Raw genomic sequence first — 72,089 nt, forward strand, 5'->3', positions numbered from 1 at the left:
TTTGGGAGCGGGATCTTGAACTGAATATGGGAATTTTTCTTACTTCATACGTAAATAATGCAGCAAAAATAAAAAAAAAATCTCATAAACATTTATATATCTGTTTAGTGATAACAAAAGGTAATCTACTGCAGTATTAAACGATCAAAAGTCATTACATCACTTGAGAACTGTCATGGCTGCTGAAGAAGACAAGTTGTTTTCACGCTGGTGTATTTTTTTCTTGTGGCGATTTAATAAAACGTTAGTTTGTTTGCTACGATTAAGTATAATTCATTTCATCAATGAATAATTTTTTTTAATCTTAATTTTGTCCCACCTCATAGTTTTGAGATTTACTATGCATGGTTTATATTTTACAAACGATTGATATTTTAGCAGCATTTATAGAATGAACTGTACGGACCGCAAGGGCTGACTTCAGACTTCAAGCGTAGTTACCATGACAATCATTACATATTTAGAAGAACAGGCCGTCCCTTCTATATAACGTTCTGACGATCAATAACAATAATTTACATAGTTCACCCACTTTTTTGAAAGTTAAAGAAATTTTTGGAGGTGAATTTAAATATAAACAATAAAATGCTTTCTTTGATGGTTCACATGGGAAATGCACGGCGCAAGCATTGCAAGGGGTGTTCACCGTATTGTTGACAGACCAGGGTCAGAGGTCATTACATGTATTTACATAACAAAGCTATAAACCTACAATAATGCTATTGATTTCACTACACTCCTAAGAAATATAACGTGAATTTTTTGCATGGAATCAAATATTTCTTTGCTCTTAGTTTATGTTTCATATTTACCGCGTTATAAATTTCAGCAGTGAAGGTAATAGTAAACATGGCGAACAAATTCAAGTTGCAATCATTTAGACACATTTCAAATTGAAAATATCGGTTATATTGACGTTTTTTAAATTACTTCGATTTATTTCAAAGTTAAGAAATGAAAATAATGTTATTGTAATTTTTGGCGGAAAAAGAATGCCTACTTCACTAAGATGTTATTCTAGCTGGAGTTGTAACACCCCCCCCCCCTTTCCCTCAAAAAAGCAAAAAAGAAAGGAGGGATAAAATAAAATCGGGTAGTTACATTAATATTGCTCCTACGATCATGAGCTTTTTGCCCCCGTTGAGATGGCCAGAGACATAAATAACATATAATAAATGTGTCTCCGAGATGGCGAATGATTACCCACGTTGCCACAATATCACATTTGTAATGGATAAACTCAGAAAGATAATACAAATATGTGTAAATTTTCATTGGAAATTTGCTACATATTCTGTTCATATATATTTATGATTTCTTATTTCTTATTAAAGAAATATAAAATAACAAATATAACTTAGTACTTCTTTTGTCTTGAACACCGTGATTTAGCGTGAGTGTAATGCACATGCGCAAGATTGTAAAATCCAAAAAATCCAGATGATTTCCGGAATTTTCTAAGGAATTTTCGGTGATTATTAATTAGCGAGGGTTAATTCAGAAAAAATAAAAATGAATTGGTAATCTTCAAGTACCAATTATGTTTAAAATATATAAAACAAAAGACAGTACTCTTCCGATTTATCGGTATTAAAGGCCAAAAATTCGAGTCTATTATTTTAATATAGTAGTATAGATTATGCCCAAATTGGAAACGATCATTGCTTCTGGAATTTTGAAACTAACCTGGCATAATTAAATAGTATGAGTGTCCTAAATATTAAATAGACTATAAATTTTAAATGATAAATCACGTTTTGGTTTGTTTTAATTATTTTATTTATATCTATTTTGTCTCTCTTTTTTGTTTGTGCTTGTTCTTTGATTGTTGTTTGTTTGTTTGTTTGTTTTTTTTTTTTTGGGGGGGGGGGATACATTTGTTTTTGCAATTGTTTTTGTTTTGTTTTTTGGTTTGTTTGTTTGTTTGTTTTTTGTTCGTTTTTTTTTTGTACAAACCATGATGAATGAACATTAGAAAGATGATTTTTTTAAAGAAAACATTGTTAACTATCAATTTTCCATTGCTATGAATAAGGAGAACATTACGCGTACATTCTAAAATTGCAAAACCTACTTTTGTTGTAGATTATAGTGTAAATTCCGTCATGTAGCTATATATAGAATATAATTATCTATAATCATTTTCCTTTGTAATTTGGGTCTTTATGTAATATAAAAAGTCTGCGTTATTCACTTTACGCTGATGTTATTTCAATTTTACTTAATACCAATTAGCATCGATTTGTTCTTCTATTAGAACTATATACATGGACTTGTTAATATTAAACTATAAAAGTCTTGTGATTGATCTTAATAGTTGAACAAAAGTTTATTCTTGATTTAATTTAGGAAAAAAAATGAAACATCTAAGTTAAATCGTTTATTTCCTTGAATTCATGTATGCATGTTTAACGAGGCTCAATCTAGTTGGAAATTTCGAAAACAGACCGGTAAATATTTATGAATTTTAGATATATATTTGTGTGTGCATTGTACCATGCTTAGAAAAATTAAGTTAAAATTTTGTTACCCTGCATAGTTTTACAAAGTTTAATAATATGTAAGAAACTAAAAATTTTTGCTTGGTTGCATTTTAATGACTCGTAGAATTATTTTTTTAACAAAGTCAATCTACTGCATGAATATTTAAGTTATCAACAAAATTGCTAAGTTTAAGATTTTCAAGGAGAAAGACTACATGTGTTTACATTTGATTCCAGTAGTTTATCAAAATCGAAAATTAAAATAAAATAAGATAAAAGTGATAAATACCGGCTTAGAAATTGACATTATCTCAAAATAAGTTATGTTACAAAGTCGTTTATTAAGTAAAACATTTTCTTATTATAAAAAAATAGTGAGCTTTCAACATGCACAGTAAACAAGAAAAGCGAAACATTTTAGCGCACTGAAACACGCTGCGTAAAAACATATCCGCAGACTAGGTAGATTGGGCCTCGTTAAAAGAATGCAGATTTCACCTGAAAGAACTAAAAAAAAAATGAATTCAATCATAAATTAAAATTCAAAGCAATTTAATCTCTAATTTTTCTGAGATTGGTAATATTTGTGGTATTCCATAAATATATTATATAACTTTAAACTAAAAAAAAATTAAATTTTTCGGCCTAAATTTTGGGAATCGCATTTTGCCTTCAATATACATGTATATAAAGAATTTTATTTAAAAAAAAAAACAACTAAGGTTTAGATTCAACTGATGCGGAGGTTTTGTTTTCAGAAAAGAAATGAAAGTTCTAACTGTTTGCATGATTTGTAGACAATATATTTATTGTTTATATCGACAACGAATAGATGGAAAATAAAGTACATGTATATTATTATATATATTGTAATCTGAATATGATATTGTAATCTGAATTTGATTAAAATGAACTAAAATGATTTATTTGTTAACATATTATTTAATTCTTATCGAAAGGGGTATCGGATGCTCTCTGTCTTTACTGTTTTGATAGAGAGTTTTTTGGGATCCGTCTGTCTATACATCTGTCTGTTCCAACGTGTACGGGCTATAACGTTGTAACGCAGAGTCATTGAAAGCATACACTTAAGCTTTGTATAAAGATTATTTATGATTCGAAGATGTATTCAGACCTTAACTTATGATCGTTCTGGGAAGTTCAAGGCCATTGGCCAAAGAGGTTCGAATATAACTTCCTAATGGAAAAACATTGGAAATCGATACCTCCTATAAAGATTGTTTATGACCTGAAGGTGTGACGTGACCTTGATTCAAGTAATTTGATCAAATTCAAGGTCATTCTAGAAATGTGTTGAATTCCTTTCCTGACCATACCTTGTAATAGAGAACAAAAAAAGCTCATACTTATTACAAAGCGACCTGAAGATATCCTTAAAGCTTTGTCCTTCACCAAAGTTTAAGATCCTTGGAATATAATTGTCATCTCCCTCGGGAGATGACACATTAAGTTTGTTTTCCGGAAGTGAAGTCTTAGTGTAAGCTGCCATCGATAAGCAACTGGCAACTGACCTGATGATGACACGATTTCTAAATATAGAGATGTAAACAAAATTGAGCGTTCTGTCTTATTATTACAAAATGGTCCATCTTAAAGTAAAACTACACAGAGTTCATTAGGATGATAAAGGTTGGATTACTTGGGTGGTGGTCTTCAAAATACACATAAACATTGTATCTAGGCTATTGCGTAAAAAGTTTTCCTATTTCCATCGGACCATCAAAGAGTGGAATGATCTACCATCAAGGATCGTCTCGGCGAATACAACTGACACCTTCAGGTCTCAGGTGATCGCTTTCTAACCATAATTCAGAAATATTATTTTAACCTTTTAAAGTTTTAATATTTGGTCATATCATGCGCACCAAATTTACTATAATAATCAGCCTATTGATTGTGGGCAATACTTGGCAGAAACAGAAACGATGGGATCAAAATACACAAAACATGGCATATTGAATGTATCAGCCAAGGCGTGGATCCAAGATTTATTGACGAAAGAAAACAGTGAAAACATTCACGTTAAATGCATATATACAATGGCAAAAACTTAACTTTCATATGTACTTACTGACGTATATATGTAAAATAAAACAGAACAGAAATTTTACCTTAAAGCACAATTTAAGAAGAAATCTAAATGTCTCTGATTTAAGTAGCTCAGTGCTGCAGGCATTGGAATAAAAATTTAAAAAAAAAATCATTATGAGTATTTTCTAGGATGTCTTCACTATTCTCTTTTTCTTTAAAATTACTCCTGCAGAAAAGTTTTAGGAAAAACACAATTTTCTTTACCTGTCTCAGATTTTTTAAGGATTAATAAATAAAGCAACTTATCATTTTCTTTATGCAATTCTAATTTGCGTTTTTTTGTTTATGGAAAAAAGTAAAAAAAAATCACTCCTCGCATTCTTGAAATAAAAAAAAAATTATAACCTTTCTATACATGCTATTTTCCCAGGAGCGTATACATGTACACATAATATAGCGTTATAGAACATGAATCTGCATGGGCAGCAGAAGGGTATGATGCAGGAGTGTCTATTTTTTCCTTGATATTCCCAGTGGCTCGATGGCCAAGTCACTTCAGAGAATAACTTTAAAATAAGGAAAATCTTTGGAAATTAATTGAAGTTTGAATTAATTTAAGTTAGTGCTTTAAAACTGCTTTGCTGCTGTAGTAGGCGACTACGAACTAAAGTCAAAAGAAACGCTATGGTTTTATCCATCATACGGAATAATTGTTTTATATCTAATTTTTACGAATATTTCTCAGTGGTTAGATTTTTTTTTTTTTACAGACATTGTACAAAAAATATTTAAAACGAATAAAGCGTATTTACAACAGGTAAAATAATACAGACATGTAGCAACAGGAGGGTAGCCCCCTTCTACTTTTTTCCCAAACATTGAAAATTTTCATTCAAAGGCGCGCCCTTGCCCCATCTTCTATCTTTTGTTGCAGTATGGTACGTCAAATCATCCCGTGGGAATGTATTATAATATAAAATAAGTTTGTTGGAAAAGTTGTAATCCCCCCTTCCAAGAAATGAGAATGTGGAGTTAGGATAGCCCATTTTTCCCCTTGTCAAAGATTGTTCAGATAAGTCGTCGACCCCCCCCCCCTTTTTTTTTTAAAAAGTGATACTACTACCTTAATAGCTGAAAAAATAATACAACATTCCAATGTTTATTCTGTGACATTCATGAAGCCAAAGAGATGACATTTCAGGCTCTCTGGAAAGCCAAACTTGTGTACTACTTGTGTCCGGATTGTAACTCTCAAATTGAGGCAAATTAGAATTTGGTACTCAAGGCATTCAATGTATAACGATCATATTTTGTACCTAATAAATGAATGGTGAGATATTTTTAATCATGGTAGCATTTTAAAGGTCATATCAAAAAAATTTTTCTATCAATGGAATTTACAAAATTTGGATAGTTGTTTAATTAATTGCACCTTGAATTTTCTATGAGCAGCGCAGATGTTATTAAGATATTGTAAAAAGTAATTTGAACTTCATTCAAATCTCTTGGTGAAAATATGCATAAACTCTATCTTTATTAAAATCTGAAATAAAATAAAACATCTATTACAGATATTTTGACAAAATTAAATATTTCTTCTTTTCATCAAGGGCAGATAACTCTTCAAAAACATTTAAGGTGCAAAATGGCCGGCTTCTTATATGTTAACAGTCATGTGAATTTTGTTCATTTCACTTTCATCGTTATTTAGCAATACATATTTAACTAGTTTTAAATGATTCAAAATTGTTCGATATCCTTTCATTATACATTGAATACCTAACACAAAAAATGCTTATGATTTAAGGCTGTATCTGATCCCAGGTCATTTTGGTAAATTCAAGGGATAAGCTAAAAAAGTGTTCAATATGGATTCGGTCTCTAACTTTCTAATGGAAAAACATTGAAAGTTCATAGTTAAAGAAATATAACATATACCGAACATGTGTCATGATCCTAACACAAGGTTATTCCTCCAAGTTCATGGTCACTGACGAAAATTACAAAATTTTTGTCCAGTTCATTCCAGTTCATTCTAATGGATAGGTATTGCATGTTGAAATTTCAAACAAAGATCATTTGGGAAACTGAAGGTATTAAATAAACTTGACCCCAGTCATTGTGGCAAGTTCGAGTTTACTGGCAGAAAAGTGTAAAATTCATATCAAGTCTATATTTCTCTGATAGAGAAACATTGGAAGTCCATATTTTACTAAAGATTACTTATGGCATGAGGATGTATAATCTTTTATAAACAAGGTCAGTTTAGCAAGTTTAAGGTTACATTCACAAAATACATGAGTTCTTTAAACAAAATCGCATATGGGGGTATAATTTTGTGAGCTTGCTCACAGAACCTCTAATTAAATATTGTTTCCAGCTTTGAAAGAAAGAGTACCGTAAGAAACAAACACATTTAGATATTTTTAGCCATTTAAACTGCATTGTGCGAAGGATTAACCGAGTTTATCAAATGCAAACTAAGCCTTGTCATATTCTGTGGATTTTACGTTTCATTTAGTAAGGCCATTCCAATTTCTCTCCTATTTTCAGCACCCACCCATCATAAGAATTTCGAAATATATGTTTCTTTCTGTGTATATAATTTTCTGCGAAATGCTAATCAGTTACACTGTACAAAGTAATATTTCGCTAACAATGCAGCGAATGGCGTATCTGAGCTTGAAAAATAATGATAAGAGATTGAGTGTAAATATACATGATATATTGTTATTTACATTCAAATTGGAATTTTCATCGATTTTGAGCTTGAATAACCTCAAGTTTTTATAGTTAAATTGACTTTAAATCTGTCTGTTATTTAAATGTGGAGTCGGTAAATAAATCGGTTATTGTTTTAAATTTTTATTATCTGTCTTCTATTAATTTTAAATCTTAAGTTGAAAATGATTACACGACAAATTATAATTCGTCATGTAATCATTTTCAACTATAGATTATATGTTATATTTAGAGTACGAATTTCCTACTGTATCGGAGATACAGGGCGGGGCTTAAGGCGAGAGCGATAGCTCGAGCCGGGCCCGCCCTGTATCTCCGATACAGTAGGAAACGAGTATTCTAAATGACTTGTGACATGACCTTTCTTATGACCTCGCTAATTTACATGTGTTTTGGGTATACATCTCTCAACCAATCAGATGATTTTGCAGAAAGTTGATTTAGTACCCAATTTTTAGCAATCGCAACTGAAATGCCGAGTGAGGTGGACGTGCAGGTATCTATCAATTTAAATAATTATAATTATGAGATGCATTATATAATATTTTTTCCCAAAATTTAATTTATATTTGATTCCTTTCTATCTAGCTCTTGCTGACTTTTTTTTAAATGTAAGCTACGAATTTAGTGCAAAACATTTTGATACATAAGAATCATATATGGGAATGTATTTGAAGCAAAAATGTTTCGGGGAGCACTGTCGGGGAGGTTGTATTCTGAGAGAAATGTCCGACAATGTCATCGACCGGTCCATACATGCTCCAAATTGAAATAAACAAATGTAAGAAAGGGGGCATATTACCTTCATGTTTGAAAAAAGAATGTAGAGGAACCAAACTGAAAGGTAGATCCAGCACTCACTCACGCGCGTCGGTATCCCCCCCCCCCTTTCGAGTTTTTTCTTTTTCTTTTTTGTGGCTTTCGTAAATTATGTTTGCTAAACTTGCATGCACTTTTAATTTATCAACACGAAACGATCACGCACATATAGTGTCAGGCCTGATTATGAATCTAACCCCCCCCCCCCCCCCCACGAAACCCCCGATTTTCCAGTTAGGACATTTTTTTCCCCGAAGAAAACCATTTGTGTACTGCCCCCCACTCCCTCCTTTCTAAAATCTTTGAATCCGCCACTGGTAACTTTACGTTGTAAAATTCTATTCTTAATTCATCTCAAATTTTGAATAAATACTAACAGCGCTATCTTACGATTTGATTGATTCTTATGTCTATATCATTTAAGATACGGATTCAGTTTTCCGTCATCGCTAAAAATAAATCATACTGTATCGTTGATATTTTGCAGATACAGTACAGTTTCTGCTCATTTGCATAAGAAACGCCTACTAAAAGTGTTCTGTATCGCAGTTATTGTACGGCTGACTTCAAAGGAAAACTCGCCGGGTCATGTCACAATGAAAATTAATAAAAGACATATCTTTGAAACGCGATTGATTTGAATTGTGTAATTTACAGGAAAGTCCTATCTTTCTATGAAGTAATAAAACAAATAGAAAGATCTTTTTAATTTTGGTTACCTGAACTTATAAAAAAAAAAAAATACGCCATGATATATGACTTTGAAAATGCAACTAGCAAGTCCAGCGAGGATCTAGGAGATAATTGATTATGTAAGGTAAAGCAAGGCAAAGTGCCCTAATGAGGAGATAATTAAGCTCTGTCTTAAAAATTGAAAGTCGGCAGATTTGTTTGATTAAAGTCTCAGTTAGAGAGAATTTATCTTCTGATTTTCTTTTATCTTCTGATTTTCTGATTATCACAGATCTTACTGTGTCGCAGGCATACATGTACAATTTGAATAGTTACTATGTCGGTGAAAATTTTACTGTGTCGGGCCCGACACAGTAAAACAGCTCATGGAGAACCCTGTATATATACCCTGTATATATATATGGAGAACCCTATATATATATATATATATATATATATATATATATAGATAGATAGATAGATAGATAGATAGATAGATAGATAGATAGATATAGATATATACAGATAGATAGATAGATAGATAGATTGACCGCTCTCTGACAAAACCGGGCTTAATGACATAAGCTTTGACTTTGAGAAAAACGCGTTTATTGTGACGTCAAATTTTGGCATCTAAAACGCATATGTTCCTTTTTTTCCGTTGATCAGTTTTATTTTCATAGTGAATGTATAAATAAATACGTATGTTGATCGTCATATCGTGTGTAGAATACGTTTCTTTGCCATTTTTAAATATTTTCTTAAGATATCACCGATGGATATTTTAATATTATTACATTGTATTTACTGTTACATGTTTGAATCCTACATGTGCATTTCACGGATAATTTTAAGTTTAATGTACACGATATACAAATGAATTTATTAAACTTTTGTTCAGTTATTTCGCTAGTTTTAATATCCTAGTATAATGAATAATTAATCATGCGCTGAAACAGAGTCAGTGTCAAATTTTCTATTTATACGTAAACCCGCCTCTATTACTAATGTAAAGTGTTATGATCCACCAAACTTCACATGCTGAAAAGCCATCTTTATTTACATTACGTCACTCGAGCCAGACCTCAAAGCGATAGAAGGGATAAGCACAGAAAGAAGAATGGACGATGAATTTTCAGTAAGTAATCTAAGTATAAAATGTTTATACTTTGAAAGTTTGCATACATGAAAATGACAATATTGAATGAGTTTGATTATTTTATAATCTTCATGCGTTCTCGTAACATACAGCACCTGTTCTATGCAGCATTTGTAGGTTGGTGGATGAAACTGCAGTTCGTGTTAAGATTTTTTTTTCTCATTGTATTGCTTGCAGTTCTTCATGTAGATATTTTAAATATTCACAAATAAGCATATACTTTAAAAGCACTGAAGTTCCACGTTTGCACTGCTGTTTTTTTTTTTTCTGTGTGTGTTTTAAAACCAGCGTTGCTTCTGGATTTTATGTTATATATAAAATTCCTGAATATTTCTCTAAAAGAATAATTAAATCAAATCAATATCTAAACACTTAAAATATTTTAATGTTATTCCAATTATTCCAATTCCAATTAACGAAAAATGACCTTGGACCCTCTTCCTCTCCTAAAAAACAAGGACACCTATTAAGATAGTAGGAGGAGTAATTCTTTTGAAGCTTATGAAGTGAAGGATTTTAGCGGTTCTGCCTCCACACCCCAATCCCTGAAGAACTCTTACGAAATAAGGTTTTCACGTTTGAAAGTAGTATACGTTTTTGTTTGTTTAGGTTTTTTTCTTTTTACTCGTCATCAAATTTATGGTCTAGATTAATTTCTCCTTGGGTGGAACCCCCCCCCCCCCCAGGAAAAAAAATCCTAGATCCTCGCTTGATTCCGATACATAATGGAGGGATATAGAGAGAGAGTGGAATACTTATATACCACCTGAACTTGGCTGAGTGTCGCTAGTCAAGAGTTTGTGATTCACAAATCATTGGCTAGCAAAGATGGACCAACCCCCTCCCCCTAATAACCAAAATATAACGATCCTATATTTTAAAAAAAAAATTCTCCGTCAAATCTGTCATTCTTAATATTCTGTACCTTTATTAAGAATTCACCCACATATAAACTTACTGTACTCGTTTTAGTAGCAGTGTATATTTGTTAGTATCGAATAATTTTTGCATTAAGTATTCTACAAATATGAAGTGACGACTATTAAAAAATCCTTACTAGGTAAATACAGTATATTGTATAGTATTTTTGTTCTTATGGTTGATTATTTTCCACAGCATTTACAATTTGTAAAATAACTGTATATAACTATCATCGGTAAGTAGAAACTACACACGAGTCTGTACAAACATAGAAAACAAAAGTGTGTAAACAAAAAAAAAAGTGTACTAATATTTGGGATAGATATAGCATCAAATTAAACTTTAGTTTAAAATTAAATTAAATTTTGACATCTAAACAGCCATGTGTTTTTCCTAGTTTCGGTTTATGAATTTCTGAAAAGCCATGTGTTTTTCCTAGTTTCAGTTTATGAATTAAGTGCATGTCGTTTTAAGATATACAGAATCAGGAAAAGCTGGCAAAAGGGGAGATACTACCAAGACAAATTAAAAGCAAAGATGTTAACCAAAAATGTGTCTCCGAGATGGTTGATTTGATTTTAATAGAGCATGTCATGAAAAGTAACTCAACTTAAACTCCGTCCGAATGGGGGGGGGGGGGGGGGACGATAAGTTCATGTCCTTTATCCACTATTCAGGTGCCACGACAAACTAAGTACATTACTTAGTTTGTGGTTTGTATTGAAAATAAGTAATTCTTATATACCTGCATATATTAAATATATTTTATTGAATTTTACACAAACTTCCAGTGCTCATGGAGAGATATGACCTAACATTGCATGATAAGAAAAAGATTCATCCTTCATGCTGTACAATATATAAGATCCATAAGAACCGGGGAAGGGGAGGGGGCAATATTTTTACCATTGCATACTTAACAGTAGAAAATAAAGCTTAAAAGTTTTACCCCTAAAAAAATACTTTACAAAAGAATATACATTTAAAGCTTACAGTTGTTCCCTTTTCAAAAGTAAATTGACTTTTTTGGTTTTGTTTGTCAACATTTTCTTTTAGCTGAACTCCCCATCTTTAACTAAAATTAGCTCCTACAGCCTGTGCGTATTAAGTTAAGTCTACTTTAATCTTATTTCGTTACACTTAATAACATTTTCAAAAATATATGTAGCAAGATAAATTTATGCGTGTTAGTTATTTATTAACTCGGCAAACGTACATCATTTAAATAGAGTTGTGGTTTATTTACAGGGACTTGGCAGTTGTAGCGGTCAACACTTCTCCCGTACACCATGTAATATTCCAGTTACATCACAAAAACTGATTTTCCGATACCAATGAGTTAAACCTCATAATGTTCTCCAAATGGTGCCGCCCTATTTCTTGACTCTTTGCAAAATCCAGATCTTTGTGTTTCGAGTAGACGATATCCTATAAATTCATTTTTTTTTTAAATTTCTTAACATGAAACTATAGTGTGTAAAGGTACAAATACTCATGGGGCCAGATTCAATTCTTTGAACTAGGCGTTTTTTTTCAATACAGAACTTACAATTCATACTGATAATTGCAACCGCCAAATCAAGGAACAGTTTTTGAGTGGAATGCATGTATTTTATGTGGCATATTATGACGGGACAGCAGTACAAAACAGTATATATGATGCAAGTTCAACGTCATATACTTTGCAGCATAGCTGGTGGTTTGTTTTAATTAAAAAACTTTAGAGACCAACTCCATTGATCAGCTTCAAACAATTGTGGACCAGTTTTCAGTCGCAATCTCGGCTCCCCAGTACCCTGCATGACAGTGGCTGGAATGGAAGACTTTCCTAAGCCTCTAAGGGGAATACAAAAGTACCACATAGCTTGGTATTGTGTCCGTAGAAGAATGAGTTTCATTAGCAGAAGTGAGGATCATCATATTAAAAGACAAGAAATCGTAACCAGGATAGGCCAGTTATTTTATTGTCATCTCTCTCGAGAGATGACACATTAAGTTTGTAACCCCGGATATGAAGCCCCAGTGTAAGCTGCCATTGATAAGCTGGTGGTCTGGCAAATGACACGATTTCTAAATATAGAGATGTAAACAAAAATGACAAAGAATGGACGATCTGTCAAACAGGCCATCTTAAAAAAGAAAAACTACACATAAATCATAGAGAGTCACAGAGACAATATCGCTTGGGTAGTGGTGGGTCTTCAAAATACATGCAGTTATCTAATCATGGTCATCGCTTGTGTATCAGAATGCACTAAACATGACATTGATTAGAACAGCCAAGGCGTGGATCAAAGTATTTACAGAAAAAACAAAGTGGCGGGTCTTCAAATAACATGCAGTTATCGAGGCTGTTACGTAAATGATGGCCAGTGCGTGTGTATCAAAGTACATTTTACATGGCATCGATTAGATCAGCCAAGGCGTGGATCTAAGAATTTACAGAAAAACAAAATCAAAGTAAATACTCGCATTAAAAGTTTAATTTATACAACTGATGTGAATTGATGTCGAAAATTTTACCTTTATGTGTATCATAGTCATTCAATAACCTGATGCCATTTTTAAAAATATTTTTTTTTTTAAAACAAATAGTTAATGTTAAAACTACAGGCATTGGAAGAAAGATTATATAATCATTGTGAATTTTTACGCATGTATGCACTATTCTTTGTTTTTTGTTAGAACTATAAAAAATAAATGTCAGAAATACAATATTGTTACCTTTGTATAAAAGACGCAATATCTTTACCCGACTCGTATTTTGAGAATTTATAATTATAGCATCTGCAATCATTTTCTTTGTGTAATTTTAAATTGCATTATTGGTTAGTGTCAAAAAAGCTATCAAATCACTTCTCTTATTCTTGAAATATTATTATATAAAATGATTGTTTCCTTGAACAGCCTAATTAAATATCACGGTTGGTAAATTGGTACTCTTTCAGATAATTTGTAAATGCCTAATTTTAGCTTATACCGTGTAAATTTTATTACTGACCTATATTTAGATGCATGTGAGAGTTATTTCTTTGGATAAACCATATATTTAAAAGTGGAAAATCTTTCGAAATCAATTGAGGGTCAGTGTCGTATAGTGAGACTTCCCCATAGTGAGATTTCCCCGGAAGACTGGCTATATAGTGAGATATACCCCGGGAAGACTGGCTATATAGTGAGACTTCCCCCCGGAAGATCGACTGGCAATAGAGTGAGACTTCTCCCGGGGAAGTCCCCCCTTTCATAGTGAGACTTCCCCTCAAATGTAGTTTCCGGAATATTTTATTTCATTGTAAAACAATATTATTCAGTATATGAATAAAAGTTCTCCGTTAATTAATAATTAAAACATCTTAATAGCCTTTTAACAGTTTGTTAGCCAAAAATAATTATGGGATGACATGTACATGTATATTGATGTGAGATAACTGAATGAAAAATGTACGTTATTGTTACAAGTATACATTTTTCTTTACTATATTGTATTTATTGCATTCCCCAGGAAGGTTAACATAAGCAAATTCCAAGAGTCCACGAGGAATGATCTATTAAATGTTAAATGTATTTCTTTTGATAAGAATCATTTCGGAACAATTCAATTATTTACTGTGCACGATAAATTTTTAATGCGCACTTCTATATTTATTCATACATGTATCTATTTTATAAGATCATTATCAAAATGCAAATATATATACATCGTCAATGTAAATAAAATACTACTGAACATGGAAGGGGGAAGCCTCACTATGGTCGTTTAGGGGGGAAGTCTCACTATATAGTAATTCTCTCCCCCCCCCCCCCCCACCGGGGAGTCTTACCGCTATATATAGCCATATTTCCGGGGGAAGTCTCACTATGGGGGTGGGAGTCTCACTATATGACACCGGACTAATTCAAGTTAGCGCATTAAACTTCTTGGCTGTTGTCCGAGTAAGCTGCTGTAATGTAAAGTCAACAGGAACGCTAAGGTTTTACCCATCCTCTTGTATAACAATTGTTTACAAATACGAATACTGCTCAGTGCTTACATTTTTTAAACACATATATAAAAAATATTTGAAATAACTGTTGCAAATGTTTACTGAAAGGCAGCTTGCCTCTACCTTCACCACATTTTTTTGTTGCAGCATATTCATACCCCCCCCCCCCCTCCCCAATGTGTTTTCGAGAGAGTCAAAAAGTTTAAATCTTCCCTCTGATCCACGAAATAAGAATTTCGAGTTTGAACACCCCCTTTTTTTCCTAGTGAAAGATTATTCAGTAAGTTGTAATTTTTTTCTGACTACCCACCCCCTTTTTTGAAAAAAAGTTCTTCTGCTTGTAATCGCTGAGGAAAAAAATGTTACATTCCACTGTTTATTCTGTGCCCCCCCCCTTTTTGAAAAAAAGTTCTTCTGTCTGTAATAGCTGAGGAAAAAATGTTACATTCCACTGTTTATTCTGTGCCCCCCCCCCTTTTGAAAAAAAAGTTCTTCTGTCTGTAATAGCTGAGGAAAAATGTTACATTCCACTGTTTATTCTGTGACATTAATGAAGCCAAAGAGATGACACTTCAGGCTTTCTGGAAAGCCAAACTTGTATCCCATTGGTATCACTGACTCTCGCAAGCATTTACCTCTTCATAAATTTCCCATCGGGCCTGTCAATCGCTTGAATAACGTACACATAATGACACAGCTTTGTTTTGTATTTAGTTTCCTGTTTCTTTGTTATCATAATTATTTTCTTTGTCGTTTTCAACAGTATTTATTGAAAGCAAGAAGTATAGTTTACCTTTATGAAATTAAGTTGATATACATAAACATGTATTTATTGTAGTTATTCACTGTGCAACACACACTAAATAATCTAATAAATGTCCTTAGTGATATATTTATTCAAAAGGGGAAGCATAAAGTTAGGTTAAAATTGTATTTCATCATCAAATTAATCTTATTCTCTGTTTCTAAGACGCCATTTTTTTTTTAAAAAAGATGACGTTATTGAATAATGTCAATGACGTTATTGTTTCATTACAACATGTTGTTTTCAAACACGTATATTTTTTGAAACTATAACAAATTAAATCCTCAAATTTTGACTGTGTGTCCTAAATTTGTTGTAGATTTGAAATATTTGAAAAAGTCAATTTCGAGAATTTTGTCATTAAGACCCCTTTTCCTAGAGAACGGTCCATATATATATATATATATATATATATATCGATTAAAATTATACCCAAAATAGTAAAAATGCATATACGCATATGTGTGAGTGCGTTTTTTTTCGTGTCAACAAAATTTTTCGTCAACCTACTTTATAGTCGGAAGTACGACTTTAAAGTTTAAAAACTAAGTTACAAATTTGATAAGCCAAGTTTGTTGGATAGGCCAAGATTAAAGATGGAATTTCCAATTTCAAAATTGAAGAAGTTAAGAATAAATTGGTAATTCAAACTTCTAAGTTAGAAAAATCAAATTTAAAGTTGTTAATTCCAATTTCCAAGTTGAAAAGGCCAAGATTAAGTTGGAAAAGGCAAGATTAAAGTTGATAAAGCCATGATTAAAGTTAGTAATTCCAATTTTAAAGGTAAAATCTGGGGAGGGGGATTACAACGTAGAACTAAACGCTTCTGCAGCATTCAAGTAGTCGTGAATACTTGTTATTAGATGACAATTTAGAGAGTTGCTATTTTCCGTACATTAATGTTTTGAATTAACCTCTATATGTGCTATTGAGTTGGGTCGTTAGAAACCTGGCCTATTAAGTATAAATAAGTTAGAAAAATGCAATTTTTATATATCAGAAAGGTTTTTGGTGTTTCTTGACGTCTTATAGATGGAGTTATCTATCTTTTCATGCTTTCGTGAATTTAAAATGTATTTACATCTTGCTGATTAAAGTACATTAAAATAAAACCTCCATTCCATGTATTACCGTGATTTCAATAATTTTAACGAATCTAATTTTCTGTCTGATTTAAAAAATGAAAATTTTGATAGTCTTGCAGAATTACACGATCCTAATGATATCCTTGATACTTTCTATAAAATGTTTAATAATGTCCTTGACAGCTTTGCCAGAGTTAAAAACAAAAGAGTTAAAAGTGAAACTCGACCAAAATGGTTAACTAAAGAAATTAACGAAGCTAGACATTTACGAGATTTTTACCACCATCAGAGGGATTTTGAAAATTTCCGAGCATGGAGAAATAAAGTTGTACTCTTGATTGACAATGCAAAAACTTCGTATTACAGATCAGCCATTGAGGATAGTTCAAACTCCAGAGAAATGTGGGGATATCTAAATCAATTGGCATCTAATTCTAAAAATTTTACTCCTACCCATATCACTCATAATGAATCAGAAACTAACAATTCACAAGAAATTGCAAATATTTTTTAATGAGCACTTCACAGGAATTTCAAGTAAGCTATTGCATAATCTACCAAACTGCAAATTTGACCCAGAATTGTTAAAACAATTTACGAAATCTAAAGTTGGTGATGAAAACTTTTTTAGCCTTACACCTATTAGCGAAACTGTAGTATTTGAGTTGTTAAACGGGCTTGATGAAAATAAATCGGCAGGCATTGACTTCATTGGACCTCGTCTCTTAAAACTATCAGATAGTATCATTGGAAAATCAATCACTCATTTAAATAATACTAGCATTAGTAGTGGTGTTTTTCCATTGAAGTTGAAACAAGCAAAAGTCACCCCTGTATACAAAAAAGGTAACAAAGCAGACCCTAGTAACTACCGTCCCATTTCTATACTACCAACATTATCCAAACTAACTGAAAAGCACATAGCAAACCAATTGCGAGATTTTACCTCAACTTTCGATCTAATTACAACATCTCAATCTGGGTTCAGAGAATTTCACTCTTGTCAAACAGCACTCACTAAACTAACAGATGCTTGGTTGGATGCAATGGACCAAGATAATCTCATAGGCATAACATTCTTGGATTTCAGCAAAGCTTTTGATCTAGTAAGTCATGACATTCTTATAGATAAATTAAAGAATTACAACTTTGATCAACTGTCAATTAATTGGTTTCACTCGTATTTGAATAACAATGTGTAAAAATTGGTACATCTTCTTCTGATGTCTTACCTGTCACAGCAGGAGTGCCACATGGATCAATATTAGGCCCATTACTGTTTTTGTTATATATTAATGACCTTCCCTTACATGTCTCTCAAACAAACATTGATATGTTTGCCGATGATGCAACTCTACATGTTTCTGAGAACAATATATCGTGTATTGAAACAACTCTAAATTCTGATTTAGTAAATATTGAAAAATGGTGTTTAGAAAATCAAATGGTTTTAAATGGTGATAAAACAAAATGTATGCTGATAGGAACCCATCAAAGAAAATCAAACTTAAATAATCCAAAATTGAGTCTGCATGTTTCTGACAAACACCTTGACAATGTTGAAACAGAAAAGCTACCAGGGGTTCATATAGACCATACACTAAATTTTCATAACCATGTAGATTCAGTCTGCAAATCTTTAACATATAAATTATTTACCTTGCGAAAAATCAAGAAATTGCTTCCTCTGAAAACCAGAAAACTATTCTACAATGCCTTCATACTGCCTTCTATTAATTATTGTCTGACTATCTGGGGTAATGCACCAGGCAGTTGCATGGAAAGAATCCATAAGCTCCAAAAAAGGGCCGCTAGAATCATACTTAATGCGACTCCTGATGCACCATTAAAGGCACTATTTGAAAAATTAGGCTGGCTATCTGTTTTTGATTTATTAACTTTACACAAATGTATCTTGTTGTAAAAAATATTTTACAATCAGAGCCCTGCTTACCTAAATGATTTATTTGTTTTTCAAACTTCTAATGCTTATACTTTACGCTCAGAATCTAATTCTCATGACCTTCGTCTACCAAAACACAAAACAGATTTGTTTAAAAATTCCCTTCAATAATCTGGTGTTCATTTATGGAGCAGTTTGCCTTTAAATGTAAGATGTGCACCAACTCTATAAGTCTTTAAGCGAAATGTAGAAAGACTTATCCTCAACAATAGTATTTAATTATTCTAATTTGATATCTTTTGTATAAATGTAGATATTTGTATTGTCATGTCTTACAATTGCGAGATTATATCACTTTATCTGTCATTCTATTATATTTGATTGTTATTATCATTATGCGATCTTGTAAATATTATGTACTGGATGTCTCAATTACTATTTGTTATTCTTTGATATTTTTGATGTAATGTTTGTTGTAATTAGAAGGTCCCGAGGAAGAATAGTGTGCCACACTAATCAGGCTACCTTCTCTAAATAAAATATTATTATTATTATTATATATGTGACGAAGTTGATTTTTTAGTCTATTGTAAATATTGTTTAAATGTTTTTATAACGGGTTTCCATACTGTTGGGGTTGTTTTGCTGCCACTATATAAAGGGACTGGTTTTGTCAGAGTGGTCAGATCTAGTTTGGTGTCCGGTAGCGTGACCAGCCGGAGGTGTACCACGTTTGCTTTATCCCCTGCATGATTATACAAATAGCGAATATATTTCGGTGAGATATAGCACTGAATTTAACGGGTAGCCATATAACTTGTTAGGAGGACTATTGCAGCGTGTGTATGCAGTTCTAGCCGGTAAGAGTGTTCGAATAATGTATATAGGTGGTTTATTATAAATTTCCATTTTTCAGTTGTAATATAGGTTAGATTTTGTAAAAGTAAATTTATTTCAGTGCGTAAGGTGCTGAGAGAGTATTGTGCACCTAGAAGACGGGCTGAGGGTCAGTTGACGACTGTTATAAGCGTTTGAGGTCAGTGGGGAGCGTTGGATTGAGGGCAGTCGTGTCATGCCCGATCGTCGATGCAGACCAGGAACCGATGTTGGTAGGATAACCGCAGTTGGAGGCGATAGACCCGGGGCTACGGTTAAAGCAACTACCACGTGGTGACGAGAGAACGGTACAGGACTTAGACGTTCCTAGATGAGTGCTAATGGCGGATGCACGTGTGGTGTGACTTCCGGTGAACGTTTATAAGCAGTTGTGATTTAGTAACTATTGAGTAACTTTCAGCCGTTTAAGAAAAGGAAATTATCTTTTTGAAGTATATATAATTATTAACTAATATTATTTGAGTTTTTCGGAATATTATTTAAGTCAATTTTGGTGAATTTTTCATTTGATATAATATCTGATACTTACTGAATCAGAATTGTAGAAGTTAATATTGAATTAATGTAAAGTATCGGAATTGGTGAAAACTGAGTTAACACTTTACTATTACATTTATTTCATTTTCGGTGTGTGAGCCTGTATGCGAGAGTGAATGAATGACATAGAATTTATTTGTTTTCTATTTTATTTATTTTGTGTTAATAAATTTATTTGTTTATTCTGATTGATATTGTTTTCCTTCTCAACTCTACAAAATCCAAAAAGAACTCATTACAATATACTAGTTGTATAACGGTTACAGCCCTAATACTACCTGCATGACACTGGAGGATCCATAAGGCAAGGTGAAATGGTCACAAGTGTAAAAATGATAAAACGTTCTTTTTATTATTTATCAAGCTCTTCGACTTGTTTTCCAAAGTGGGGGAACTGGGCTAAAAAAAATTTGACAAGTTAAAAAAATGCTTCCTCAAGCATGATAAAACAAAACAAAACAGCTCCTATAAATAATGCAAAAATAGCCCAACTTGAAAAAGAAAAAAACACTTTTTAAAGGGGGGGGGGGGTTACTGCAACAAAGAGAAGGATGTACTGTAGGAAACTGCCTTTCAATAAAAATATTAAATTGACAGTAAATTACCATTCTCAGAAAAATAGGGAACCCCTCCCCCAAATCCCTTGATAATACAGTGCATGTTTATGTATATATAATACATGTTATATTACTGAGCATTTGTAGTATATTGTTTTGTAATTATGAAAAAAGCATTCAAGATAAACCATGAACACAGAAAAAAAACAAAGTTACAGTATAAGAAAGAGCTTCTATTCAAATACATATATTTTACATATTTTATAATACCATTGGCAAACCTGGATTGTAAATGTGTTGAATAGATAAGAACCAAGAAGAATCTATTATTGTTTTATTGTTGCATAATCCATTGTTCATTCGGAATGACTCTGTGTTTTACTGTCTCTCGATTGTATGTATAGGAGATATGAATCCTGCCCGTGGAGTCCTGAAACAAGGTGGGATAACTGAACTCGACTCCATTTTCATCTGTTTTATATTCTAGGTTTCTTGTGTACTTCCAAGTTAGACCTGTATATATAACGTTCATATACACGTAACTTAATTATGGTCATGTTCACATATATATTTAATATTAATATTTTTATTAAACATTTTAGCGAAATGCTTGACTTTCGGTAGCAATAAACTAAATTACATGTATTTAGTATTCATCACTACTATACTGATAGATAAGGTAAATTAACGGATAATTAATGAATTAATAAAGAATGGTATTACCCATCATCTTTTTTTTTTTTTTTATCTTTTCTTTTTGTTTTTGAAACTCAGTATATTGCATTTAATCTCCTTGTTGAGTAATGACCCTTTGTTTTGTTTTTTAACTTCCCAACATTGATTTTTATCAACAATTACATGTATATAGCATTAGATTCAAATTCGAAAAATTGTATAAAGTACGAAGAGGTGGTTAATTTTCAGTTACTTTTCATTGAACTAGGTATTTAAGGTTCTCCATTAATAAACTCTGGTAAGACAAACTATGGGAAATTTTAGGATTAGTTATCTCTCTTATTCTATGGTGGGACTCCATTATATACAAACTTGTTTTCAAAAATCATGAAAATAACAAATAGTCATATTAATATATGTAAAATGAATAAGTTTAATCGCATAGAATTGGTTTTTCATTCGAAGTTTCTCATTAATATCCTATAAACTGATATAGAGTTGCAAGATATGTTGCAAAGATTTAAAACGGCGAACGCAGAAAGTTAGAATTTTGAACATCAAACATTTTACAGATATTTGATATTTACATCATTAACAACCAAAATAAGTCCTAAAAATATACCAAACCATACATCCATTTTTTTTTATCATCTGTCCTTAACAATAACAATCCAGTTTGAGTATCCTCACAAAAATGACTTTATTTCATATATTTACCACATAGTACAAACCTTGGTCTGTAGACAGTGAAATACTGAGAGGATTTCGATCTTTGTTTGTTGGATTGTACACGATAGCAAAGTTACCGCTGCTGAGAACCGTGGCTTCTATCCCGCTGTTGTTATTGGGCAATGTTGTTTTTGTTGGTTTAGACCACGTTTTACCATCATCAGAACTATCGGCTTTATAAATGTACTGTGCTCTCCTGTCTCGAAAGAATGCCACGAGTCGCAGATCACCTAAAACAAATTATGTAGACACATAAATTATAATGATTTCCGATTTTTAAGCAAATTCCAAACATATTCATTGTAAAAATAGAGACGCAATGAGGTTTTGAATGACATTCTATTGTTTTATTGTGAATATTATGAAAATGTCTAGATGGATTTTTTGTTGATAACTATAAACACAACATGTTTTCAGTGGTGTTAAAACATTCTTAAAAATACCTTTGTCTCGGCTGAAGTGCATTCACTTTATATAATTTTAAAATGTATGACTACATATATCGAGATCTGTGATGAATATTTTCTCTGTTCTATGCAATAGGAGGAATATTGATAAACTCCTGTAAAAAGTTACTCATATTGAAATCAATACATGTGTTTGTAATACTACTATAATTTATTTAAGCTATTTTAAGTTCTCTGCTAAATTGACAATAGATAGATGTTGATCTATTAAACAGTTATTTATTGGAAATTGTTTCGCAACCTCCCCCCCCCCCCCCTTGTTATACGATTATGTTTTTCAGATGTAAAAGATTTATAATTTATATGGTACTTTTCAACATTTTTGCTTTAGGAAATCAAATTGCTTGCAAATGTGCGTTAATCATTCTTACGTCAAATCCTTTAAGTTTGAAGTAAATGTATAAGTTCCTTTTAAAGTTTAGTGCAAATCAATTAAGGAGTTTGGACAATGTATATAAATTGTTCTTTTTATTTATATGCATATAACTTCCGCTTCTTTGTCTAGACTAAACATGATCTCTAAAATCATCCAAATCTTCATATATATTACATAATTTATGGGAAATCTAAAATTATCATCAATGGAAGAAAGCATAATTTACATTGTTATATTTATTCTGAATTTTAGTTTACTTATTCTTTTGACTTAGCAATATATACGACACCTGGTGGTTGCGAAATTGATGCTTCACCGCCTGATTGGCAGGCCCAGTAAATTTCCTTTCCTATTTTCATTGTACGATTAACTTGCCTGTTTAAAGAATGGTTTCTACTAAATAATCATGCTTAGTTCAAAGAAAATGTGACTTGACATCGTGCCCAGAGAAACAGAAGCGATCTCTTGATTCCAATGTCCTTGAAATGAGAGAAACAACTTGTTCTTCATTTAATGAATCAATCCCAACATTTTTTCCTGAATATTTTAAGAAAAATTCTTTCAAATGATAAATTATTTTCTCCTTTTGCATCGATCAGCGCAAGAACTGTCTTTGATTTTCGTCTTTCGGCCTTTTATAATTTCTTCCAATTAATGAATGGACAGAAATTATATTGTCATACAATATACAACCTAAAAGAGCGGGGTGGCAGTATTTTGCAATTTTTTTGAAATAAGCGAATAAGTGTACTATAAGAATTCATGAACTGCATGGATATATTCTAAAAATACTCAGCACTGTATATAAGATTTTTTCCCTTGTCCTTTCATAATATGCCACTGGTTTTAATTTCTTGTTTTTTCCTCAATTTGCAATAATTTCAGGTTGATTTTATAAAATAATTTTTTATATCTCTTTGGTCTAATGTCAGCAGATCTCCAATTTTTTACTTAAAGCCATGAAGGCATATTGTATATTCTCTGCATTTTGTATTCATTGGAAGCATGTACAGTCATAATACTCGTTTACAAATAATGTTGTATTTAAAGGACTAAATTTTAATTTTTTTTATAACAATTTCCAATTATCAGAAAAAAGGAACTATTCCACAATATTAAAAGCATAATCGATATGCTTTCTTTAAAGAAATACATGTAAAATTGTACTAAATGATCAAAGGGACCTGCATGTACAAGTACTTGAAATTCAAAAAAAAAAAAAAAAAAAAAAATGTAATCAAGGTATTGTCTTCACATGCTAATGGGAAGAAACCACTGAAAACTTTACTGTGTGTACATTTCAATTGAACAAATCAAGCTAAAGTAATTTGATACATGAAAAGAAATTAATAAACGCTTATATTAATTACCTTTCTTTGGCCTGATGACGGATGGTTGAACCAGATAGTTGGTGTCCAAAAACGGATGGTCTAGCCAAGAACTGAACACGTTGTGATCCACACATTCCTTTAGATTTGAACTTTGATCCTTGCTGGATCCGCCGGCGTAGTATATAGGGTACAACCATGTATTTCTCAAAGATACAACAACTCTATTTCGATCAAACGAACCTATTTTTTGACCAAAATTTAAATTGAAATCAAAAATATACAAGGATTATTATCCGTCTACAGTATCTTATCTTTTCTGTTCTTAATCTTAAATGTTCACTGATATATGTAAAATCTTATTGATCGTCAATATATCAACGTTCATAGACCCTCAAAGAAGAAAGATAACTCTAAATGGTTAATGACTATTATTCCTTAAGTTTATAAAATTATTTAGTTAAAAAAGCTTTTTCTGTCAATTTTTCTCGGCACAATATGCTGTAATTATGTGTATTTTTATTAAAAATAAGATTTCTTTGACAAAATTATTAACATGAAAGCAAAATTTATACGAAGTATTCACCTTTGTGTTTAAACATCACGCGCGGTGGGGAAAACCGTATATTGGAAGAATTCGTCACATTCAATGCACTCAACACCCATATTTCTGCGGATTCTTTATAATAAAAATGATTCATCATACATGTACATAACAATATGCAGACTTTTATTCAAATATGAATTCAAATTTCAAAGAAAAAAAGCAATTTAATGTGAACCTTCACTTCTTGTTCCAAGTTGTGATTTTTTTGCTTCCTGTTGCGTGTGGAAAAGGTACAAAGCATCTGTTTTATTATCATAAAAGAACACTGGGTTTTGATTAGAGTATCCTTTTCTCTGGGACACGACCTGTGCTTTTGACCATTGGTTGGAATTATTTTTCAATTGGCTGAAAACAATGGCAACATTGCTCATCCCTTCCGATATTCCACTAAACCAAGCCATGACAAGGTCACCATTTGGAAGAGGCTCAATGAACGATGCGTGGTTTGACGCAAAGGGTGGCATCATGTAAGCTTCCATGGTCCCATCCGAGATATTCCGAAGAATGCCGTCATATTTTGGATCAGCCTGAACAGTCTTTGTAAGTATAGAGATCAAAATAACGAGTCTGTAATTTGAATGTTTTGATGAAGTATATAGCTATTTTTCGTATATGAATGGATGTACGTGTTTAAATTCTTTATTTAAATTTGAATGACATATTTGAATACAAATGTAAGGTTAAAAAGTATACATAGGTTACAAAATAAATCATTATCAATACTCACAGTGACATTTGAAGACCACTAATATACTGCCTGCAATATCATAGCATTGGAATTGAAGGTCAGAACTGATAAGGAAAGCAAATGTAATTCAGAACGGAAAAGTAGCTCTTGTGACGATACATATTGTCGTCCTGTATATATTGTCGTCCTGTATATATCGTCGTCAGCATCAATATACACTTACCCTCATAGCATATACTGTTGTCCATCGGTACATATTGTCACCGGCTGAAAAAATATACGTGTACATATTGTCGTCAGCGACAATTTGTGACTTACCTTTTTTTTTCACATGCATGCATTGTGGTCCCCATTATGGTTTCTCGAGGATTGTTCTTAGTTTTGTGATACATTATTGATGTGTAAATCACACAGACTTGTCAGTAAACTCATGAAAGTCGCTATTTATGAAAGCGCAACTTATATATATATATATATATATATATATATATATATATATATATATATATATATATATATATATATATATATATCTTCCTTAGATTGCATGTTCACTAAAAGACAACTCATAAGTTTTAACTAACAATTGTCATTTGTAACTTCAAAGAAGCATCTGCAATATAAAGCTATATTTAATATACAAGTTGCACCGTGAATAGGGAAAACAATGTTACAAATACCAAGAATCTATCTCTCTGTCTGATTGCGGACAGTCTGGTTAATTAACCTTTTCGACGAGAAAATGTGCAAAAGTTCGCAGTACATATTGTCGACAATGTGTGCGTATATATAGGGTGCATTTTGTTAGCCATTATGCAGGGAAAACTAAAAAGCTTGCCTTAGCATATGCCGTATAAGCTTTTTTTTGTCACCCGTTGTCATTATGTTCCGTGAACTACAATATGTGCAGTAGAGGTAGTACATATTCACGGCCAGGAACATGTTAAGTTTCTAGACAGTACCGTTGTCAGAAACCTTTAAAGTTAAGCACTAAAACTGGTTCGTTGTCATGAACATACAAGTGAGGTTAGGATAAAATCCGTCCGGTGTCATGCAAAAGATACAAGAATTTATACATGATGCCTAAATTTTAACGTTTTTGACAAATTCCAAGAATAAATTTGTATTTTGGGAAACAGATACAACATTCATATCCATACAAATATTTATGTATTTGATATCCACAATACATTTGAGGAGTTTTGGTTGGCGATCACATGTCCATGTGTGAAGCCATGATTATGAGCTGGAAAATTATATATTTTTTATATTTAATTCATCGAAATGGTACCTTTATTTTAAAATATGAAGAGAAACTTCATTTTCAATGTATTAGGCAACTGACAGCCTTTTGTAGCTAACATGTTTTAAGAAATCGCAATTTATAAGCAAAATGTCCGTTGTCAGTACATGTTAAGTTTATCTGGTCCGGTGTCATTTTTCTTAACATGTAAGTTAATCAATAAAATGCAACAGAAATGATCAAATATATGCTTAATTTAAAAGAATACAAAGCATATTACAAATATATTTGAATCTCGGGGTCGCCTTAAAGCAGCTCACACCAACGTGCTAACTATTCTGCGATGTTTTTATTTTCAATTCATTTTCTCTTAGGAACCTGCATCCTAGCTAGTATGCAAACATATACAATTCCTTGTATATCATCAGTATAACAAAATTAAAATGTTATGCTTAGGTCACATTTAAGCCGATGGTCAGGCGACCAAATTATTTCGTATCGTCGGCTGAAAAAAAACATGATCGGCCGACACTCGGGCGACGCAGAGTAGTCATATTAATTCCTAGGAACACAGATACCTTTAAAAGTAAAAATACTTATAAGTTGACCAACCATCACCCGATCATCGTTCGTTAGGCCGCAGTTTGATTTTCATCTGCGGCCGACAGTTGTACGAAAACCCAATGCCTAAATGTCGACCGACTGACGACCGACTTTAAAAACTGTATGCCGATGATCGGCCGATGATCGAAGGTTGGTGGACGGACTATTCAATGAATGCTTCGATTGAATCGGCCACAGACAAAAAAAAATAACTTGACCCGACTGACGTGCATAAAATTGTTCGGCCGACGAAAAAAAAGGAGATAAAAATCGGGCAAGACAACGGCCGATAATATGAAACTTATGTGGAAGCATCCTCAGGTAATGTAGATTCAAGTTTGTTCAAATCATGACCCCCGTGGGTAGGATGGGACCACAGTGGGCTATCAAAATTTTACATAGGATAACATAGGAAAAATCTTTTAAAATCTTCTCAAGAACAGCAAAGCCATGATTGGTCATATTTATATGGAAGCATCCTCAGGTTGTGTAGATTCAAGTTTATTCAAATCAAAGTTTAACATAGGAACACATAGGGGAAATCATTAAAAAATGTTATCCTCATGAACAACAAAAACTTGATTGGTCATAATAAAATAAAAGCATCCTCAGGTAATGTTGAGTCAAATTTGTTCAAATCATGACCAACAGAGGGGCCAAACAGAGGATCATAGTTAAACAAAAGGTTTTAAAGGATATATCAATAAAAATTTCTTCTTTAGAAAACAAAGCCATTATTAGTCATATTAGTTCAAAAGCATCTTTAGGTGGTGTAGATTCAAGTTTGTTCAAATCATACCCCACCCCCCTTCCACTTTAATATTTAAACTTTTGAATACCTAAGTGATTTCTGCTATTTTCGAACCAAAGTGCTTAGGTGAGCGATGTGGCCTATAGGCCTCTTGTTTTTGGTGGATTTGTGAATGTAATTGGTTTGTAAATCACATTGACGTATGCTATTTCATGCAGCGTGATTGTGACGGTACATTTTGTCGTCCTGTTCATATTGTCGCCGGCGACAATGTGTACAAGCACTCACTGAGCATATTGTCGTCCATCAGTACATGTCGCATGACAATGCATGGCAATGTTTCCATATAGATATGACTAATCATTGCTTTGCTGTTGTTGAGAAGAAAAAGTTTAAAGAATTTTCCTTTATATTCCTGTGTAAAACTTTGATCGCCCTTTGTGACCCCAACCTAGGCCCGTAGGTCATGATTAAAAGAAACTTGAATCTACACTACCTGATGATGCTTCCATATAAACATCGCTAATCACGGGCCTACTGCTGTTCTCAATATTTGATCCAAAAATTTCAGAACGAGGAAAGGGGGGTGCGGTTCAGATTTTTTTTTTGACAAACAAAAAAAATCGTTTGTATGTGAAGGAGTGTTACTGTATAAGGTAAGTATATTATTTTATCATGAAATTTTACCTGTGGTCAAAATTGAGAGTATATACAGGTTTAAAAAAAACAGAATTTACAAAAGCAAAGAAAAATGAAAAAAAAAAAAAACGGAGGGGACAGGGTGGGATTGGGGAGGGGGTGGGATGCGTCGGTGCTAGATCCGCCTTTGGTTCTTGAGAAGATTTTTAAAGAGTATACCGTATATTCTAACGGAAAACTTTTATCACCAATTGTGGCCCCATCCTACCTATGGGGGTCATGATTTGAACAAAATTGATTTTGTTTTTGTTTCTTTGTTTGTTGTTTTAATATCCCTCTAGAGAATTTTTCACTCATAAGGAGACATCACCACTTGCCGGTGGAGGGCCAAAAATTTAGACCTATTCTCGGAACTCAGGGCCATTGAAAAGTGTGAGATCTTTTTCGTGCCAGAATCTAAAAAATTAAAAGTATACTTCATGTATGTACTTTCACATAAGTATCATCTCTTCTGATCCAGAAGTTCTTGAGAAGAAAATTTTGAAAGAATTATTCTTAAATATTCCATTAAAACTCCCTTTATCCATGTTTGCTTTCTTGTAAGTTTGGTTGAAAATGAAATTGGCCAGTAGTTCCTGAGAAGAAGCTGAAAATATGAAAAGTTTACAGACAGACAGACGGACGACACAAGAAATGTGATCAGAAAAGCCCACTGGAGCTAACAGCAGAGGTGAGCTAAAAATGTGTCAACCCCTACGCCAATATATCGGCACTTGTATGAGAATTAAGCAAGAAGATGAATTCCAGATAACAATTCTACTGGACAAATCACTTTCAATCTCATATCCATGTCTATATAACAAAATAAATAATAGACTGATTTTTCAGATATCTCAAGAATTACGGTATTTTGACATATCAAAGTCATGTTAACCAATGCTGGACACAATTTTCTGAGCAACACCATTTCTCCCTACAGCATTGCGAGTAATGCTAAATAAGTACAACTTGTTTACTTATTTATCAACCAAACACTTTGTCCTTTTGTCTGTCTAGCTCTCTCTCTCTCTCTCTCTCTCTCTCTCTCTCTCTCTCTGTATGTCTCTCTCTCTCTCTTCACGACCTTAGTAAATATTCAACACACCACATCGGCGAAAAATGTGCCAATAGTCACAGTACATACTGTCGCCGACGACAAAACGTGCCGATACTTGACTGTACATTTTGTCTTCCTTTACGCAGGAGGAAGAAAAAGGTTCGTATCGGTACAAATTGTCGCCGGTGACATGTGTATCGATGGACGACGATATGTGCAGTCAGGGTAGGTACATTTTGTCGCCGACGACAGTATGTACAAAACGACAATATGTACCGTCACACCTCTCTTTTTGATGGCATGCTTAACGATACCTAAAACAGCATACGATTGTCCTTCGTAGTGTATACAATACAGTAGCGACAACGGATCGATGACAATTTAACGGACTGAATTTTCGTATCTTGTCATGACAACGGACAAAAATTGAAATAAATCAAAATTTTCAGTTTTAATTTGTTCTCCATTTTTCTGTAAAGGTTTACAACATGTCTTGATACTGTCTGCACCAATTGGTGTGTATATTATATTCTATTTACAAAAAATACATGTATAACATATCGGAAGGAAAATGAATAAAATCCACATGTGTTTTCAACAGGGTTTAATATCGCCAACGCAAACTCCTCTTTTACTACTTGTTTTTAACGGCTGAAATTCATACAGCACCAAATAGGGTGTCAGTCCTGTTTCCCATTGCAATTTCAGACATTGTTATAGATAATTTAACTTGAAAAATGAAAAACTTCTCACAACCTGTCTTCTCAAGTCATGACACCGGACGGATTTTATCATAGCCTCACCTGTATGTTCATGACAACGAACCAGTTTTAGTGCTTAACTTTAAAGGTTTCTGACAACGGTACTGTCTAGGAACTTAACGTGTTCCTGGCCGTGATATTGTCGCCGTTGTCAATATGTTCAGGGTGTCGAAATGCACGGTCATATTTCTATACATCTTAATAGTACGACATTTATCCCTGGTAAAAAATGGATCGGAAAGTCGTGGGTTCAAATCCCAGCCGCAATGCACCTAAGTCGATAAAAAATAAGTAGCAACTGTTCCTTCGCCAAGAACATTGAAGTGTAGGTTGTGGATGTTTCGGAAGAAACCCTAAAAAAGCGAGGCCCAGTGTTACAGCAGGCATGGCACGATAAAGAACCCTCACAGCTCAATGGCACTGACTGCCGACTAAAAGTTTTTTTAACACTCCACCCGTATATGGTGACGTCTGTATATGAGTTCAAAATTCTCGAATGGGGACGTAAAACAACAAATAATCAACCAATCAAAAAGAAAAAAAAAGACAGAAAAATATGAGAAGTGAAGTTTTAATTCCGAAGTATCAATAACCGCCAGAAACATGAAAAGGAAAGTATCACTAATTTTACTTCATTGTGCTTCATTAAAGACTAATTTACACGTATTACATTATGTATCATAAAACCACAAAAAGATCAGCTAATTATTTTTTTTCCTGCACTTCTAACTAATTTCTTGTAGTCCTTCTCTTCAGGTCATCAATATCTATAAGTTTTTTTTAAATGTTCTGTATGTCCATGTACAATTGCATACTTCCTCATTTTAATTATTTTTTCCTGCATTTCTGACTTTAAACACATATTCCCTATCGAGATTTCACTGACTTATGAATCCCAGTTCTCCTCTACTTCATTCTCGTCCTCTTCATCCGGGCTCTAACTGTTCTCCGAAGCTGGCTTGTCCCACCACTACAGTTTTTTTTTGTTCTCATTTTTGTGGATTGATTAATCAGCAAATCTAACTTAATTTCGATATATATTGCAAGACTAGGCATTAAAATATCTGATTAGTAAATGAATAAATTATATATATATATATATATATATATATATATATATATATATATATATATATATATATATATATATATATATATATATATATATATATATATGAACTTAAGGAAATACACTTTTTAAAAAAAATAGAGATATCCACCAAAAATATTTCATAAACCACATTACCAAGGTTAAATAAATTGCATTCTGCGACAGACCCATTTTATCGTCTAAATATATGCACAAAGTCGTAAATCATTCTCAGAACAGAAAATGGAATCACTTATAGGTACAAACTAGGGGCTTGGGCACGCTCAAAATAAACAGAGTTGAAGCTCATTAAGGACGACGCAATTTGTTGAATGTAATTTCTGACAAATGCTGTAATTAAGGGACTTGTGTTTGTTACAAAATGCACTGCGTGTTCAGAATTCATTAAAATTTATGCTGTGCACAGGTAAGACACAGGGCAAGGTAAATTTATTGGTTAAATTTCGCCCCTCGTTTGGCATAAAATTGTCATAAATTTAATTTAAAAGCATCATTTAAACCAACTATCGATTTTGATTCTCACATGTAAGCTATGTGATATATATGACTTGATAATTGAGAAAATTCAATTACAATGTAATTGTTTAAAAAAAGATACTATTTTAAACATACCTAATTTGAGCAAAGTTCATCCTTCCTCTTGAAGTTTGTGTTTATCATTAAAACCCATAATTCTTTTGAATGAGAGGAAATGATAAAACTGTGAAAGGAGATTAAATTATTATCAATAAGGACGTTTTTAGTTTCGACGGAACAAAGTAACGTCGCATCAAACATTGTTAAGGGGATTTCTTCCTTATCATTCATGTTATTGCTTTCTTTCTTTCCCATTGATTCTGATTCTGCCATGCATATTTCCAACTGGAAGATAACACAGGATGAACCTACACCATTCAGTCATCTGAATGGTGACTGAGGGATAGTTTTAGTTAACTGAATGGCAGAGTTTCATCCTGTGTAATCCAAATGCAGAATTGACTTAAAAGGGTCCTTTGTTGTCATTGTCAGCATCTCAATCAACCCAGTCAACTGCATATTACCTGCTGGATGATAATCCAAATGCAGAATTGACTAAAAAAGTCCCCTTTGTTGTCATCGTAAGTATGAAATAAAGAGTACATAAGCAATGTTCAAAAAGGACACTGACCAAATATGTGCATATATCGTATATAATTTTATGATTACTAAATACACGTTTAGCATATTAGATTATAAACTGATAACAATTCTAATAGAAACTGAGGAAGTTACTAGTTTCATATAATTATTTATGAAATTTTTAAAAATTGCATGGTATAGGATAACTAAAATTTGCAAAACAAGATTATCATATAAGCAATATTTGTAAAAAGTTCATTTAAAATAAAATATTAAAACACCCATTTCGATCTAATTGTAAAACATATTTGATTCATATAGAATTTTAGAGAGCTTCATGCATGAACATGATAAAGTTAGAAAGCTGGCATATACATCACTTGCTCTTGTCCCATTCAGTATTCATAAGATAAATCTGGCCAGGTGCAGGGGTAGGAAATAAAGTAGATTGTACATGTATTGCATGTTTTAAATGATAATATAAAAAAAAAAAAATCATGAGCTTTTTTGATGTGTTCATCACCCTCGGTTTTATGCAGTATGATAATGACATTTGAACTAATTAAAGTTTTTTTTACTCTTTTTATTTTTTTTTTATTATTATATATCTCCACCAATAAGTAAACGGCATAAGACAACAGACAAGAAGGCCTATTTAAATTTTTTCCTTGTCAGAAAGTATATATATAAAAAACAACTCGAATATTTGTAGTAGCAGAAAGGAAAAGGTAAACACAGAATGATTGTAATAGCTACCTCGTTGGTTTATTTTATTCAAATAAAGAAAGGTGAAAAAATTGAATACAATATACTAATGCTGTATGATATTGAGACTGAGTTATGAACATACAAACGATATGTTCATTCTATATTGATATGACTGTGTACATGTATCACTATGACAGATCACCTTATAAAATCTTTAAAATATGGCTTTTTTTGTTGTTTGCTTGTTAAACGTCCCTTGGATTTTTTTTTCATTCAATGAGACGCCACTTCTTGCCGGGGTAGACCTGTACTCGATTTTTATGGCCTTCAAGCATTATGTGATCGGTTTACGCCGTCCATCGGAAGCAACAGTAAGGATCAACCCCTCACTCCGCAACACTAGATCAAACGCTCTAACAACTGTGCTACGCAATAGAGCGCCTTTAGTATGGAATTGAACCTCCGAACCTTTGTTAAAGGAACAGCATTACAAATAACCTATGTTATGTTTTATGCTACATTAAATCTTCCGTAATGAAATGCAAGATATTTGGTAATATATATATACTACATGATTTCAATATCTGAGTTTGCCGAGGACAATGTGAAAGAAAAAAAAATCATATCTTTCACTTTTATAAGAATTTTTCAATTAAATATGGTATTGCATTAGCAATACTAGTTCCCTACCGGCAAGTGTAATCTGGTTCAAATTAAAAATTGAAAATGATTGGAGCGAATCGAAACTTTTATTTGATCTAAAACTTATCAAAGTAAAGTCACATACCAAAATTCAGCTCAACGTCTGCAAGTGTTCATAAAAAAAGTGCGGAAAACAAAGTGAGATAGGCAGACAGACAGACGAGGAGAAAACCTATAGCCCTCTCCGGTTTAACAGGTAGAGGACTAATAAACGGGTGCAGGTATTGTTCGTGGAGACACACAGTAAAAACAAGAAACCTCAATCACCGCATTTTCTACTACAGTGAAAGCAAAATATTAGAACTTTGTTTCTTTTCCTTGATGAAATAGGAAACAATTTAAAACTACCGATCGTAAATAGGAGAAAAATCTCTTTCAAGACAGACGATTCATATTATGAAAAATATAAGCAAAAAGCTGTATTGCAGTATATACATGTATACTGTCAAAAGCAGAAATATTTGTTGTTAAATTTCGTTTATTTCGTTGTTAAGAATTATCAACGAAATTAAATCCCACACGAAATTTTTATATGCCTATAACTTGAAAAGGGTTACTTTCGAAACAACGAAATTTAATGCTCACGAAACATTTTTCGATGAGAAAACAAAGAAATTTTATCCCCACGAAAATTTGTGATTCTACAGTATGCCTCATTCATCTATGCAATTTCACCAATTGGATTAAAATATGCAGAGGTAAGAAATTTTTGAACCAGTATTTACATTCACTGGATATTTCTCCTTAATTATTTCTTATGAAAACCGATGTTGTTGACCAATTAAACATTATCAACTTCTCAACAAGTGTGGTCTGGTTATTTAAAGGCAGAGATTTGAAGCACAGCTTCCAAAAATACCTGGCCTGTGTACCCCTGTCAATCAAGTGCATTAAAGTACATAAATTGGATGCTAAAACTTGATTGACATTTACTTACAAGTCCCTGTGTATACCTTGTACACCTTGTGTGGCAGTCGTGGCGAACTTCAAATTAACTTTTGATCCTTTGATATTTACCTCACAAGGTAAAGAGAAGCTGTATTACTATGAAATTTTTAGCTTGATAAGAAATATATATATATATATCTCAAAGCTCAACAAATATTCGAATAATAATATTTTTTAATGGATGGGGACACTTTGACACACATTCAAATACAAATTAATTAAAATTATTGAGATGAAACTTTATATTTAGCTTTTTTACTTCTAATTTATAATCGTCTGAAAATCCCAACAAAAGTAAAGTTTGACTTCACGTGTATTTTACTTACTGTGTATCTAATCACTTTCTTTGTATAGGGATTAGGAGACAAACGACCACAGGTAGACTGCAAGCTCTCGAGGCATTCAGACCTGTACAAAATAAGCTCCTCCCTCACCTGGAATTTACCACCCGGTAAAAAATCTCTGCCATTAAAGCCAACTTCATGAAAGTTTCTTTAAAAAATGTCTAAGTTCAACTGTTTCACAGCTCTTCCATCAATGTAATGTGCGGGTGGGATAATCATATTTTACGTTCCTTCACCTGCTTAATCAGAATTATATATAAAAATGGAAATATGTACATTTGTGTAATTATATTTCTTTATACTTTAAGGAATCAATGTCTAGTGTGTTGGGTACACCAAGGGCTTGAAGGATATTTTGATACTTCGGATTATTTGCAAAACAGACGAAGCCCAGTATGCATAAATTATCCCACTTCAAACGTTATGCATAAAACAACCTTCGTTGATCAGTGTCCCTGGCAAAGCCAACAAACTAGACAGTGATTCCTTATATTTACATTTTTATGTGAAAAAAAAGTGTAAATATAAAATGATACAAAATGATATCTATTAGATTTAAAATACATGAGGCATTCCATATTAATTTCTGTAGTCCCCGTCCACTCACGTTAGACACAAAAACAGCCGCGAGAGATTGACATGCATATTAGTCTCTTGACCTTTAACTTGGCGGAATTATATTCAATTGTAATTATTGAGAAATTAACACACCTTACTTTCAAAGAATAATCACATGTAAATATGTGAAATGTAAATATTACGCATTTTATCGGTCGCCCGCTTGGCGCAGTGGTAGAGCAACTGCTCTAGGGTCGCGGAGTCAGGAGTTAATCCTTACATCGCGGGTTCGAATCCCACTGTGGGACATGGAGGCTGGTTCTTCGGAAGAGACCTTATAAACCGAGGTCCTGTGTCGCAGTAGATGCTGGCACGAAAAAGATCCTTCACTGTTCAATGGCCCTGAGTGTCGAGTAAAGGTCAAGATTTGCAGCTCTCCACCGGCAAGTGGTGGCATCTCCATATGAGTGAAAAATTCTCGAGAGAGAGGTTAAAAAACAAACAAACAAATAATGCATTTTATCAATAATATCACAACCATTCATATCCGAATAAACAAACAAATAAGCATTTTATTAATCAATTTAAAACACTGTTATTCTTAATTACCGTCTCCTTTATTCCATTAAATTTTTCATCTTTAGGATGAGTTTTTTCTTCATTTTTTTTAAATTAACATTTGAAACACTTGTTTAAAATTTAAAAGAACGGCGGTAGGTCTGTTAATGTAACTTTATACTTATTCTGTAACCCACGAGACAGCTAAGATTTTAAGGTGCTGGTTCATTACTTTCATGAGAACTCCTCTTTTATTTTAGTCTCATCAGCTACATTGTGTTTTTGGAGCAGTGGGTGGATGAGCAAAACAAATATACACACCCATTTTCCCTGTAAAGGAATTAAAATTTTGAGGTATTCATTTTTGAAAAACATGCAATAAATCAACCTTAAGAGTATTTAAAGTATGAGTTTGCTGAGATATTTTTAATGATACACAATGTCATCCTGCAGTGTTTAACTAGGAACATTATCTGTTTCAGAAAATTTTGATTGCTTGTGTATCATCCTTTTGTCATTAGAATAATCGTCAAAAATGAAAATTCGTATTTATTAAACATGTCAATGAAAATAAAGATTTCATTACTGAAAATAAAGAAAAGAAATAATAGCTTTTACTGCCATTGCCTTATAATCAATCATTTTTAACGTCGTAGCTGAGAAAGATTTGAATGACGAGTCGTGACTTAAGTGTACTTTCTCGTAATTTTTACACAGTAAGATATAGAAACAAAAAGAGGCAAACTTAGTTCTTTGAAGTTACAATGATTCATTTATAAACCTTGACCAAGAACTGAAATAGGTCATTATGTGAACTTTCTTATGAAATATTCTACCAAAATGCATTTGTCATTACATGTATAATTTTTAAATGGAGTATGTAAATACAATTGCTAGAAACAATTTTAGCACAATTGCTAGAAATATATACATAGGATTTTTATGACCTGATTGCTAAAATATCAAATATTAGTTTAGGCAATATTAGTCTTTTTTGTTTTACCAAGCGCGTATTCATATGCAATCGTAACTATTAATCATTTTATTATTAGCAGTTATTCTGATAGAATTTATTTCCAATAATTCATATGTATATGGGTATTTATTTGTTATTTGGAATGCAGATCACAAAACGAAAAAAAAAAACCTGCAGTTTTTCTACCTACCCTTTAAAAAATTAATTATTGAGCTATTCAGTGATTATTAAGTTACTAATTAAGTACATATTCAGTTATTAAGTTACTAATATCATTTACTCAGAGGAAGTAAATCTTTATATTTTATTTAAGGGATCCATCCTTCATAAGTATTATGTAAAATTCGAAGAACGAGTTTAGCCCCTTCTTAACCTAAATGTCCTTAAAAACAAACATGAGTCAACATAAAGCTGGAGTGTTTGCAACTCAATATGAATCTGAGTCAATACTACAAACAGTCAATTTCTTGCGTATTTGTCATCCTGTTACAAAGCTATCCTCTAGTAACTGGTCCAAATTTATTAGGAGTGTAACATTATTTAAAGTGCTACAATATAAATTACCTAAAATTACTGTCGTTTATTAATTTCAATTTTATCATTCAGATTGAAAATTAATAAAGGGCATCACCTTGGTAAAAATAATATGTTACTCTCTCAGCTTAATTTTGCCTAACTTTTTTTTCTGAAATTTCCTCCCGTATTACGGTATATATCCCGTATCTAAGCCCCTCCCCCCACCCCGTCCCCTTATTTGAACATAAAGTTCACCTTTTTTCTGGTCCAGTGGCTTCATTTGAAAGGACTCATGATTCTTCATCGGAACAAACCTTAAATTCACTTACTCATGAACTCTTTTGTACAAGTATTTTTGAAATTGTTCCAGTGTTTCTGGGGAAAAAAATATGAAAATACGAAAAGCTAATTACAACAGCGCCATCAGACAACAAAAACACAATTGATTAGAAATTTCATTTAGTGTTTTAACTCAGGTAAGATAATAATCCAATTATTGTCTTCTCAAGAAAATTAGAATCTTCAGAATCATCCAGTATTTTACATGTATATTTTAAAAAATCAAATTAATTAGGAAAATAATCATGATAACTTCAAATTCTAAGCTATAATTGATTTAATTATAGTACAAGTAATAAGATATATCATGTTTACTAAATACATCATGATCTGATTACTCTGGAAGAGTAAAGAATTCCAGCTGATTACAGTCAAATTCATGAGTACTGCACGTCTGAATAAACAGTGTTCAGTTTATCAATAGAATGCTTACTTTGGTAATGCAGGAATTATCAACTACTGAAGGACTACGACAGAAGAAGATACATACCCAGCTTAGATGTGTTGTGTAATTTTTTATGCAATGGTTGAAACTACAATCCTGCATTAACAGACACAGAAAGCGTACCGGAATTTTAATTGCTTACATTTTATCATTCAAGTTCAACGTAGGTTAAAATTGATGGAAGAATCCACTGCGTAAGAAATGGTAAAGATTCTTACTAGCTAAGCGATGACGGATTGATTAAAAAATGGATTTAAGAAATAATAGTGAGAATATGAGGTGTATGTATAAATATAAACTGCTGTTACAATTATAAACCAGACGCATAGTCACACAATGTTGTGCAAACATTTTTTTAGATTAAGGTCTGATCTCTGCTGAATCCTTACACAAAGCTATCAGATACAGCCAAAAATCCTCAAAGATAACAAGTAAAAAATCCTGTCAGTTGTATAGAAAATAAATTATTGAAAAAGTGCTATTTTTATCATTTGTTTATCTCAGTTTTTCTATATACAAATTTTATATGGTTACAACATTCTTTAGGTATATTTTTTTATCTTAAAGTTATAGTTTACATTAAACAGTGAATAAATGTGATTTTGAAAGAATGGCAATAGATGTGAGTTTATCTTATCAAACTTTATTTCGAAGACTTTTGCAAAATAACATATAATGTGACTCTTCACTTCCTCTTAATGCTCATAAACGTGATTTTTATTCATTTCCCTTATATCTGAAAAGATATGAAAAAATATCAGTTATATTGTTATATACATGTAAGTAGACTACATTTGCTATTTATAAGTAGAGAATCGTTTTCTTTAGGACACCACTTCTGCTCTTGACTTAACGTTTGATCGCCGAAAACAACGGCAACATTGCGCGTTCTTACTACGCCTTACTGAAACCTGAAACAAACCATGACAATCTAGATTTTGAATGGAATCAATGAAAGATAAGATAAGATATATATATATATATATATATATATATATATATATATATATATATATATATATATATATATATATATATATATATATATATATATATATATATATAAGGTATATATATAAGGAACAGCTAGTAATTTATTAGATACAGAACACAGCATAGACAAGGTAAGAAAATCTAGCACCTGCTGTCTTCAACAAAAAAGAGGTCTTGTATCATCTAAATATATGCACAAGGTAATTTAGTTGTAAATCATTCTTACAACATTTTCTGGGATCACTGAACTATAATTGGTACAAACTAGATGCTCAAAATAAGAAAAAAACAGACTGGAAGAGTGAAAGCTCATTAAGAAGGACGTAATTTGTTGAATGTCATTTCTAGCAAACACTGCATTTAAGGTTTTTGTCTCTTACACTGCATATGAAAGAGCCATTATCCTAAGTATATGCAGAGAAATTTAGATTGTCAATGTAACACGAACGTCCCTATCTGAATGTACAAGGATATGAAAAAAAAGGTGGGAATGAAAAAAAAGAAAGTCTTACGGGTTTGGTGCTTTTTATTTGTTGCTGTCGATAAAGATACATAATAATCATTGTTTTCAGTTTAAAACGTTGGGTCAAACTTTGCATTGATTTGCAATTGCAAATTTCGCAAAACGTCGCTAAATTCTAGAATAAATCCATAACTTGCGTACATTTTATGAATTGCATAAAGTATTTTATCACTATTCCGGATTCATTTTATTTTCGGAAATAAGGAATGATTGTGTCTTTGTTCAATTTAATGCATGAAAATATGTAAATTTTCAGATAGGCCAGACTTATGCTCTTTGTTTTATGAAGCAATTTAACCCAAAATCGAATTCTATAAGAGAAAAACTGTCAAATCTGTTTAAACTGGACGCCACTGTTTCCATGGAAATTGATGAAATATGACAACATTTCGGATTAGAAAACATTTCAAATTATCTTATTTACGATGTGTAGCTAAATTCTACATCGTAATAAGCAATACTTTGGATTAAACAACATTAAATAATATCCGTATCAGACAACTTTTGTTGTAGTTCAAAATCCCTAATTATGTAACGGTTACCCTTTTTTACCTGTACATGAAAAAGTGAAGAAACGAACAATAATTAATCTTTTACAAAAACTGTAAACAATACGAATCTCGGAAAGCTCAAATACACGGACTCACACCATATTTGGATCAGGTGCCTGGAAGCAGTTTAGCATCCTCAGTCGACCTGGCAAACCCGTCCTGAGCCCTCTACATTGATGAGTTTGTTTGTTTATTGTTTAACGTCCCTCTGGAGAATTTTTCGCTCATATGGATACGCCACCACTTTCCGGTGGAGAGCTGCAAATTTTGACATATATTCGGCACTCAGGGCCATTGAGCAGTGAGGGATCTTTTTCGTGCCAGCACCTACTGTGACACGGGACCTCGGTTTATACGGTCTCATCCGAAGGACCGGTCTCCACGTCCCAGTGTGGGATTCGAACCTGAGACGCAAGGATCAACTCCTTATTCCGCGACTCTAGAGCGAACGCTCTAACCACTGCGCCACGCGGGCGACTCTACATTGACGAGGTAGTCAAAGAAAGTCAAAAGTAGAATAGAAACAATGGTTTTATAAATGGTTTGACACACGACAGTCAAATTACGACACAATATTAATGACAGTTTGTAATTGCAAAGCTCTAAAATGATTATTTGCGAAATGTTTCCTTTAAGCGAGATTGTTGAAACCCCTGTAATATTAAATATGCAGAAATTGCAGGTTTATTGTAATATGTACAGTACATACAACTTTAACTGCGTCTGTTCATTATAGATTAACAAAAATTTAAATAAGGTAAAAAAAATAATAACGAGTAATACAATTAAAAACATGCCCTAATTAGTAATAGTTTTCTTTATTCCATACTCGTTTGTCAAATTTTGTCTCTAATTATATATTAGACAATTAAAAAAAAATGAAGAATATGCGGTAGGTCTGTCAAATTACTTAATCTTAGTTTGTACATTTTGTGAGCCCGGAAACAGATTAGATAATGCTTACTCTTCCTAGGCACCTGATCCCATCTCTGGAATTTCCAGGGGTCCGTGTTTTATACCTTCTTTACATATTTGTTTTGTTTACGGAATTTTTGGAGATCGATAACTGTTCGTTATCTTTACCTTTTACGTTATATCTGTTACAGTAATACTGGAATGAACAATCTAGTTTACCGTCATCATTTTTTGCATTTTCAATGATTTTGTTTACAAATCTGTTTGAGTCGAATAATATCTTTTTCTACAAAATGATAAGTAATTTTTTTTAATATCGATATGTCTACTGATACTTTTTTTTCCTGATCAAGATAAAGGGCTCTCAGTAAATATGATTGGTCGAAAGGGGATGCTTAATTCTCCATGTCTCCTTATCGCACTTTCGGTTTGCAGAGATCAGTGTTTGCTTTGTTTTAAAATTTGCACTGCTCATAGGATTAATGAGATACATAATTGTTTGTCGACTTCACATTTTCATCTATATACGTATATCAATTGTATTCGTAATATGAAATGCACATCACCATAGTAAAAGCTGTTTACCCTGTTCTGCAGTTTTCAGTAGTCTATTTAATGGCTTCTCTTCTTAATTAAAACTTTTCATCAGCAATTCATTCTTGGCAATGTATTTTTACTGGGGGGGGGGGGGATTTTTAATATTACGTTAATATCTGTTTTGTCAGAAGTTGTCGTGCATACATTGCTATCAGAACATCTATATATCAACGTTATCAAAACTTTACGGATATCTATATCATTGCTGTAGTATAAGGAATAAAAATCCGGAGCATAACACGGAAGCGAAATTTTTGGAGGCTTATCCGTAAGCAGTATTTTAAAAGATTGATTGTATGTTGTTGTACGTCCCGTTCGAAAAATTTTTTCACTCATATATAAAGACATCACCAAATACTGGTGAAGGGCTTCAAATTTAGACCTTTACTCGGCACTCAGGGCCATTGTGCAGTGAGGGTTCTTTATCGTGCCAATGCCTACCGTGACACGGGACCTCGGTTTTTAAGATCTTATCAGAAGGACCCGTAACTTTTACTTCGTGCCTAGCGCTTGGCGAAGGAACAGTTGCTATCTATTTTTTATCGACTTGGTTAGTCGCAGCCGTGATTCAAACACACGACCTTCCGATCAAGGAGTGAGCGCCTGTTTTCAAATGAAAGACCGTGTTAAATACGGAATTTACTGAATAATGCTAAATAATGCTAATTATGTAAAGGATAATGATTCTTCAATGCTGACTTTCCCTCCTACCGTTTGACTTCAGTGTTCAGTAATTAGTATTCAGCAACGTTCGTAGTTTGATCTATAAGAGCTGAACCATTATCCGTTTTATTTATTTGTAAAAATATCTTGAAGTTGAATCGATTCCGAAGTCCGAATATAATGTCATATTAATGAAGATAAGATAGTCTCGTTCAGCCAGACGCTTGGCTTTCCCCGTATATCTCCGGTGATTTGGATACAAAATTTAAATCTTTTCTACCAGTTGTTTAAATAATGAGATCTTGAATTGTCTGGACATGTTAATAACATAATAATATTGTGATTCATCATAAACAGATATTCTTGGGTCACTGATCAAACAGTTGCGAGTGACCGTAGCAGGGTAAAACAGAGATAGCTAATTTAATCTTAAATGAATAAATTTGTTTCATATGAATTCTGACATATGTCAAAATTTCAAGACTTATTTCTGTTACATAATCCTAAAAATCATTAAGAAGCCCAGATATTTAAATTAATTAGAATATCAGGCAAGGAAAATTTGTCATAATTTACTGAAACAGGAAAAAAAATTCCTGAATTTTTCTCGTCTGGAGAAAAATAAAACCATGATCTTAAATCTTAGATATGTGATCATGATTTGTTATTATTCATCAGCAATTCTTTACTTTATTATAAAGCATTAAGATATGTACATTTTTTGTTAAACAATACATAAAAAGTTATTTTCCCCCTTAAGATAAAAAATTCATGTATATATATATAAAAGGTTGACACTTAATTCTGTACCTCATCTGTCGAAATCTAACAACAAGCGTGTAAGGGATTTACACGTATATAACAAATATATGCATATACGCATAATGAAGAATTTTAATTGTTTGTATTGCCGAAAAAAGAGAAAATTTCCACAAAAAAAAAAGAACAAAAAAGAAAATAGACCTGAATTCTTATCACCCTTTGCTTATACACATGTTGTAATATGTTTATCCATTGAACAATTTACGATTCTAAAATATAAAAATCATTCTTCTCCTTTATTTATGTCATTAAATGTGAGATAATTATCACGATACATGGTTTCTTTCATAATGAAATGTTCTTTGATTTGTGTTTACTCTCACCCGCAACAGTAACTCATGTTCTAAATACCGTTTACTCCCACCCGCTACAGATGTTGGTAACTCATGTTCTAAATTTGGTATTTACTAGTAATCCCACCTGCTAAATTCAAAATTTAGAGCATGGCAATAAAACAACCCGTAATAAAAGACTTAATTATAGGAACTTGATAAATTACAATATACACTTATTTCATGACTACGAGGGAAACAGTCAAACTGTTGTCCCGAGGTAATGGGGAAGACCTGGGAAACTGTTGCCCGAGGCCGAAGGCAAGTTTCCTAGGTACTCCCCATTACCTCGGGACAACAGTTTGACCGTTCCCCTCGTAGTCATGAAATAAGTGTATATTGTTACATATTCCTGAGATAGTCTCTGACTCTGTGCAATTTTTTTTTTAAAAATGCTGTTTAAATCATGAAATTTGCCCGTACATAAAATATTTTGATCCGAAAAAATTACGTCATAGAAATAAAAGTTTAAGAAGAGGAAGTGTCGTATTGATTTAAACGGAATTATTTTGACATATGACATCCTTTAAAATTTAAGTTCAGTGACAGATAATGTTTCATTTTTTATAAGATTTCAGATTCAGTGGATGAGAGAAAGAAATTGAATCATAAAAATGCCAATTTGGGAAGTGATAATTCATTAAAGTCATGACCAAGGACTAAAGGTTGACAGCATGTGTCTTAAGTTCTTCCGTATTTAACGCTTTTGAAAGAACAATTTTTCGATATAAGGAGCCTTTTTTTAATTAATTGCAATTTGTAATTGCTATTTTATTTCTGGAACTTTCAAACATTTGTTGGTAACAAAAGTAATACTGAATGTAAATTTCAAATGCTCTTTCAATGTTGTCTGATGTATTTTAATGTGTATATAAATGAGCATATTACATATCACAAAGTACATGTACATTAAAATTTTATTCATTTATGTTAATTCACAACACATATCCTCGTGGCTGGTTTTGGGAAGTATATGCATCAAGTTCTTATGTTTCATAAAGTTTAGTTATCAGTTTCCATCAATGTCTTTCCTTTAGTAGTAAATTAAATAACCAAATATGAAACATCTGTGGTGTCTTTTTTTGACATGCGCTGCACCCTGCCCCAGGTCCATCACTATAACCGATTTCACAAAAAATACGACCAAGATAAAACTTGGACAATTCGATATATATATATATATATATTTTTGGTTTAATATTCTTCTCCTGAAATATTCTTCACAATTGAATCTAGTGTAATAGAAACGTGTAATTTTTGTGACCTTCTTAATCTTATACCCCATTCATACGACGAAAATTTGCTTATGTGTGCAAATCTACAGATGAGTAAATTTGCACACATATGTAAAAATTAATTTGCTATGCGTTCAGACGAGATTTATGTACCGTAAGTAAATCCTCAAATTGTTATTTAAAATAAGGAAATGGACCGCTTGAAACTTGTGAATTTTCACAGAAAAGGGGTATTTCCTTACTATTTGGGTATAGGACAAACTTTTGGATGTTCCTCAAAGAAACTAGAAGAAAAGTCCGAGATGAGAATATACTAACAAGATCATTATAATGACCATAGAGTTATTTTCCGTTAGTCTCCATATTGGACGTTAACAAGGTCAGATTCCTTCATTATTCAACAAATTTAAACTTCTCACACTGGAAAATGAGGCGCAGATAACACAGTTTTTCTTACAAACATATGTTAACAAAGGGTTCCTTTAGTCCATAGATTTAGTGATTTAAAGATTTTTAACCTTATATTTCTGCTCAAATACCAGTTTGATCTCCAAGTTGATGGCCGAGGAAAATAACTCGAAGGGAAAATGCATCATATGAAACTATCTATTCACCAAATGCTGACTTGAAACGAGGTGGTTGAAATCCCTGTAACATAAACTTATCTGTCAGTAGCCTGCCTCAGTTTAAAAACTGAGAAAGGGTGAAAAAAGTCATCAAGGGCTAGACTGTGGTTGAGCAATTGATGGCACGCATGTTCATATCATAGCTCCTAAGCATTCACACGGAGACTAATTGACCAGGAAGGGGTTCTACTCATTGAATCTGCAGGGTGTTTGCGACCACAACTATATCTTTATAAACAGGAAGGGTGCACGATGCCCGCTTTTTTGCAAATTTGAAAATTTATTTAAGAGGAGATAATGGCTCCTTGTTTCCAGAGTGGAGAAAGCAATTTGGAGAAAGTACTATGCTAGTAGTACTTATCGGCGACCCAGCGTATAATCTTTGAAGACTTGGCTTTTGAATCCATACACCAACAGATCTACCCTTACAGAAACTCAATTCACTTTCAACTTTTGTTTGCGTAGCGCAAGAATGACCGTTGAAACTCCGCGTTTTTTTTTTTTTTTTTTTTTTTTTTTTAGAGTTTTGCTTTCTAGCCGCCATGTTTACCGACTGATATTTTACATGCCTATGCATATACAACCGTAACAACGCTTAAAATGGAGATTGATGCAATACACATGACAAAAAACTTACATATGTAAATTTACTGCGTGTTCATACGACAAACTTTACACACGGGAGCAAATAATTTGCGACAACGTGTATGCAAATGTTAATTTACAACTTGTCCTGACCAGGTGCAAATTTACTCTACTGTGCAGAATTTGCATATGAGCAAATCAGTTCATGCGACAAAAATTGCACATGTAAGTAAATTTACATATGTGTAAAATATACTGAGGTATGCAGATCGTATCGTATGAATGGGGTATTAGATACTTATTGAAGAATATGACAATTTTGTTCTGAATTAGTGGTAAGGATTTGTGTGTGTATGTGTATATGTGTGTGTGTGTGCGTGTGTGAAAAAGGCCACTGATCTCTCATCTTGTTTATATAGAGCACCACTATTATATGTATATAACTAACAGATTGAGACAATCTAAAATGGTTGCTTATCGGCAGAAAAAAAGTCTTCTAAGATTGTGGCACGGTAAATGAGTCGGTAGACTTATGCTAAGCAGTCCGAAGGTCGTGGGTTCAAGCACCAATCACGACAACCCTATTTAGCTAAGTTGAAAAAAGAAAGAAAAAAAAAACAACTAAGACTACGTGTCTCACCTTTACTGTTACATTGCCTTGAGTGTAAATTTCAAGCCCTTCACCAGGATTTAGTGTCCTCTCATATGAGTGAAACAAATTTCATGAGGGTCCTATCAACAACTATCAATTTATCTATGATTATGGCGTCTAGAAACTTTATTAAAATGTATAAAAAAAAATTTAGTTTATACGGCTTTTTGTGTACAGGTCTTAAAATAAGTTCTTGAAAATAATTTACAGATATAATCATAAACATGTATGTGCTAATTAATCAAAATATTTACATGAAGACAAGGGATTATTAAGTTTTAAAAAAACGTACCGTTACAGACCATCATGCACATGATGAACAGAAACTCAAACTGTCAGCTGTAAGATTACGAATCATTCGTCATCGTTATTATTTAATTTGTCACAACTGACAAGACTCCCTTGTCTAAACATGACAGAACCATCAAAATTCGGAACACCTCTATGTTTTCATACGACCTGCTGTTGACCTTACATCACTAAGGACACCTGGCGGTAAGCATAACAATTGTCCAGCTGACAGAATGACAAATTTTAGGTAAGTAATTTGCATTTCCTGTTTTAATTACAGGTAAAAATAATTGCTTATAGACGTGGTTTGTAGAAGACAAATATACTGTTTTAATTCAAGGTTGTACAATGTAAAGAGATTTCATGAACAAATGTTGCCTGTTGGTTTTTAAACTGGTCTAGGAGGATTAAGGACAATTCTTGATAAAAATGTTTCTCTTTTTTGTTCTATTCAACAACAAAGAAAAACAGATAATATGAAAACTTTATCAAAAATTAAAAGTTAAAAATGATATTAAAATTCACCTGGGCTTGCTTGTATTCAAATGCTAGAAAAATGATTCAATTGAGATGGTACAGGATTGTAGTGTTGGGATGTATTATAGGGTCTTCCACCCTACCCCCCCCCCCCAACCCTACTCAGCCAACCTTTCCCCCGGATAACTGACTATATAGTAGTTTCCCCCGAAATCTGGCTATATAGTACATGTATATCTTATTCTAAGGAAAACTGGGTATTTAAAGGAATTTTTTCCCTTTAATAGCCACATTACCCCCTAGAGAAATTCTGCTAATATGTAGAAGATCCCCCCCCCCTTCTTTCCATTCCGCTTATGTTTATGGTGAAACATTCTCTGCAGTAAAACAAAATTTGAGAAGATATTGATTATCGCTTAATAGAGTAATATACATAATCTTAATTTCCATTATAAAACACTGCTTATTTAGTTATATTTGGAAGCATGTGTAAATTTCCAAATACTACTCCTGCTTCATATATATTTTGTGTCGCCTGCAGAGCAGAGCGGCACTTAGGGATCACTTTACCCGGGTCTGTCTGTCTGTCTGCCCGTCTGTCACACACTATATCTCGAGAACTGTAAGCGATATAGATTTGATATTTTGCACATATATTGCTTGGCACTATGGCTTTTGTAAATTACCATGGTTACCGACCTTGATCATTGACCTACTTTTCAAAATAGTTCATAGTGCCGATATACAGCATATTTTTTGACATTTAAGAGGTAGATATATCCTATTTAGCATATTCTATGTTTGTCTTTAGACATTGTGTAAAACAACAACATTACAATCCACTTGACCTTGACATTCGACCAACTTTGCAAAAAATAGTTCGGGAGTTTAATTTGTTATGACTTTTGAATACCTGGAGGCAGGATTTTGATAATAAGCATTCATACATGTTTATGAGCTCATGATACAGTACTTCGAAACTGTATGATATTCAGTTACCACACAAACTTATATTTAAACTATTTCATTAACTATTTCATATAACTATGAAAATACATCGGGATCGGTACTCTACAATGGATCGTGTAGATTGACAATTGCAGTAAAGAAAGACTGAAAGCTCTTTTGGAGAATTGTTGGAAACACGTATTAATAAAATGAAAAATAGTTATTTCTCATAATTTCAATTTAATTTTTCATCTGAGGGTTAGGGAACCAAATTTTCCTTGATCATTGTAAGATTCTATCTGCAACCTTATACTATCCATGAATACCATTTTTCTTTACAGGCAAATTCATGAACTATAAATTAAAAAGCTGACCACTCTTAGATTTATTTACATCTTTAATGAAACTACGAAGTATGCGACACAATCATGCGTTCCTTGGGAATTCTAGTTTGTGTTATAAATACACAGTATTTATTGATAACTCAAAGAAAAACCTTGGTGACATTTGATTCTTTTTTCATAAACATTATCCCCTCCTATATCTTTTATTAAAACGATTTTTCGATATCTAACAAATAGATCTTAGTCAAATGTTTTTCAATGATAGATCATTATTTGATATTCTGATACAAAGGAAATTTTTTATGCCATCACTTCTGGTTTTCTTCGATCGCTGATTAATTAACATTTTATGACCCTTTTGTTCAGAAGAGTTCTAAGGACGGTTTATTTTTCAGGATATACGTTGAAGTTGTGTAGGGTATATGATTTTTGCAAAAGAGACTCAAAGCGCCTGAACTCGCTATGGTGCAAAAATTGAGAACGCAGATTTCAGCAAAATTTTGATTTTTGATTGATTTTGCTTTCATTGAATATTTTGTTAAACATATAACGCTGACTCCTTAAGAAAAATTTGTAATCTTTTGCCCGTTTAAAAAAAAAAAAAAAAAAAACACAGAAGTATTCAATTCAATTAATTATTATTACTACACTAAATTGCCTTCATCAGAAAAACAAAGATGCAAATAATTTGTATTGATGAAATCAATAAATGTTTTGATGCATGCATAAATTCAATTAATGCTCAAAATAATTGATAATATTACTCTCATCGATGGGATTCGATTTAAGTTCTAAAAAATGTGACGAGTTTAGGACTTTTGCTCGCAAAAACTAATCTTCAGCTTCTTTTAATTGGTTTTTTTTAAAATTGAATTTATTTAAGGAATAACTGTCTTATTTTTTGGATTCATGATGTGATCAATCGAGTGGCTTGCGTGATAATTTGCATAAACGCCGAAGGCGTTTATGCATAAAATTATCACGCAAGCCAATCGATTGATCATCGTCATGAATCCAAAAAATCTGACAGTTATTCCTTATATTTACATGCTCCTGATTCTGCAAATTCCCGTGCTAACAGCCCCGCTTCTGTCTCTATTTGTCCCGCCCCGCACGTGATTTTTTTTTAACCGCGCCTATCGATGAACCAGTAGATTTATGTAGAAATAAAGTATTTTTACAATTTGTAATTTTATCTCGGACAAAGACATTGGAAATGTAAATATTTTAAGGTAAACTTATGTAACATAAAAATATGTAAATTTGGCTGGTAAGTGCAGTATGCTTCATGATTCTTTGTATGTTATCCATGTATGTGAAAGCATGAGCATCATCCGGTAAAAAAATAAAATATACTGTAAATTTCTGATTTTACGAGAGTACTTAATATCGCAAAATGGCCCAAGGACGTCAAGTCGCGGGAACAATAATTCTCGAATCGAATCGGTGAATTATCTAGAGATTTTACACACATTAAAGCACCATAAAAAATAAAAGCGAGTAATTTTATTTCGCGAGTGGTGCTTCTCGCGTAATTACCCGAAAATTTATTCCTAGCGTATATTTCGGAATCTTAAGTACATACAATGTAGAAATCATAGCGGTATGGTAATCTGTCCGAACTGTAAGGATTTGCTCTACGACAGACGACATCCAAAATAAGAATTCAATTCTTATATGCATTCTCTTATTTTTTTGTTTCATAAATATTGATTTTATTCTTCTGTATTATAGTAAGATTTAATTCGATTTCATCTCAGTTAAAATTTAAGACGATCTACGCTTGATATTTTCCAATCAATTTATTGGCGTAAGATACAAAATTTGTCTATTACAGGATGTAGTCCTTTGAATAACATGTTACTAATGTATTTTTGATACCATAATTTCAAATTAAGCTTTCATTTATTTCATATAGATTCTAGTAATTTGTAAGTCATAAAACAGTGTATCTTATATACAAACGTAAAAATAACAATATTTTTTCTACATTGGGTCTTAGATGGTATGTATTTGAATCACGTTGTTATTTGTAAATGGAAATATCACCTTACAAATGCTTTACTCTATCTGCATTCAGATAGTCAGGGTCAGGGTAGATGGTTAAGAAACTGTTGGAAATATAAAAAAGTCAAGATATAATAAGAAAAATATAACTATAACTCGAAAAACCGCATGATTGGATCTAGAGGGGAGGGGGGGGGGGGCTAAGAAAAAATACTACTATAGTTTACTATAGTTTATTATAGTTAACTATTGCTTACTTTAGTCAACTATAGTTAGCTATAGTAAATCAAAGTTTCAAAGCTATCACGTTAGTACATGTAAATCAACATTTACAAAGTTATCACTATAGTGTCAAAGTTATCACTATGGTAAATCAAAGTTTTCATAGTGTCAAAGTTATTACTATAGTAAATCAAAGTTTTCATAGTGAACACTACAGTAAAGAAAAGTTTTTTTCATAGTGACCACTACAGTAAATCAAACTTTTTCATAGTGATCACTATAGTAAATGAAAGTGTTCATAGTGTCAAAGTTATCACTAAAGTAAATCAAAGTTTTCATCGTGAACACTACAGTAAATCAACGTTTTCAAGTGATCACTATAGTAAATTAAAGTACCGGTACAACATTTACACTATGGTAAATCAAAGTCAGCAATATAGTTTATAAAAATTTTACATATGAAGCTTCTGGAAATTAAAAGTTTAAAATTTATTACTACAGTATATAATTTTCTGTGATACATGTAGAAGTTAATTAATTTCACAACATTAGTACAGTATTATCCACTTTTGCAGATTATCTCAATTCACAAAAGATTTCTATTGATGTCTTCTATTTCAAATAATCCCATGCACTTTGCATGCAATTCGTTTTTTGCATTCAATTTTATTTTTAATTTCCTATTCTTTAAAAAAAACAAACTATGGGTTTCTCAGATTTCTACTATAGAACATTTCTAAAATGAATATTGTTTTGCTTTTTTTTTTAAATTGCCTTTTTTTTATTAGTAAATAATATAATTTCATGTTATTGAGCATGTAAAGAACACATATAGAGTAACCATAATTTACAATGATATCAAGTATATTTGAGTAATAACTTTAGTAAATCAAAGTTTTCATGTTAAACACTATAGTATTTCAAAGTTTTCATAGTGTCAAGGTTATCAATATGAAATATCCAAGATTTCATTGTAATCACTGTAGTAAATAAAAGTTTTCATACTGATCACTTACTTAGTAAATCAAAGTTTTCATAGTGATCACTTTAGTAAATCAAAGTTTTCATAGTGATCACTATAGGAAATCAAAGTTTTCATAGTTATCATTATGGGAAATCAAAGTTTTAATCTTATCACCATAGTTAACTATAGTAAACTATAGTTAACTATAGTAAACTTTTGTTTACTATAGGTCGGGGCCGGGGAGGGGGGGGTGGGGGTCCGGACTCCCTCCTTCCCCTGGAATTTGTCGATTATGGAACCCCCCCTAGAAAACGCGGACCCCTATTAAGTTGGTATGAGAAGTCATATATATGAAGCTTAAAATTTGAGCGGCTGCTACCCCAACCCCCAAATCACCTTCGAAATATGTTTTTAACATTTGGGAAAAGAGTTTATGGTTTTTTTTTTAACAGGGTTGGAACCCCCCCCCCCCTTGGAAAAAAAATCCTGGATCCGCGCCTAAACCCGATAAATTTTCTGTTAAATAATTGAAACAGCTTGATTTGAATTTTTTTTTTAAATGGTTAAAAAGGACCATTTTTTAAAACAACTCTTATAGATAATTGCTCAAAGTAAGATAATAATTAAAAGGGGTAGAGGCGAGAATCAGGTGGGGCGCTCCTGAAGTCAGCCCCCAGTCAATCCAATGAATATTAGTTCAGAGATAGTGTCACTGTCATAAATCGATGTATTACTGCTAAGATGGTTGTCTGTTTTCTGATTTTCAAAAGCTTACAATACTGTTAGATTTAATACTTTGCTTATAGGGGTCCCAACTGGACAGTGCCCTGGACACACTGGAGATGTTGGCGGTCACTAGACCTCTTGCCACCTAATAACGCCTCTCCTGACACAAAATCCTGGACCTGCGCCTATTTTATCAACGATATATTGAGATACGAAAAGGCCTGCATTACAGATTGAGAGATCTCGAATATTCTTATTCTCAGATGATTCAATTCACACTTTACAACCATTTAGTCAAAATAATTTTTTTTTTTTTTTTTTTTTGTTGATTTCGTAAAATATAGTTTCTAAGCAAAAATTTGCTGAATCAAAACTGAGTGCTAAAATTTTGTAAGCATTACTTTTTCTAAAAAGGTAGATGCATAGATTTAAAAAATAATAAGTAAGAGACCCTAAAATAAATACTCTATGAAACTACACTGTAGTTTATTTTTTTTTTTTTTTTTTTATAAATTTAACTATAGTAAATCAAAGAAAATATAAACTTCGGTATCTTGAACACGGAAAAGGAATAATTAAAAGTTTTTTTCTAAGTTAATGGAAGGTCTTTTTTTTCAACTTTATTTTGCATTTGTAAATCAAAGTATTAATTCTTACTATAATTAATCGAAGTTCAAATATTGATTAAAGTAAATTTTCGTCAGTAAATCAAAGTATCATTTTTTTTACTATTAAGTAAACCGACTATGAAATGTTTATCTAACTACATTTTATAATAATAAATCAAAATATCAAAGTATCACTATTATAATAGTTTATTAAAGATCAAATGATTTGATAGAGTAAATAAAGATGAATTTAAATATTATTCCTAGTAATGTGTAGAACAATCAACCCTGGCAACATTTTTTCCGATATGGTTAGGAATGAAAAATTAATAATTCATGGAAATAAGAAAGACTGTTCAGTTGAAATGTACAGTTGCCATTTTAAACATGAATAGCACTGCGGAAGGTGGAGACCTGTCCTTCCCATGACACCGCGTAAACCGAGGTCTCATGTTGCAGTAGGTGTTGGCACGAAAAAGATCCTTCAATGCTCTATGCTATTTGTCAAAATTTGCAGCCATCAAACGGTAAGTGGTTGTGTCTCCATATGAGTGAACAATTCTAGAGAGGGACGTTAAACAACAAACAAATTAAACATGAAAAGTGTTCATTTTAACATAAAAGGACACATATGATACGCTTTGAAATGCAGATGTTAAGATTCTGATCTTCTGTGAACTCCCTAGAACACAAAACAATTTGAGAATGCCCGATATCAATGATTCATTTTATTGAAACATATTTAATACTGTGTCATGTGTACAAAACAATTATAAAACGTACATGTACATTATTTCACAAATGAAAAAAATCTAAAAAGATAGACTTTGCAAGGCCCACCATAAAGTACAATATAATTTTAAACATACCCATGGAAGACTGCTAGCAAACTGTATTTGGATCAGAGGGATTGCAAGGCGTTTTATATGAATATTTTTTGAGAGAGTACGGTCTTCTAAAAAGGTAAACTGGTAATTGTGTCTTTTTAACACCTCCAGATGAGAGTGATGCCCCAGAAACTGCGGGTTTCTGCCAATACCCTGGGTTTCCATTCTTCCCATTTCCGTTTCCATTACCATTTCCACAACCTGGCCCTTTACCGTCAGGTCCGCATCCATTGCCATTACCATTTCCATAGTATCCATTCCCTCCATTTCCATTTCCATTGCCGTTTCCATTTCCGTTTCCATTACCATTTCCATAGTATCCATTCCCTCCATTCCCATTACCCTTTCCATTGCCAATTCCATTTCCGTTACCATTGCCATTACCATTTCCATAGTATCCATTCCCTCCATTTCCATTACCCTTTCCATTGCCATTTTCATAGTATCCATTCCCTCCATTTCCATGACCCTTTCCATTGTCATTTCCATTGCCGTTTCCATTACCATTTCCACAACCAGGTCCTTTTCCGTCAGGTCCGCATCCATTTCCATTACCATTTCCATAGTGTCCATTCCCTCCATTCCCATTACCCTTTCCATTGCCATTTCCATTGCCATTTCCATTTCCGTTTCCATTGCCATTACCATTTCCATAGTATCCATTCCCTCCATTTCCATTATCCTTTCCATTACCATTTCCATAGTTTCCATTCCCTCCATTTCCATGACCCTTTCCATTGCCATTTCCATTGCCGTTTCCATTACCATTTCCACAACCAGGTCCTTTTCCGTCAGGTCCGCATCCATTTCCATTACCATTTCCATAGTATCCATTCCCTCCATTCCCATTACCCTTTCCATTGCCATTTCCATTTCCATTGCCATTACCATTTCCATAGTATCCATTCCCTCCATTTCCATTACCCTTCCCATTGCCATTTTCATAGTATCCATTCCCTCCATTTCCATGACCCTTTCCATTGCCATTTCCATTGCCGTTTCCATTACCATTTCCACAACCAGGTCCTTTTCCGTCAGGTCCGCATCCATTTCCATTACCATTTCCATAGTGTCCATTCCCTCCATTCCCATTACCCTTTCCATTGCCATTTCCATTGCCATTTCCATTTCCGTTTCCATTGCCATTACCATTTCCATAGTATCCATTCCCTCCATTTCCATTATCCTTTCCATTACCATTTCCATAGTATCCATTCCCTCCATTTCGATTTCCATTGCCGTTTCCATTACCATTTCCACAACCAGGTCCTTTTCCGTCAGGTCCGCATCCATTGCCATTACCATTTCCATAGTGTCCATTGCCATTACCATTGCCATTTCCATCACCATTGCCATTTCCATTACCATTGCCATTTCCATTACCATTTCCACATCCAGGTCCTTTTCCGTCAGGTCCGCATCCATTGCCATTACCATTTCCGTTTCCACCATTCCATCCATTACCATTGCCATTTCCATTACCATTTCCACAACCAGGTCCTTTTCCGTCAGGTCCGCACCCATTGCCATTGCCATTTCCATTACCTTTTCCATTACCATTTTCACAACCAGGACCTTTTCCATCAGGTCCGCATCCATTGCCATTTCCATTCTTTCCATTACCATTACCATTTCCTTTACCATTTCCTTTCCTTCTCTTTCCACCATTTCCCTTGCCGTTACCATTACCATTTCCATTGTTACAATTAGGTCCTTTTCCGTCTGGACCGCATTCATTTCCGTTCTCTTTGCCATTTCTTTTGTTCTTTCCATTTCTACCTCCTTTTTCATTCCCGCCATTGCCTTTGCCTTTTTTATTACCATTGTCACAGTCAGGTCCTTTGCCATCAGGTCCGCATCCGTTTCCCTTGCCATTTCCTTTATCCTTGCCATTTCTTTTTTTATTTCCCCTTCCACCTTTCAGTGCCCTGAGTATTTTAGAATATCTTTTTTTGCCGTATTTGTTCCCATTTTTTCCGTTGCCATCATATTCCAATCCATCATCATCACCATCATCATCGTCATCATCGCTGTTAGATCCACTCCCACTGTCAGATCCACTACTTGATCCACTTCTTGATCCACTACTTGATCCACTACTTGATCCACTTCCTGAACTACTGTCACTTCCAGAGCTTCCACTTCCAGACCCAGATCCACTCCCAGATCCTGAACCGCTGCCACTACCAGAACTACTATCGCTTCCAGACCCTGATCCAGAATCTGAACTATCTCCTGAGTCATCATCACAGCTTTCATCGCTTCCGCTTCCTGAGTCACTACCACTGTCAGAGCCACTGCTTGATCCACTCCCAGATCTTGATCCACTTTTTGATCCACTTCCAGATCCTGAGTCACTCCCAGATCCAGAGCTTTCATTGCTACCGCTTCCTGAATCACTATCACTTCCTGATCCACTTCCAGATCCACTACTCGAACCACTTCCCGAGTCACTCTCAGATCCAGATCCACTTCCAGATCCCGATCCAGAATCTGAAGAATCTCCTGAGTCATCACTGCTTTCGCTGCTTCCACTTCCTGAGTCACTACCACTGCTAGATCCACTGTCTGATCCACTCCCTGATTCGCTACTAGAATCACTTCTTGATCCACTGTCTGATCCACTTCCTGATCCACTACTTGAACCACTGTCTGATCCACTCCCAGATCCACTGTCGGAATCACTTCCTGATCCACTGCTTGAGCTACTTCCTGATTCACTGCTGGAGCTACTACTTGCAGAATCGTCTCCATCATCTTCTCCATAATCACCATCATATTTTCCATAATCATCATCGTCACCATCACCGTCACCATCCCCGTTCTCTCCATCATCACCACCATCGTCTCCGTCATCGCCACCGTCGTCTTCGTCGTCTTCGCCATCATCGCCTCCGTCTCCGTTTCCTCCATTCTCTCCATTTCCACCATTGCCTCCGTTTTTCACCAAACTCTTGTATTTTGCCTCCCCTTATACAAGAAGAATCCAACATCACTCAAATTTTATTTAATCATTCTTACCACATATTTTCTTCTTAAGGTATCCGATCCATAAAAGGACATTATTTTCTAACTTTAAATATCCATCCTGTATTAAATACTCGGAAATGAATTCAAAGCATTTTAAAGTAGAAAAAGATTTACCAAGAGAAATTTTCAAAAATATAATTACCTAAGCAGTAATTAATTAATGAAGAATGCATTGAGGTCTATGGGGACAAGCAAATATTTGAGAATAAAAATTTAAATACTAAGAATATCAAAAAAATGCTTTGGTGGAAAGATGTGTTTAATTATTAGGAATAGAAAAACGATTGAAAACTAATTTTTTACCAGGTAGACTATTTTAGAATTGATTTTTTATTGATTAAAAGCAAAGGGGGATAACTCTTCAAGGACAGGACAAGGTCAAAAATTAGGACACAATCCGCTCTTACATATTGATACTAAAACATTAAGATTATGTCTACATATACTGAGTATTCAGCCAATATATATCTGTTATGCATTCAGATTCATTGAATCTGAGCAATTATGGATCGGATACCTTAAACGTATTGCTAAAAAGAGAATTATAATATTGCTATATCGAAACTATATCTTAAAGAAAGTGCTCGAAGGAATGCAATATATTAGGCATACCCTTTTCTTTTCAGTAATAAAACATTTTGCAGAATATAAGTGTACAAATCAAATGTTTCCCAGCGTCTCCATATGAGTGAAAAATTCTCGAGAGGGACGTTAAACAACAAATAAATAAATGTTTCCCAAAGAGGTTAAAAGATCTGTTCATAGTGTGTAGACGAGGTTAATTGTCTGCAGCGTAGTTTATTTTAAATAAGAAAATGAAAGTTCATGTTTTCTTGTACAATTGATGATATAGTAAAAAGTACTTGAAACAAGAAAATAAACGTAAAATTATAAAATTTATTTTAAAGTCTGAGAACGACTCGTAAACTAAGTGCGGATACTTAAGTGATCCATAACCCTTTTAAAGTACTCTATTAATTACTTATGTAATTCTATAAAGAGACCAAGGGAGACTACAAATTGCATTCAAGTTAAATTAACGTTTACATTAACATATTGCTCAAAAATTGTTACGAGAGGGACATTCGGGTAAAAATACCAGACAACAAAGGACCCCCCCCCCCCCAAAAAAAAAAAACCCTGCAAGTTATAGGGTTTTTTTTCAGTCTTGACACTTATTCTCAAAACTGATTTTTAGATATTTCTACTTACAGTCAATTTCACATCCACAACTTGCCCCCGAAAAAATTTCGTCGGCAGCACATGACCTTTGCCTCCATCGGCCTCTGATTTTCTCTTCATATTTACACTTGTCTCCTAGTTTAGCCCTCTTTTTACACCGGCCTGTGATATAACAACGTTATTGCATAGGTGTTGCTTCTTTTAGTTAACATGCAGTTAGGGTCAGACAACACGTTCCTTGAAAATATATAATTTTCCCCAAGAATTTGTCAAAGAAGTATCGCTACTTAAACAAATTTCCTCACCAAAAATTGAGGCATCTTACCAGGCATTTGGGCAAGATACCAGAGGGTTATATTTCCTATATAATACTTGTGGGTAATCTATTGAATTGCCAATGTTACAATTTTTGGTGTACTTACTTTTTAAAACATATTGAAAACCATTTAGAAGTCACAAGAGAATGACAATAATGAATATTTTTTTGCATGATACCAAGGTATACAAAACATATATTTGGGGAACGTGTCGTCTGACCTTAATATCATATACATACGATAGAGAATAATACATAAATAACATTTCTATAGTATTTGATAAATGTAGATTTTACAAGGGTTGTTAAAAAATTACGCAGGCTCTGCTATTTTCACGCTTATAAACGTCAAATAGTAATGAAATTTCACAGAACCATATCTCTTCAAGATTCCAGCAAATTTCTGGTATTTTGTTTTTATTTTCATTAATTTCTTCTTAAATCATTACTGTTTTAATAATGCTGATGGTGTATGGAGCACGGCAAAAAATGTGAAAAATAAATGACTGGAATCCAGATCTTTTTTCTATAATTCGCGCTAATATTCGACAATTTAAGCTTAGGTTTCTTTTTATTGTTCTTTTAGTATGTATTTAGATTATGGTCGCAATACTTAATGCATTAACAGAAATACTGTGATTTTCTTCTCCGATGTGATCCCTATGAAAACAACTGCAAAAATATAACGTCTCCTGATATGACAGAACAGCACATTTTTGTTAAATTACGTGTGATGCTCAAGAAAATCCCAACATATACCTACAATATTCTTCTTGAAACATCAAATAAACCAGCGGTGTTCCCGACTTATGTCTAAAAAATGGCCAAAGATAATCCTAGACGTTTAGACGCTTGAAAAGGCAATCCGCGAGGGTAGGAAAGATCATCGACTAAAACTTTATCTAAACTGTAAAGAACGTGATTGAAGGTGACCGATCCGTGATGTCACACAATTTTTTTTTTCAGAAATTTGGACTTGTGTTTAAAACAAACAAGAACATACTTTACTATGTTTATAGTTTTTAAGCTGTACCAGAATTGCAATGTTGATGTTAATGCTGAATGGGAAAGGTAACCCAAACTAAATAGTATCAAACACAAAGGGAAAATGTTGAGAAAATGAAAGCTCACAATTTTAATAATGCCTGTCACACCAAAGATTTAACTGTACCTCGTGATATGTCTTGTTAAAATACCCAAAACTGAAATCAATTAATAATATTTTTATATGAAATTTTGATGACAATATAACTAAAGAATCTTTATATTATGTTTGACTTTTGCTTGATTATGTCTTCAATTTTTTTTTTGCTGTGCAGCAACTTTGCGTAATTATTGAACGGCCCTCATATAAAAATAAATGTAGTTGATATTCCAACACTTTTGCTCCTGATCTTTCTGTCTTTCTAGCTGTCTTTCTGTATCTCCCTGATTGCTTATGTACTCGCATGATAATACTATAAACTTACTTCTTCTGGCCAAAGCATCTCCAACGATGAGGCAAATAAGCAAAAGGAACAAAAACGTCCGCATCTCCTGATAAACCCAAGTGGATGAATTTCTAAAATAACAAAACGAGGAAGTAAATGTATTAATGAAATACGGTAATCAGAATATTGCTAATTATAAGTTGCTGTACCACTAGCTTTTCTTAATAAAGGATTAATTACATGCATCATAAATACTGCTTCGCAGAGAACATGATGAGGCATGAATTGAAATAATTTCGTTACAAGGTAGCGATTTGTCAAAAATTAAAAAAAAAAACAGTGATGATTTATTTATTACTCCATCGTTGTACAGTAAGAGAAATTGAAGACTATCGTTTTGCAACCACGTGAGAATGCTGTACTGCATGGAGCAGTTAAAAGGCAATTGTTCTGAGATATTCTTTTTTCAAAAAAAAAAAGAAAAAAAAAACTTAGATGGTTAAGATAATCATTCATGTATTTTAACATCAATGGATCTAATGTTTTGTTTTGAATATTGTGGAAAAGCTTTCAAAATTGTTTTTTTATGTGATTGGAAACAATGTTAATATACACTCATTAAATCGAAAATTCCTCGTGAGATTTTTTTTTTTTCAAGACAAAGAATATTTTCGTTCAATAAGATAAGAGATTTGTTAGTCGCTTTAAAAGAGTAAAGAAAACAAAGAGTGATCGATCTGAAAAAAAAAAAATCTAAAAAAAAAAAAAAAAACCAAAAAAAAAAAAAACCAAGTCTATGAATAGGGCATAAGACACGGACCCCTGGAAATTACAGAAATGGAATCTGATATCTAGGAGGAGAGGTATCCCTCCTTTTTTATCTCTATGACGTCTCACAATTTTCTTTAATGCATCTTATTGTTGAAGTTTAAAATGTAATTTTGATAAATAATGTTTAAGTCAAACAGTTCTAAATAAAAGTGTTCAATATCGCAAAAATCCTGTTATCTGCAAATATGGGGATTGATTTGACAGTTACTAACCAACTTACTGATGAATAAAATTCAAACATGTCTAAGTCTGTTTCTTGATCCAAGAGCCTGATCACCACCCTTCGTAAGTTAAATGCAAAGCTTTGGTCCGGACACGACTTTTATATCACAGTTTGAAATCACACAGATTGTCAAAAACAATTAAATAAAATATAAACATTTTCTACCCTTATATGGTCAATGCACGTATCATGAACTCGACCCTTTTATGTTTAAAACTCTAATTGATAATACCAGAAGTGTCTTTCCATTAAAGATCAATATTTGTACCAATGCTATCATTTTATTGTATAATTATCATACAAGATTCTTTCTAAAGAAAATAACCACTAACAGTAGTCGATTTCAAAACACACAACCGCCGCCACCACCACCACCACCAAAATATTGATAATAATAATGGAAATAACAGAGCCCCCCTCTCCGAAACAAATAAATAAACAAACAATCAAAAAGAAACATACATATCAACACAGAAAAAAAACAACAACAAAAAATTTAAAAGATAACTTACAAATAAATTAAATTAATTGACAAAAGTGTTTGGATTATCAAATGATAAATTGATTGTAGCTTAAAAGAATAGCATACACACTTAGTAATCATTTTAAAAACAAAACTTTATGATGTTTACATATGATTAAAATTCACATTTCATGTTAATTTAAATTTAACTGAAGTCATTTGTTTTTAAACCTTCTTCATCAAATATAGAAAAGACACAGTCATGACTTTATTTTAAACCTGGTCCGTTAGAAGTGACATATGAAAGCATTCCAACATGTTACATGTAGTACGACTGACTTTAATTAAACGCCATATAATGCAAATAATAATGAATTTATTTAACAACATGAGTCGTTTTGATCTCTACATCACGGTTCATGATTATCTTTTAAGGTCGGATAACTAAGATAATAACAAAAAATACTAATTAAATAAGACTTTTTAAAAACGATAATTGTTAATTTTTGCATAAGGGTAATTGGACATTGTGAAATTGATTTTGACAAAGAAAGAAAGCAACAGAGAAATCATAAAGGAAAAAAAGTGAAATAGGAAAAAATGTTTGTAGTAATGCTCATTAATCAATTGCACAAGTACATTTAAGCAAATAGGAACACATTGATCGAACTAAATATTAGAAGCATACTATTCACTTAAACACCCATGAACACAAGAGTTGAAGTTGAAGTAAATGATAAATAATTCTCACCAGGTGGATATATTTCTCTGTCTTCCCACTAGCTGTTTCTCAGGATTGCGAAGGAAAGGGTATAATGTTTTCCGAGGAATTTTTCTTTATATATGTTCCAGTAAGGTTAGACAGGTCACATTTTTAAGTAAACTGACTATTGCTAACGAGGGGCGGGGACTAAGCACAGGAAACTGCAAATTATGATGAAGAACCAAGAGCTGTACCTGAATGCAAATTCTCTCCAAAAATAGTGGTTCGGCATTAATTGCAAATACTTGACTAGTGTGCTTGTTGAATTTAATTGGGATAAAAACTTAATTGTTGATATTTGTTTTTGACACCTTTAAATCTAACTCTGTAAAGGTCTCCTGTTTATTTTGTCCAGGTTCATGATAACCATTTGTCATTTTCTTTAATATCTAATTACAGGCCATAGCAATTAATTAAATGATTAAATAAAAGAAACAAGGGAATGCAGGCAGCATTCATTTAACATTACGATATGTTTTACCTGTGATCATTATGAAAGTGCATGCTGGTTGTGCATTTTTTTCTTTTGTTTTATGTCCACAGCATTTTGATATTTTCAAAATAATCACCAATTTTTGAGTATAAACCATTCATGGATCCTGCATTGGCTGCAACAAAATTATGCTTTCTATATAAGTAGCGTCACTTGTAAAGATGTCTATGAACTAATATTAAGATGTGAAAAAAATATGATGTAACTTACCCTAATACTTTGGAATTAAAGATATATGTGTAACATTGCAACACGGAACCCTCTTCATGGACTCAACCTCTGGTAAGATAACTGTCTTTATTCGTCCTCTTCATAACCTTTTGTGCACAATTCATCCTGATGTCTGCTTAATGAAAATGGTGAATAAAATGAACTGTAATTAACCTAACATATAAAAATGCAGCTTATCCCATTCATCTGCTGTTTCATCATGACTTCTTTTCTGTGTATTTATGATATAAAATGTTATTTTTTACGAATTTCTCCTGCAGTTGATTTCGTAGAGAACAGAGCTCTTTCAGTGACTTACTTAATATGCTAGCAGTGTTCATATATTTCTGTGCTGCGAACGAAAAAAATAATCAATAAGAAAAAAATAGAAATGAATAGATTTTTCTTGTATTTCTGGAAGATATCTATGAATGCTTTAATGCAAATGATAGCGAAAATGATAACTCAGAGAGGAACAATTTTGTCATGATGCTAGTACAAATGCAAATTAATGCCTATATGTGATATTGGACGGATAAGCTTCATTTCAAACATTATTTTAGATTATAATTATTGCAAGATGTCTGTTTAAGGTAACAATTAGATACAAAAAAGATAAGCATATAGACAATTTTAATGGCAAGACACGCATACATGTATTTCTTAAAATGTAAATTCAAGTTAAATTGTATGCTCTTCAGACTTTCTCTTTGGTTCTGATCCCTCCGAGAAGATTTTATATACAATCTGACTTTACTTATGCTTGGATAATAATATTGAAAATGAAAGAAAAAAAATTGAACAAAAGATTTTATGAACTTTCATTATCTACGTTAAAAAACGAAGAAAAGAAAACATCGTTCGACAGAGAACTAGTTTTGAAGTTTCGGTAAATTAAAAGGTACATTAACCCAAACCCCACCTATATCTATATAATATGTTTTGGTAGTCATCTGCTTTAATCAACTAAGTTGAGGGATTTTTTTTTATTCGTGTTTTTTTTTCTCTTCTTTTTCTGTCTGTAAGCTAAGAACAGCCTCTATGTGGTCGGTAAACAGGGTAAGCCTACTCTTCTCAGAATTTATTATTTATTTATTTTTATCGTAATTTTGTGTTATTTAAATGCAAACTGTTTCGAAATACTTTCCTGATAAACATCAATGACATGTTCTGCATGATCAAAAACGTTGCGTCAAAGTTTTTAAAATACAAACGTACAAAAAACAACAATTAAATATTAACGTCTTCACGACAAACAATAATCTTCTAGAGCATTTGCTTATATTATGGGACAGGGAAATGTAGATTATTTCTAGGATTTCACTGGTTATGTTAAAGGTCAAGAGTTAAAAAAATCCGTAAATCCGTTGGCGCAAAGTTTGGTAAGGACACTAGAAATGAAGGATAACAAATGCAATATTAAAAAGTTTATGAAAAAGATTGTGATGCTTTACGAAACCAAAGAGAAAAGTTTCCTTTTAGCAAATTGATTTTAATGAAACTTCATAAAAATTCAAAACACAGAAAATTGTTGGCGGAGACAAAATGAATCTAGAAATTGGTGATTTTTTTTTCTTTTTTCAAGAATCGAAGTGATGTAATTCAATTTATTCATTCTCTTTTTCATGGTCTTTGTGTATACCATCATTTTGAAACAAAATGTTTTGAGTGGGCCATATTTAGATATGTCGATAATTAGAACAAAGTTATAGATCATATACTTAAAAAATAATAGAAAAAGAAGGGATTTTGAACTTCCACCATATTTTAACAGAAATTAGCTCAGTCTAAATTTAACGCAATCTTTCTGATAAACCGATAAGTGTAATGTTACAGTAACACATTTTGGGTCATTACTCTAAATGTATTTGATCTAATCATATGTTAGCGTGAACTTAGTTTATCACGATTACTATAAAAACAAAAAAATTGCATAAAGCAAAGTAACCTCTCTGTTTCTCTAAAATTATGCTTTTGGACATTTTTATTTTGTTCGTTTCGTTTGATTGATTTTTAGTATGAATCATACTGTTCGTTTGGATTTTAAAACTTCATAATATTTTGCAATAAATTTGTGACATCATTTTATATTTTCTTTTGGTGTGACCATCTTCAATTAGTACATGTCGAGAGAGAGAGAGAGATAGAGAGAGAGAGAGAGGTTTAATATTTTTTCACAAGTTCAAGTTATTATCAATGGATTTAGTACTGCTCTTGACCATATATTTTGTAGAGCTAGAATACAGAAAAGATTCACATACAGTATATTCCATGGAAAAATAGAATATTTATCGACTATGTAGAAGATTTAGGAATGGACTGTTCCTCACACAGTGCTTAATGGAAGACGCCCGGAATGTTGCTTTTTTTTCAAATGGTAAGATGTTTTCTTTTTTAAGTTTTAAGGTCAAGATCTAGTAAATGAAGAGTGCCTACAGATTTCTAAAGTTGGAGAAACAAATTCCTTTTTTAATCTATTACAGTTATAGCTAAATAAATTGAGGTGTATCGGGGCATAATGTTTAGATAAACTCAACAAAAAAAAACATATTTTAAACTGCCCTTTTCAATGAAAAATGAAGAAAATCAGGTATAAAAATGGGAGTTTTCTCCATTTCAGACAAATAAAATGTATCAATATTGTCTACAGTCTCTCAGTAAACGGTTTTTCATATCTTCTTGACCTCTTCTTTAAAATGATATTAAATTGAATATAGGTATCGGGGTTCCTTTTGAAATGATTTCAAATTGAATTCCATGAAAATCTACTTAATTCTGTTATAGTCGTAAAATACGGAAAAAAATAAGATTAAATCAATTATGACGTCATAAAACTATCTACCACCAAAAGACAGACTGGGCTCATTTACTAGATCTTGACCTTAAAGGGTTTCTTTTTCTAAGATGATGTTTTAAAGTGTTTATTCTTTATGTTACTTCCATATCTTATTTCAATCAGGCAGTTTTAAAAAAATTAAATTATCACTTATTTAATTTTTGATTTAAATAAAAATCTTTTATCACTAAAGTAGTCATATGATTTTCAAAAGGTTAGATTGACATAGCACATAAATAATTGTACCATATAAAAAATATTTTTTAGGAATCATATAGTATTTTTCATCATAATTACTTTCTTACCAAAGTATTGTGACATCCTGATCTACATTTGAAAAACATATTTTTTTTTAAAACATAAAATTTTAATTGGTTCTCAGTGTATGTATTATGTCAATTGTCACATTAAAATTTGCATTGCAATAAAACCTTTAAAATATGAAAAATATCTATAAAATATATATAAAATTTAAACAGTAGTAAACGAATAAAGAACAAACATTTTATTATATTTAAATAGGATGGTTTTTCTACAGATTTCAAAATCTCTTTCCCATTTAAGAATTTTAAGGACTTAATCATAGGAATTGTGAATGAATACACCATTAATGTTCGTGTTTTAGACGGTACATTTTTTGAAACCAAATTTGATAAAACCACAATTTTTCTTTAGATATTTGTCCTGACAAATTGTGTAAATTAACCAACAGAATAACAGTTTTGTTAGCGGAATTTAATTTTTGAGATCCAAAATTAAATAAATGACAAAAGTTGCAATTAGTGTCAGCCTATTTCTAATCAACGCGCAGCAAGCGCACTGGAGATGAATACAGTGCGTCAGACAATGTCCTTCGTGACATGTCGTGTCAAAACTGCTGCGTCGGTGGCCTTCATCCAAATCGAGGTCCACAATGAGAAAAAAATTTAACAACATATTTTTTTTTTGTGAAGACTACATTTACATCTTGCAGAGTAGTTCTTATATGTTTGTTGTTTAACGTCCCTCTCGAGATTTTTTCACTCATATGGAGACGCCACCACTTGCCGATGGAGAGCTGCAAATTGTCCCTTCGTTAATATTCCTACTCATATTCGGACATCACATCTACCAGGAGGTTTACAAAAGACCTGTTCTCGACACTTACGGCCTTTGAGCAGTGAAGGATCTTTTTCGTGCCAGCTACCTGCTGTGACACGGGACCTCGGTTTATACGGTCTCATTTGAAGAACTCATCTCCGTACCACAGTAGGATTCGAACCCGCCATGTAAGGATGGACTCCTTACTCAGGGAGTCTAGAGCAAACGCTTTAACCATGCGCCAGCGGCAACAAAAGAGGAAAATAGTTCCATTAAGAATTCCCACTGGAAAGAAAAACTGCCTTATAACATGAAACACAAATACTTTAAATGTCTTAAATTCCACGTGTTTAACATGTTCGATTTTCTACGTTTTCTAAATATCTTTAGAAGCAAAGAAATCTATGGGAAATTATCTGTAACAAAGTAACCAACTTTTACCAGATATTATTAATTTACTCCGTTCGCAGTACAGTTAAGGTGCACAATGGAAATATCGGCGATTTTTGTGATTAAAAATATATTCTTAATCAGGATAGCGATTCTTTTTAGAACTTTATTTATATCGGACATATGTAATTGTTGTTATTAACTACATATTGTGGACGATTAGATTTTATATTTAAACTTGTCAGGTGATGTGACAGTCACGTGATTTAGCACGTACTGGGGTCACCTATAAATTTCACTGGTGCTAGGGCATAACCAAGTTAAATTTCTAAGCGCATAAATATTTTCAACACGCATTTTTGTTTCGAAAGTGCTGCGATCCTTTATATATTCTGCTATTTAATTGTTAAAATCATGTTTGTATGACTGCATGCTCAAGTTTTTGCTGGTCAACGACATTAAATATATATATAATTAATTCGTTTTCAAGATTTCACTAAGATCGCAGCACTTTTCAAATACCTTAATACTTGTAGAGTTTATTTGTAAAAGCTTATTGTGATCCATTGAGTGTATCCACTTGCTCTAGATTGATTTATTCAGACCTTTACATTACCTTCCGATGTACCTGCATACAAATATACACTTAAATATCACTTAAATAGGAAATGTACGGAAAATATATGAATAAAATCATAAAGAAGACATTAATTCTAAATTATTGGCCTTTCAAATATTTGCAAATAATATTTCATTTAATTATAAAATATATTTTTCGTTGTTAATATATTACTTGATCCGCCTCTCACTGCATACAAATCTCGTCAAGTTTTACGAAATGACGTCATATCGACAAGTGCATTGCGATCAGTGACTTGTTTATACCTTGCTGTTTAGGATTTAACTATTGACAAAACAGCATGTTATAGTAAGTTGTTATGTAATCTGATGGTTTCCTACAGTTTAAAATAGCAAATCATTTCATTTTGTTGTAATTTTAAGAATTGTTAGTTTTGTATGATGTCATAGTTAACATTTCCCGTACAAATTAGACCCCGCCTCCTTTTTATATCCTTAACTGTGCTACGTTTTCTAAATGATTTTCAATGATTTATATCTTTACTACTAATACGAAAGAAGATTTTTTTTATGTATAGCGCTTATGATAAATGAAAATACACTGATATGTTTGTCAAATGAATATTCACGATTAATAAATGTTCGAGATAAATACTTTTATCGCGAACATAGTGAAATTAAAAGCTCCGCAGTGTATTCCTCTTTTATAGTATAACGAACAGTGAACATTCTCAGAAATGTGATTAAAACATGCATATACTGAGTAGAACAAATACAGATTACTGAGAAAGAAATCAGAGGTGGGATCCCATTCCCCTGTCGATGGATTTTGTTTCATTTTCATCGTCGGTCTTCTTGTGGTTTTTAGTAATCTCTCGGACGAAAGAATTAAAATAAAGTAAGTTAAAAACTTTTGCATATATAATTACAGGGAAATATCGAGACATGTTATTTTGTTGTGTTTATGCATTTGGGCAACAAGTGTTTTATGATTTAATTTCTGAAAAGTTAATATTTTAAACTCCTAATTATATCGCTGTCTAAAATACTGGCAACGCCAAGCATAGCATCCACTCGTGTTTTGATGACTCAAAATTTGCAATCGCTAACAATTCACATTTTCATTTTAATAATTTTATATATATATATATATATATATATATATATATATATATATATATATATATATATATATATATATATATATATATATATATATATGTTAATAAATATGCACAAAATTTGCTTTCAATTTCAGAAGTACATTTTCCCGACCAACGTTTATTCGTTTGTTACTACATTCAAAAGTCCAACAAAGTAACTTGTTTATTTGCTAATTTATATTGCTTAATCGCACGAAAAAGTCTTAGATGTGAGCTGTGATTACACAATTTACTACGAGATAGTTCAACCAATAACCTTGAAATTTTAAAGGAGGTACCAAAGAATTATGCAATGTGTTATGCAAGGGATACTAAGTGAAGACATAAATTTCCTTACATTATATACATATCACATGACATGTAAAGTCCACACTGGGTTGTTTTATTCAAATTTACAAAAATTAGAGTCATTATGTGAAGTTTAAAAGCTTACTCTGAAATACACGAAAAACACCTAAATCTTTAAAATCTTCTACAATTTCACAATCGTTTGATTACATCCATTGTTACAAACGATTCTTTTTGATCAATTATTGGAAGGTACTGAATACATTTTTTGTTTCAAGCAAAGCAGTAGCTACAATTGACATGTTCCGTTACATGGAATACCTTTTTTGGAAATGTAAAAAAAGAAACACAGCTTATGAGTAACTCTGTTTGATATAATTTCATGCAATTTATGCATAAAAAAAGAAGATTTTAATTTATATGTACCTATCAAGTGTACTCTGTATTAGAATCATCCTTTAAATTAATGTAATAATTAAGGAAGGATTGTTGTCTTGTCAGTATAGAGGCTAGCATCAAAATTTCACCAAAATAATTCACTTGGGAGTAATATACTCTTTCCAACATTATCGTTGGCCATCGCAATTTCAACCATTTCCAAGATGGCTGAGGCTTAAAGGAAATGGCAATATTTCTATTCTAATGGGCCTCACATATGATTGACTTATTGTCATGTTAACTATGTTTTTGCCGTTCGTGATGTATATTGGCATAACTAAGCTTTGAACAAGGTATATTAATCAGTTTGCTTTAAAAGTGAAGCAAATTGACGATTCAATAACGGAATTCAACCCCGCAATACTTTTTTTCCAACTGTTAATCAATAAAGTATAAATTGCATGCATTACAATGGTGGGAAGAAATTTCAAAGCGACATATCAATATATGAATGTTATATGAATGCAAAGATAGGATAAGGCAACGAATGCAGAGAGAAAATAATGGGAAGATATGGCGCATCTCGGGACATGAACGCAATTGGCATGGAGAACCTTTTGCTGAATATTAACAAACGAATTGAACGTACAGTTACAAGCTCTCACTAATGAATGAATATATTAACATTTTGTAGTTGTCAGATAGACTTTCGGGAGAAACAACAACAACAAAACTACATGATCTGATAATGATGCGTCAGAGATGCAAAGCCCAGGTTATTTAAGAGTAAAACGAGGAGCAGAAGAAAGCTCAGACTACCATCCACTACATGGAAAATTGAAATAAGACTGGCAAAACTCAGAAAGAGGAACAGAAGGACGAAGAAGGTACTTTGATGATAATCGAATTTAAAATCTAAATATCAGAGAAGATCTCTGTAAATGACTGGGATACATAAAAATCATGCTGAAAAATCCGTGAAAAAAAAAAAAATCGTATGTAGAAATAAGAAATTTTTCGAAAATTAGAGATTAAATATCACTAGAACAATGGAAAATCAAGGTCATACGAACAAGCCTATGATATAATTTTTAAAGCAAAACAAGATAGGGATAGGAGGAGTATTTAGATAAATTATTAGGTTCTAGACAACAAAAATCAAACATACACAGACCGGAAAATGAATTTTGAAAAGAGTCCGCCTTGCAAGCTGAGCTGACAATTCAGGATTCCTAAAGAATCACATAACATTGGCAAAATCCTATGTAACAGTTTTAGTAAAGCGAAACCCAAAAATAATAATTATAAAAATAGCAGAAAAGATGTTGTTAAAGCTAGAAAAAACACTTAGATAGATGAAAAAAAAACCCCACCTCAAATGGAAAAAAAAATGAAAACAAACATTGATCGATTGATCGAGGATGTTCTAATCAGACCAAAACCAGAGTGACAAATAATATTTTACCCAGACAAAGACCTGAATGCCAAAAAAAAAAAAAAAAAAAAAAAAAAAAAGGAAGAAACAAAAAGGAAGTAAGAACAGTTAGAAGAAAACAGCAGGGATTTATATGGCATAAGAGCAGTG

At 32.5% G+C, this 72,089-nt stretch overlaps 2 protein-coding genes and 2 long non-coding RNA genes across 4 annotated transcripts in view; 2 read left to right on the forward strand and 2 right to left on the reverse strand.

Annotated features, from left to right (window-relative positions):
- Window positions 1-19,308: 19,308 nt before the first annotated feature.
- On the forward strand, window positions 19,309-20,246 carry LOC133188968 (uncharacterized). The gene is made up of 2 exons (XR_009721359.1): window positions 19,309-19,484; window positions 19,583-20,246. It is a non-coding gene; the product is annotated as an uncharacterized LOC133188968 (long non-coding RNA).
- Window positions 20,247-20,942: 696 nt separating this feature from the next.
- LOC133188197 (uncharacterized) lies at window positions 20,943-25,741 on the reverse strand. The gene is made up of 6 exons (XM_061323577.1): window positions 25,709-25,741; window positions 24,973-25,333; window positions 24,777-24,869; window positions 24,233-24,433; window positions 22,022-22,249; window positions 20,943-21,128 (listed from the first exon to the last, which is right to left on the reverse strand). Exons 1-6 carry the CDS (start codon window positions 25,739-25,741, stop codon window positions 20,950-20,952), a joined length of 1,095 nt encoding a protein of 364 aa, XP_061179561.1. The 3' UTR covers window positions 20,943-20,949.
- Window positions 25,742-54,675: 28,934 nt separating this feature from the next.
- Window positions 54,676-63,128, reverse strand: LOC133188527 (fibroin heavy chain-like). The gene is made up of 4 exons (XM_061323997.1): window positions 63,076-63,128; window positions 60,847-60,938; window positions 59,092-59,223; window positions 54,676-57,819 (listed from the first exon to the last, which is right to left on the reverse strand). The coding sequence occupies exons 2-4, from the start codon at window positions 60,908-60,910 to the stop codon at window positions 54,845-54,847; spliced, it is 3,171 nt and encodes a 1,056-aa protein (XP_061179981.1). The 5' UTR covers window positions 60,911-60,938; window positions 63,076-63,128; the 3' UTR covers window positions 54,676-54,844.
- A 570-nt stretch (window positions 63,129-63,698) lies between these two features.
- The window catches only part of LOC133188969 (uncharacterized), a 9,182-nt gene continuing 791 nt past the window's right edge, over window positions 63,699-72,089 (forward strand). Inside the window, exons 1-3 of the long non-coding RNA XR_009721360.1 lie at window positions 63,699-63,862; window positions 66,024-66,167; window positions 71,199-71,391. This is a non-coding gene — a long non-coding RNA (uncharacterized LOC133188969). The remainder of the gene's footprint in view (window positions 63,863-66,023; window positions 66,168-71,198; window positions 71,392-72,089) is intronic.

This window comes from Saccostrea echinata, unplaced genomic scaffold (assembly GCF_033153115.1).
Source record: "Saccostrea echinata isolate AGI-Se365-2 ecotype Australia unplaced genomic scaffold, CSIRO_AGI_Sech_v1 ptg000016l, whole genome shotgun sequence".
NCBI classification, from domain to species: Eukaryota; Metazoa; Mollusca; class Bivalvia; order Ostreida; family Ostreidae; genus Saccostrea; species Saccostrea echinata.

Excerpts from the sequence above, each read along its gene's own strand:
- LOC133188197 (XM_061323577.1), bottom strand. The coding sequence starts at position 25,741 with ATGTACCGATGGACAACAGTATATGCTATGAGG. Across the intron at positions 25,334-25,708 it reads CAACAGTATATGCTATGAGG|ACTGTTCAGGCTGATCCAAA; the intron begins GTAAGTGTATAT and ends ATACTTACAAAG. Across the intron at positions 21,129-22,021 it reads TTCACTGTCTACAGACCAAG|GTCTAACTTGGAAGTACACA; the intron begins GTTTGTACTATG and ends TTATATATACAG.
- LOC133188527 (XM_061323997.1), bottom strand. The coding sequence starts at position 60,910 with ATGCGGACGTTTTTGTTCCTTTTGCTTATTTGCCTCATCGTTGGAGAT. Across the intron at positions 59,224-60,846 it reads AGATGCTTTGGCCAGAAGAA|GCCGGTGTAAAAAGAGGGCT; the intron begins GTAAGTTTATAG and ends GTTATATCACAG. Across the intron at positions 57,820-59,091 it reads TTGTGGATGTGAAATTGACT|GGGAGGCAAAATACAAGAGT; the intron begins GTAAGTAGAAAT and ends TTCTTGTATAAG.